We start from the raw sequence: 72,089 nt of genomic DNA, 5'->3' as shown, positions 1-72,089 counted from the left end.
TAACCGAAAGGTATTAATAAGTGATAATGGGGGTGAATTTAATTCTGAAATGTTGCAAAAAATAATTAAACAATCCAATATAAAAAAGGTAAATATCTTCGCCTATCACCCAGCATCCAATGGGTTGGTAGAGACAAACCAAAGAAGTGATGGATGTGCTATGACAAATTCTCAGTGAAAATTATGCAAGCTAAGATTGGATTCTCAGAGTGGAAGCATCAATTAATGGAGCAATTAATAGGACTATAGGAGACACACCACATTTCACTATGTACGGGACAGACAAGAAATTACCTTACGAAATTCTAGAATAAAAAGGCAAAATAATCAACAATCAGCTTAGGAGACATTGTTTATGGTATCATTCAAACTAGAGATAATAAACTACCACCGAAATTTTAAGGCCTATACAGAGTAATTAAGAAGACTGCAAACAAGTTAGTAATTAGGTCACTGTTGAGTGGTGAAGAAAAAGAAATTAATGTTGATCATTTACAAAGGGTCCCAAGTAATGTAGCCAGCAATTATGCAACCTCGGACACAACCAAAACCCCGAAGGTTATTGATGAAAATAAACTAGAGGAAACCAGTACACACAAACATAAACACCGCATGACAAACACTCACAAAAACAAAAAAAAATGGATGCAACTGTCACTACAAATGCCACAATACAGCATTCACATGAGCTAGGAATCGATTTAAACTCCTACAAGTGAAACACTGAGCAAAGTTATTGTTCTCCACGAGCCAGTTGTAATGCGCATCATCACTAACATCGACCACAGCATGACTGGATTAGCTAATTAATAGATTTTTTTTTTTTTTTGGTGGGTAATGATGAGGGTACTTATACCACAGATTCTCCTCTATATAGGAAGGGGATCAGCTCACTTAAACTCTCAACATATAGTAAGGCAAGGATGCCTCATAGCCCCAACGGCCTTGACAGCAATCATGAATGATATCATGAGTACTGAAATTAGTTTGGACATTTTTTATGAATTACTGGAATTACTGGAGAACATTGCCAAGCCACTGAGGGCACTGGAAGTTAGGATAAGTTCTGTTTCAGAAGCTCATAACACAAAGGAAGTGATTGAATTCGTGAAGTTGGCGAAATGGAAGATTGAACAAGCTAAATCAAGCATGCTCATCATGATCCAAGATATCCCATCTCGTGGACCGGAGGCATTTATGGACATGAACATCACACGTACGCGTGGGAGGCGCGGCTTGTTCGACCTGGGTGGTGCAATTCTAGGGAACATTTTTGGATTGGTTGCTCAGGAAGCTCTTCAAGAAAATATATACAGCACATTTAATAAGATAGATCAGGTAATAACACATCCACAGAAACTAGTTGACAGTCAAAACACAGGAATGATGATGATCGTGATAAATCTCAGAAAGGCAGAAAATATAACTCACCAGAGTGTGGACAAAATAAATGCAATGGAAGGAAACATGACACTTTTTCAACACTTCTCAGTAATCATGGAACATACTGATATAGTAATACTCCAGTTAGACAACACTAGAATTCGATATCAAGCATTGATGAAAGATATTGCAAATGCTGGTAATGGCAAGATCACCATTAACCTACTTCCAGTTCACGATCTATGTCAAATAATCAGTCAAGGCATACATAAACATGGTTTGAAGCTTTTATTCAGGGGAAGAAATCTCATGCTATTTTATCCATACTTAGAAGTGGCTCCAACCCCAACATCATTAATAGTTCATGTATCATTCATTATAGATAATCTGTTCACAGTCTATCAAATACACTCCTCTCCTTCTAAGAATAATGACACCTTGGTCATCATCAACATCAACAAAGACACAGAACTCATCATTGTCTCCAAGAGACAGGACACTGTCATTTTCACTCGTGAATCAACTATTGAACGAAAGGGTCGTACATCCTTAGATGCTGTTCACCTTTGTCCTGCATACATTTTCACGTATCTTCTTACTGGAACAGTCCCCTGTGAAATGGCTATCATAAGAAATCATGACATTCATCAGCATTGCAACTTCACATTTGCTCCAGGTAAACACACACATCGGGCATTCACAGTTTTTCTACTTCACTCATACAGTAACACATCAGTTTTCATAATTTGTCCAGATGTACTACCATCTCATACTTCAGCATCATGATTATACATAGCACCTGATTACTTTGCTGAACTTACACCATCTACGTCCACCTTAGCTACAAACAATCACTATACCATCCTTAATCACACACACAAATACTTCCAACCTCTTCATGCAATGGATCTAAACATGAGCACAAGTATTAAGTTGACCTCAACTAAGTTTGAAACTATGCAATTAATCAATGAAACAATGAAACCCTGGGAAGTATTGAGTATAAGTATGTTCAATCCATATTATGTGTATAGCCCCACTCCAACTGTCTTTATAATCTTCTCCATTGTATTTGGTATATTACTATTGGTGAAGCACAGAATGCAAGCAAGGATTACAAACTTGGAGTCAGTATTTACAGGAAGAAGGGTAAACATTCAAGTGAGACCTCCTGAGTGAAATATATATATATATATATATATATATATATATATATATATATATATATATATATATATATATATATATATATATATATATATAATGAAGAAAATTATGGGGTAACATATTATATAATAATAATATAATCATGAATTAATGTTAACTAATATACATGTATCCAATTCATATAACAATATTATATATATATATATATATATATATATATATATATATATATATATATATATATATATATATATATATATATATATATATATATATATATATATATATATATATATATATAATCTCATCAGCCGTTGGAGTGTCCACTGCAGGATCGGCCTATCCCTACCGAAGTGAGGACGATACAGCCAATGTATCTTTACCAAGTGGCTTAGGCTGCCTAGCAGAGATTGTATGTAGGGTGAGAAGTGCTTGTAAGTGTAATTGTTGTGTTGGATTGGCTTTGGATGTGTGTGTAGTCTGTGAACCAATTGTAATCGGCCCACGCAAGCCGACTGGGTGCAAGCATAGTTTACAGTATGCGACACTGGTTCAACCACAGCACCCATTGTGTCTGCCAATGCAGTGCGTGGCCAGAAGAACGCTCCCAAAGTTTTTTTTTACCTCGTTCTTCAGTGTACGAAAATGCACACTTTACCACTGTACCACAGAGGCTCGATATATATATATATATATATATATATATATATATATATATATATATATATATATATATAATCATAAATACATTACAAATATATTAATGACTCTTACTATAGTCTTGGCATGGTACTGCCATTACATAAATATATGCGTATACACATTTGTGCCAGTATATTACTATAATATGTTATACAATATTCTGTATTTAGTTTTACTGCAATGTATTTACTCCATTATACATACAATATGTTACAATGTGTGTACAATGTGTTACGTTTCTACAGTATTGTTATGTCTGTACAATACTGTTATGAATATTATCTCTACAATATTATAATCAATACTATGTACTAATAGATTAGAATGTATAGTTGCTACATGCTGTTGGAGGTTCACCAGCAGGGCGTGACAGAGCAATATCAGAACTCTAAAATATCATAATACAATATATAATAGCTAGTAGTGTACATATGTAAGTCAGAGTCATGGCTAGAGGCTGAAGGAAATGACGCTCGCACATTCTCTCTCTCTGAGGAATACCAGACACCACCTCGTGATGCCTGATAGGAAAATCTCCGGAATCGAGAAAGTTCTACTTAACCGTGCATTACTCGTGACACAATCTCTCCTGTACGAGGGAGAAGAAATTAGGAGGCAGAAGGAGCCAGGAGAGAGAGCTAGAAGGGGGTCTAGAGAGAAGCAAGGTGGGGAAAAGAGGAGGCTCGCAAAGTTAGCAAGCATAAAACGCACTCACCTCAGTACGCTGTTGTGAGACATACTGAGTATAAATTTTGGGATATCCCCTTTGAAGAAATAAACTACAAACAAACCCCCAGTACCCATCTTTATCTTTATCTTCTCATCGACGACAAGTACAACTAACATTATCTCCAACAAATTAACTCACTGTTAACTACAGCTCGGCTACGGCTACGATATAATTAACTACAGACTTGATAGGGTGTGTCTGGGATGTGTTTCGGGTGTGCCTGGAGTTTGTTTGGGGTGTGTCTGGAGTTTGTTTGGGGTGTGTCTAGCGTTTGTTTGGGGTTTGGCTGGGGTTTGTTTTGGGTGTGACTTAAGTTTGTTTGGGATGTGGCTGGGGCTTGTTTGGGGTGTGTCCACGATTTGTTGGGGTGTGTCAGGAGTTTCCTTGGGGTGTGTCTGGGGTTTGTTTGGGGTGTGTCTGGAGTTTGTTTGGGGTGTGTCTGGGGTTTGTTTGGGGTGTGTCAGGAGTTTGTTTGGGGTGTGTCTGGAGTTTGTTTGGGGTGTGTCTGGGGTTTGTTTGGGATGTGTCTGGATTTGTTTGGGATGTGTCGGGTTTGTTTGGGGTGTGTCTGGGGTTTGTTTGGGGTGAGTCTGGATTTGTTTGGGATGTGTCTGGGGTTTGTTTGGGGTGTGTCTAGATTTGTTTGGGGTGTGTTTTTGGATGTGTCTGGGGTTTGTTTGGGGTGTGTCTGGGAATTGTTTGGGGTGTGTTGAGTTTGTTTGTGGTGTGTCTGGGGTTTGTTTGGAGTGTGTCTGGGGCTTGTTTCGGTTGTGTCTAGGGTTTGTTCGGGGTGTGTCTGGGGTTTGTTTGGAGTGTGTCTGGAGTTTATTTGGGGTGTGTTTGAGGTGAGTGTCCAAATACAGGACACCTTTTGGGATATGCTGATGCGGAAGATTTGGTTAGGGAGTGTGTGGTTATCAAAGATGTTCTTTGTCTTGTTCTTCTGTCGTTTCCACTGCTTCCTCCCTAGCAGTACTCCTACCCCTTTTTCTATTTAATATGCCTACCCCTACCAGAAAAGTTTATAAATATTATTAGAAGCCTGCATGAAGGTACTATTTGTAAGGTAATGATGGGTGGTTCTTTGAGTGATCCATTTGAAGTTAGGTCAGGAGTGATTCAAGGAGGAGTTCTTTCGCCATTGCTGTTTGTTTTGGTTATGGATTATGTTATGAGAAAGGTTGTAAGGAGAACAGGTGCAGGAATTAACTGGAAAGAAAAAAAGAAGCTGATCGATTTGGACTCTGCTGATGATATTGTACTGTTCTGCAGAAGTATTTACGAGATGCAGATGGTGCTTGATTGTCTGGTGGAGGAAGGAGAAAAAGTGAGATTGGTAATAAATTGTGGAAAGAAAGTGGGATTGGTAATAAATTGTGGAAAAAAAGTGGGACTGGTAATAAATTGTGGAAAGACTGACATTATTAATATGAACGTGGAGAACTAAATCGACTGTGTAATTGGGAATAATGTGGTGAAGAATGTAGAAAACTTTAAATATCTAGGAACGATTGTATCATCTAATGGACCATTAAACAATTAAATTGAGGAGAGGATTAGACGGGCTTGGCGAGCTGTTGGAATGTTGAAATATGTTTGGAATAATAATATGCTTTCAGTACATACTAAAGTGAAAATTTACAAGTCCATAGTTAGACCAATTTTATGTTTGGAATAATAATATGCTTTCAGTACATACTAAAGTGAAAATTTACAAGTCCATAGTTAGACCAATTTTAATTTATGGGCATGAGTCATGGTACAGTACAATTGCAACAGATCAGAAAGTATTAGGGTTTGAGAATAAAATACTGAGAAGGATTCTTGGGGTAAACTGGCAAGACAGAGTTACAAATGAAAGAGTAAGGGATTTTACGAGAGTGGAACCAGTTAATGAATATGTGAGACTGTCTCGCTGGAAGTGGCTGGGGCACATATACAGAAACGAAGGCAGTTTAATACAGGGTGTGTCAGAGTGGACTGCTAGAGGAAGAAGAGGTAGAGGTAGGCCGAGGGAAACCTGGTTGAAGACAATGAAAAGAGAAGCAGGAGAGGAGTGTTGGTTGGACCTGAAGAAGATGACAAGAGACAAATATTGGTGGAGAGAGTTCATCGAGGCCCTATGCATCCCGTGGGATGCAACAGGAAATGATTGATTGATTGATTGATTGACCCCTATCCAAACATCTTTTCCTATCCCTTCTATATCTCTTGGCAGTTGTCTTCCTCCTCACTACACGCCCCTGCCCAACACCCAGCTCTGAGCATAACAAGTGTACTATTCGTCATCCACTTCTCCCTCTTTGCTGCACTGATCCTCCCACTTAATTCCTCTCCTTGGCTCTTCAGATTTATTTAATTTATTTCTATACTTTACTTTCATTTTGTAGTCCTCGGACGTTCTTATTGTTCCCTTTCACTTTTTATCTCTTTTTATCCCTCGTCAGTTCTTTTTACCCATTTCACTTCTTTTCTGCTCCACTCTTACGTCTCTGCACTACTTATCATTCCCTCTGCTTAAAGGCAGTCATTTACAATCTTATTTTTTTCATTTTCTAATCATAGATGTTTGACTCTACAAGTGTTACCGATTCTATAAGCGTGACTTAAAGAAGGCCACCTATAATCGTATCAGGTAAACAGTAAGTGATGCAAGGTTATGTTCTGTGTTGAAGGGGAGCCAATGGGAGACTGGCTAATGCAGAGAGGGTCTTTTTGGTTGGCCAGGTGGAGTAGCGTAGCATATGGGAGAGAGAGAGAGAGAGAGGTGCTTGTGCGGTGGAGTGAGTTAGTTCACGTGATAATAATCTGGGTGAGTGCTGAGCGGGACGTTATGATTGCCCAGGTGAGGAGGTATCTGATAAAGAAAGATAAAGAGGGAGAGAGATCTGCTTCTGCCAAGATTAATTAGTCAACGTGGTTAGTTGGGTGAGTGCGTTGCTACTTGTGTTTAATTTATAACTGGGTGAAAATGAAAGATGTTTTAAAAACCCGTTCAGTTTAAATTTTTGCATTATACTTGTTATATCTAGATGATAAAAAAAAAAAGTTTTGGTAAATCTTTTCATACTGAAAGTGTTAGAAACAGCTACTAGATCCCTGCTCCTAAGCTGCATATAGTCGTCCATCAGCATCAATATATATATATATATATATATATATATATATATAATTGGATAATGAAATTAGAGGAGGCAAAGCGTTTTCTTCCTGAATAAGTGTATTATAGTGAATTGTTTAACCATTTCACTTCGATGGCGTGTTTTTTTTTTTTTTTTTTCTCTTATCTGCATATGATTTTACTCCACCTGGGAAGGACCTGCATTAATGAAAGGATTTACTAAGGTTATATTTAACACCTTCAGTTCGAAAATTTTCTCCTAAGCAGCATAAGACCGTCTAGAGGTTGCAGGAACACACACACACACACACACACACACACACACACACACGTCAGAGTGAAGGGGTTAAGCTCCGGATCCATTAAACCTCGGATAAAGTGCCTGGATGGAACAAAAGTTCTTCCGCAATATCGATAATCCCGAATTTCACTTTAACCCGTCACGTCCCGAGCACTTTCACACCTCCGACACCCCCCAGTCCCGAGCATTTTTGGAAATTTTTTTTTCTGGCTAAAACCTCCGCTTTTGGTGAGAAACATCAAAAATTCATAGAGAAATCGCTCACCTGAGGTTTAAAATACTCGATACAGGTAGGAGTACCTCCTTACCTTACAGGGTTCTCTATCAGGCTGGCTGCAAAGAAAACGAGTTCTATGGGAGGATAACTATTCCACACTACTCATAAACGGTATTTATTTATTTGATACGAATTTATATGTAGTACAAGAGTATATTGGTTTTCAAACAGTAATATAGGCATTATAAGCATTGTTTCACTCACTAACTCATCACCATTCCTGACCTTCTTTTGGCACATTACCTGATCATCATTTCTGACTGTTTCTACCTATAATGCTATGTAAACTTTGTCCTGCACATTGTCTTCGATTGGGGAATCACTCTGGCCCTGAATGTCTTTATTGGCCAGGTCACTGGTAACAGGTGAATTGCCAAGATAATGCGGGGTGGAGGTTATGTGGTGTACGGCATTGTACCTGCTTGGCATCTTGTAGAGGAATAAAGGAAGGTGTCCCGTGTATATGTACGAAAAATCATGCGTGAAAATTGAAAATTGTGCAAATTAGGGACCTTGCAATTGCACGACGTACCAGTACGTCGTCGGGACTAGCAAATGCAAAATGTTGCAACTTACCCATACGTCGACGGGACGAGGCGGGTTAACCATGGTTTTACGGTTTTTTCCCTTTATGTGACATGATTTGTGTGTGTATGTGATTTATTATTACTGATGCCCACCCATGTACCTACCTACCTACCTACCTGCATACATATATATTTACCTACTTATATACCTTCCTACCTATCTACCTTCCTATCCTACGTCCTTACCTACCCAGTTTTTTTTTTTTTTATGCGAGGAAGAAGGAACCAAAGGCCATGAGCCTGCAGTAACAGTTCCCTCCAAGAGAAAAACAAAATACAATAGAGAGCCAAATTCAAGATCCGATCATTTGGAGATGCCTGGACACACTGCGCTTGAAAGACTGGAGATCATAGGCAGCAGGAAATACAGATAGAGGGAGACAGTTCCAGAGCTGACCTGTTGCATAAATGAAAGACTGGGAGTAACGGTTAACTCTTGCATTAGAGAGCTGCACAGGAAAGGGATGAGAGTTTGCTGCCAGACGGGTGCTACGCGCCCGTCGTAGAGGTGGAGGAATGCAAGCAGACAGTTCAGAGGAGCAGTGACCATTAAAGTAGCGATAGAAAAGAGATAAAGATGCAACAGTGCGGCGAAGAGACAGAGGTTGAAGGGAGTCAGTAAGAGGAGGAGAGTTAATGAGATGAAAAGCCTTTGACTCCACCCTATTGAGAAGAGCTGTATGTGGGGAGCCTCCCCACACATGAGAGTTGTACTCCACACAGGGGCGGATGAAACCCCTGTATAGAGTCAACAATTGTGCAGGGGTAAAGAAAGAGCGGAGACGGCTTAGCACACCCAATCTCTTGGAAGCAGATTTTACAAGAGATGTAATATGATCTTTCCAAGATAAGTCCCGAGTAAATGAAACCCCAAGCATGTTCAAGGATGATGCAGGATTAAGCTGAATATTATTAAACATTAATGGGTATACCTGTGGAAAATTTTGTCGGGTTGATAGGTGTAAGAACTGAGTCTTAGATGCATTAAAGACAACCATATTATTTTTACCCCAGTCAGAGATACGAGCCAAGTCAGACATTAGGTGTGCCATAGCCTCATCCCTTGTTTCTTGAAGTAACTGTTGAGATGGGCGTTGCGGGAACCGAATGGAAAGGTGAAGGGTGGAGTCATCAGCGTATGAGTGGATAGGATTAGATGTACAGCTTAGAAGATCATTGATGAATAAAAGGAAGAGAGTTGGTGATAGGACAGAGCCCTGAGGAACACCACTGTTGATAGATCTAGGAGAAGAACGATGGCCGTCTACAACAGCGGCTATAGAACGACCAGAAAGGAAGCTAGCGATGAAGGCACAGATAGAAGGATAGAAACCGTAGGAGGGCAGTTTGGAAATTAAAGATTTATGCCAGACTCGATCGAAAGCCTTTGAGATGTCATGTGCAATGGCAAAGCTTTCGCCAAAGTCCCGAAAGGAGGATGACCAGGAGTCTGAAAGGTAGGTGTCTATCTTCCTTCCAGCTTACCTACCTATCTACCTACCTATTTACCTATTAGATTAGCTATAAGTACACTTCTATCAATCTATCTATCTATCTATCTGTCTATCAGACTGCCAAGTCTATCTTCAAACTTTCTCCACTCTGACCTCTTAGTCCAATTTATGTGATGAGAATGTGGTGTGGTGGTTCTGTGTTTGTGATATTTTGGTGATAGTGGATGCTCTCTGTCTGTCTGTCTGTCTCTCTCTCTCTCTCTTTCTATTTTCCGTAACCACATCCATGATTATGTGTGTTGACGTAACGATAATAATGCTCATTGGTGCCTAGTCAATGTTTGGGTTGTAATTCCAGTATGGTTTGTGCTGATGGTATATGATTAGGTATAAGTGGTATGTAAATGCTGTTGCTGTATGTATGTATGTATGTACGCATGTATGTAGACAGATACACAGATTGAGGGACGGATGGAGACAGACAGACAGCTAAACAGAAAGACAGATAGGTAGATACTGTAGGTAGGTAGGTTGGTAGGTAGACTGATAGATGGACGGATGGATGGACTGATAGATAGATAGACAGACAGACAGACAGACAGACAGACATGCAAATAGACAAATAGGTAGATAGACAGACAGATTCAGCATGATGTTTCTGATACACCAGTTATGGAGCCTGGAGTCAGAAACAAAAATCTGACTACCGTTCAGTTTCGCAGTATTTGATTCACAATTAGAACAAGTTAGCTGCCCCTTTGATCCTATCAGTCTCGTTTACCTGTCACTGGTAGGCTGAGTTTTTCATGATACTGAATAAAAAATCACACCAATGTAGTCAATTTCATCAAAATAATAAATAAATAAATAAATAAATAAATAACCTCTGTTGTGCCCTTGCTGTGACTCGACCAGTGATACCCAAACAGTAAACAAAAATAGACTTTCAACTTTGTCACTGAGATTTTCACCCTACTTTTAATTATCCTTCTAAGTGCTCATTTTGTTTTAATTACCTGGCTTCATAATTCTCACATCTAACTTACTGATTCGATTGACAATGTCCTGCGTGCTACGATAAAGTGCTGGGGAGAGACTCCTTTATATGGTGGCACCGATATTACGAGGTTGCTCAGCTGCCTGGTTATATAAACGTCCCTCAACTACATCCCTATCCCCCGAAAGAAAAATGGTGGACTGCAGGAGAAGGTCAGCTTAAGCCCACAGTCCACCTGGTTCTACAAAGGAAGGTGAAGACGGGAGGCCACGGGGGTTATCTTATCTCACTTATCTTGTGATGGGAAGCGACAGGACGAAAAAGACCAGGAACCACTAATGTGAGGGAAGAGCAATACGCCAAGGCCCATTTCCTCGTCAGTTAAGGAAGCTCCCTAATACCTTTTCCTAAGCGATTTATTGTGCTTATTACACCATACATTCCTATTCTGTATTATATAAATCATTCCAACATCTTCTTTACTCTGCATAAACAACATGCAAAAGGATATGAACCACCCATATCCAAGAATAAATCGCTAAAGAAGAGCTAGGAAATCTCCTTCACGATCTCCAGGCAGAACACAATTACCACGGCCAAGTTAGGACCTTCAGGGGTTGATGGTTGTTATTGTTGTTACCAGCCACGATAGCGAAGCTGGTATTGTTTTCAGTTTGTGTGTGTGTGTGTGTGTGTGTGTGTGTGTGTGTGTGTGTGTGTGTGTGTGTGTGTGTGTGTGTGTGTGTGTGTGTGTTAGCACGATAACATCCCAACTGCTCAAGATATAAACACAAAAATTTTACAGGTGTGTAGTAGGGAAAACAGCTATCACCAGTTCGAAACTGGTGAAAGTAGGTCAAGGTCTGTCTGTCACTTACAACGATAACTTCCCAACCGCTCAAGATATCATCACAAAAATTTACAGGTGCGTAGTAGGAATCTCCTACGAGTTCGAACTTGGTGAAAGTAGGTCTGTGTGCCTGTTACCACGATAACTTCCCAACAGATCAAGATATTATCACAAAATTTTACTGGTGTGTAGTAGGGATATAAAATTTCCTACAAGTTCGAAATTTTTGAAAGTAGGTCAAGGTTTGTGTGACTGTTACAACAATAACTTTGCAACCGTTCAAGATGTCATCACAAAATTTTACATGTGTGTAGTAGGAATTAAAATACCCTACGAGTGCGAAACTGGTGAACGTAGATTAAGGCTAAGGTCATATTCCGAGCCGCACTATATATGTATTGGCTCGGCTTTTAGTTACCAACAGTGATAGCCAGGCAGGTACTGTTATCAGGTGCGTGTGTGTGTGTGTGTGTGTGTGTGTGTGTGTGTGTGTGTGTTAGGATGATAACTTTGCAGTGACTCAAGATATCATCACAAAACTTTTACAAATGTGTAGTAGCGAAAAAATGCGATCATGAGTTTGAACTTAGTGAAAGTAGGTCAAGGTACGTGTGTCTGTTGCCACGATAACCTCGCAACCGCTCCAGATATCATCACAAACTTTTACAGGTGTGTAGTACGGATGATAATCTCCTGTGAGTTCCAGATTGGTTAAAGTAGGAGGTTTGTGTGTCTGTTACCACGATAACTTCGCAACCGCTTATAGCAACACAAAAGTTTACAGGTGTGCAGGGATGAAAATCTCCTACGAGTTTGAAATTGATGACAGTAGATGAAGCTCAAGGTCATATTTCATGCTGCCCTTGTGGCTGGTGTGATTCCCCACTTGTGGAGGCCTCTAGTAACTACCCATGATAGCAATGTCGATAAGGTTTTCAGATTGTGTGTGTGTGTGTGTGTCTGTGTGTGTGTGTGTGTGTGCGCTTTAGCATGATAACTTTGCCATCACTCAAGATACCATGACTAAATTTTACTGGTGTGTAGCAAGGAAAAAAGTGGTCACGAGGTCAAAATTTTGGGAAGAAGATCAAGGTCTGGCTGTCTGTTACCAAGATAACTATTCAACCACTCATGATATCATCACAAATTTGTACAGCTGTGTAGTAGGGATAAAAATTTAACATGAGTATTGTTTTCAGTTTGTTTGTCCGCCTGTGTGTCGTTTAGCAAGATAACTTTGCAATAGCTCAAGATGTCATTGCAAAGTTTTACAGGTGTGCAGTTCAGATGAAAATCTCTTACGCTGTCGAAATTGGTTGAAGTAGGTCAAGGTCTGTGTGTCTGTTACCACAATAACTTCGCAACCGCTCAAGATGTCATCACAAAATTTTACAGGTGTGAAGTAGGGATGAAAGTCTCCTACGAGTTCGAAGTTGGTGAAAGTACAGTAGATCACGGTCAAGGTCATATTCCGAGCCGCGTTAGATATGTATCGGCTCGCGGATGATGTTACTTCCCCCTCGGGGGGCCTCTAGTTTTTGTTGTTGTGGTGGTTGTGGTGGTTATTTTTGTTTTGGTGGTTATTCTCATTGTTTTGGTGTTTTTTGATATTTTGGTTGTTATTATTGTCTTAGTGGTTGTTCTGTGTTGGTGGTTGTTATTGTCTTAGTGGTTATTCTTGTCGTTTTGGTAGTTTTTTGTTTTGGCGGCTGTTGTTGTTTTCGTGTTTTTGGTGGTTGTTATTGTCTTTGTGGTTATTCTTTTTGTTTTGGTTGTTGTTTTTGTTGTTAAGTTGTTTTTTATTGTTGTTTTGGTGGATATTTCTGTTGTTTTTGTTTTGTTGTGGTGGTTATTGTGTTGATGGATATTCTTCTTGTTTTGGTGGTTGTTATTGTTGTTTTGGTTTTTGTTATTGTTGAACTGGTGGTTGTTATTGTTGTTTTGGCTGCTTTTATTGTTGCTATAGTGGTTTTGCTGCTGTTTTGGTTGTTGTTATTGTGGTTTTTGTTTTTTCCTGGTTGTTCTTGTTGTGTTGATGGTTGTTATTGTTGTCTGGGTGTCTTTTGTTGTTTTGGTTGTTGTTATCGATGTTATTGCTGTTGTTTTTTACTGTTATTGTTGTTTTGGTGGTTGCTCTTGCTGCTTTTGTGGTTGTTCTTGTTTTTGTGGTTGTTCTTGTTTTTATGATGGCTACTGTTGTTTTCGTGGTTGTTTTCGTTCTTTTCATGATTTTCTGTTGTTTTGGTGTCTGTTCTTGTTTCGATGGTTGTTATTTATGTTATTAATGTTTTGATCATTGTTCTTGTTTACGTATTTCTTGTTATTCAGTGATCTTTCTTGTTGTTTTGGTGATCATGCTGCTGACCTCTCATGACCTCAGTTGTTGACCCCGTGACGTAGAAGGCGACGCAAAAGTGGGCAACATGTTGACCACGGACAAATTTGATGATCTCCTCACCAAACTGGGCACGGGATGGTGGAATGCTATGTTTATCTTCTCTACGGGGTACTGTGAGTATTATATAAATACACTATATATTTGTTGATCTGTCTTTCTGTTAATTGTTTGGTAATCTATATATCTGTTTGTTTAGCTTTCTGTCTGTCTCTCTGTCTATCTGGATGTCAGTCAGTCAATCAATCAGTAGTTCAGTCAGACAGTTAATCAATCAATGAATCGTTCAACAGTATCTATCTATCTATCTATCTATTTCTCTATCTATCTGTCTATCTGCCTATCCAGTCACATATTATGTCCTTCTTAACTTAAATTTTCCTTATTAACCCATGAATTATGTGACTTATTACTTATTTATTTGCTTATATATATATATATATATATATATACCCTTTCATGCGCGGATAAGTTTTTAAGTTTTGTGTTCTACGACACGCCGGCGTTTCTCCCCTACCCCCCCGGCCACCGCACTCTCCAAAAAAGGGCATTCTTGGCTTATTTTCACCACCCAAGCACATTTATTTTGGCACAAAACCCACATTTTCCTATTCGTCAATGTTTGTTCTACAAGATAAGCAAAAAAAAAAAAAAAAAACATTATACATACGTGGAAATAAACATTCAGGAACATAGATCTCACTTCCCATCATCATAAACCGAATTTTTACTCATCATTCTATACATGTTATACCATCATTGGAAAGAAAATTTTATTAGCTTTCGAATGCCAGAGGTCACACTTTGATACGAGGTATGGTGTTCGACTAATAAGAGAAAAAGTAAAACCCATTTCCGACAGACAACAAATTTCTTATTCGGGGAGCTCAAGCAAAAAACTTTTCTTGCCACTGTTGTGTCTTTATTATATCATCCTCTGCAGAGTTTCATTGGCTTTCATTTTAGCCAACAACAGTGATCCTAGGCCTCATATTTTTCGAGAAAATAAAAAAAAACTACAGTGTATTTTCCCGCACACTGAACCGCCATCAGCCGTGCTCACTAACGTTATTTTCCCGCAGCGCGCAAACATTTTAATGTTTGCTAGCTATGCTTTCTTTGGCTTTATACCAACAACTATTTTATATAATTACTTCTGTTCTGTTTTCAGTCCTCTCAGAAACCACACATGAACACTACACCTGTTGCTAGCAACTGAAACTGAACCTGTACTTATTACCCTGTCATTTGTGTTGAGATAAATAACAGTATATATGTATGTGTAAATATACTGTCATAAAGATAGGTAAACAGATAAATAAAAAAAGAAAATCACATACTTCTCCAGTGGCAATGATCTTCCTGCAGGACCAGATGGGTTGGGAGGTGAGGAGTTTTGTACTGTGAGTGTGTGTGTGTGTGTGTGTGTGTGTGTGTGTGTGTGTGTGTGTGTGTGTGTGTGTGTGTGTGCTTCACTAGTGACGGTATCTCTCGGTATGGTACCAGTCAAAAGAATCACCCATGCAAAGCGGCACATCACATACAGGACACGGAGTAGACTGTAGCACCAGTCGAGCAGGGCAGTACTCCCGAGGTGGATGGAAAGCTGATGACAGGGAGTGCTGGAGCTCCCGTTTCATCAGCCCTCAGGACTAGTTCCTGACCATCCCCCTTTGCTGAACTTTTTCAGTGTCTCAGTTACACAGAGAGTAGGCCAGCATGCTCTCCAGTACAATTTTCTCTAACTATCTACACCAAACTACATGCACAGTACACACTACACTTCCTATTCAAAATTCATCAAAATGGCGTCGTCTTATCAAGCCTCGGAGTCCCCAGGGGGGGGGACCATAAATGCCCCCACCATCTGCCCGTCTCCCGGTGACGACTCAAGGTGCCTGGAACCACGGTCTGACTCTCTTCTTCTTCATTTCTGCAACATTCGCGGCCTTTCCTCTAACTTTCGCTCTGTTGAGCACCACCTCTCCTCCTCTAAACCTCACCTTCTTTTTCTAACGGAGACTCAGCTGTCTGAGGCAACTGACAGCAAACCCTTTTCTGTATCCTCCTACTTTCTCTATACTCATTTCAAAGCCAAAGGTGGCTCTTGTGTATATATACGCAACGACTTATCTTGCTCTCGTGTTCCTGAACTTGATTCTTCTGAATTCTCCACACTCTGGCTTCGGCTTTCCTGTCATTCTCTGACTAAATATATCTGTGCTGTTTACTTATCCCCTAATTCTACTGACTATCAAAAATTCTTCGACTATCTTACTTCTACGATGGAACACATTCTATCCATTTCTCCTTTCTCTGAAATCTCCATTCTTGGAGATTTCAATGTTCAGCACCACCTTTGGCTCTCCTCTCCTTTCACGGATCCACCTGGTGAACAAGCCTACATCTTTTCTATCCTTAATGACCTAGAGCAGCTTGTACAGCACCCTACCCGTATCCCTGACCGCCTTGGAGAGAGCTCCAACATACTTGACCTCTTCCTCACAACTAATCCTTCTGCTTACTCTGTTAATCTTTTCTCTCCGTTGGGCTCCTCCGATCACAACCTTATTACCTTAACCTGTCCTATCACTCCGGTACGGCCTGTGGACCCTCCAGTGAAACGTCGTCTGTGGCATTTTGGAGCCGCGGACTGGGAGGCCCTCAGGCAGTACTTCATTGATTTTCCCTGGAATGATTATTGCTTCCATGGCCGTGAGCCATCTGAGTGTGCCTTGCGCATTACGGAGGTTATTCTCTCGGGCATGGAAGCATACATTCCTTTCTCATATCCTTTGACTAATGCAAGAAAGCCTTGGTTTAATCACGCTTGTTCTAATGCTGTCCGCAACAAGGAGAGGGCCTACAAAAGGTACCGGAGCCAACCCACCCCTGAATCACACCATCTTTACGTCTCTTCCCGGAATCGTGCTAAGTCTGTTCTTCACTCAACTAAAAATAATTTCATCCATACTAAATGCTCTCAACTCTCCGACTCGAATTCTTCCCGCTCCTTCTGGCATCTTGCCAAAAATCTTTCTAACAACTTTACCTCATCATCCTTCCCTCCTCTTTTCTACTCTGATGGTTCTGTAGCTATTTCTTCTACTGATAAAGCAGATCTCTTCACACAGACTTTCTCCTCCAATTCTACCTTAGACGATTCCGGTGCTGTTCCTCCATCACTTCCCCCCTCTGACTTCCTCATGGCTGACATTAAAATTTCTTCAGTTGATGTACTTTCTGCCATCACTGGCCTCAGTACTAACAAGGCATATGGGCCTGATGGGGTCCCTCCTGTTGTTCTCAAGAACTGTGCTTCTGTGCTTACACCCTGCCTAGGCAAACTCTTTCGCCTTTGTCTGTCAACTTGTACCTTTCCTTCTTGCTGGAAGTTTGCTCTCATTCAGCCAGTCCCAAAGAAGGGTGACCACTCCCAACCCTCCAACTATCGTCCAATTGCTTTAACGTCCTGTATTTCAAAAGTTTTTGAGTCAGTTCTTAATAGAAAAATTTTAAGGCATCTTTCCTATCACAACCTTCTTTCCGATCGTCAGTATGGGTTCCGTCAGGGACGCTCCACTGGCGATCTTCTCACCTACCTTTCAGACTCCTGGTCATCCTCCTTTCGGGACTTTGGTGAAAGCTTTGCCATTGCACTTGACATCTCAAAGGCTTTCGATCGAGTCTGGCATAAATCTTTAATTTCCAAACTGCCCTCCTACGGTTTCTATCCTTCTATCTGTGCCTTCATCGCTAGCTTCCTTTCTGGTCGTTCTATAGCCGCTGTTGTAGACGGCCATCGTTCTTCTCCTAGATCTATCAACAGTGGTGTTCCTCAGGGCTCTGTCCTATCACCAACTCTCTTCCTTTTATTCATCAATGATCTTCTAAGCTGTACATCTAACCCTATCCACTCATACGCTGACGACTCCACCCTTCACCTTTCCATTCGGTTCCCGCAACGCCCATCTCAACAGTTACTTCAACAAGCAAGGGATGAGGCTGTGGCACACCTAATGTCTGATTTGGCTCGTATCTCTGACTGAGGTAAAAATAATATGGTTGTCTTTAATGCATCTAAGACTCAGTTCTTACACCTATCAACCCAACAAAATCTTCCACAGGTATACCCACTAATGTTTAATAATATTCAGCTTAATCCTGCATCATCCTTGAACATGCTTGGGGTTTCATTTACTCGGGACTTATCTTGGAAATATCATATTACATCTCTTGTAAAATCTGCTTCCAAGAGATTGGGTGTGCTAAGCCGACTCCGCACTTTCTTCACCCCTGCACAATTGTTGACTCTATACAGGGGTTTTATCCGCCCCTGTGTGGAGTACAACTCTCATGTGTGGGGAGGCTCCCCACATACAGCTCTTCTCAATAGGGTGGAGTCAAAGGCTTTTCGTCTCATTAACTCTCCTCCTCTTACTGACTCCCTTCAACCTCTGTCTCTTCGCCGCACTGTTGCATCTTTATCTCTTTTCTATCGCTACTTTAATGGTCACTGCTCCTCTGAACTGTCTGCTTGCATTCCTCCACCTCTACGACGGGCGCGTAGCACCCGTCTGGCAGCAAACTCTCATCCTTTTTCTGTCCAACTCTCTAATGCAAGAGTTAACCATTACTCCCAGTCTTTCATTTATGCAACAGGTCAGCTCTGGAACTGTCTCCCTCTGTCTGTATTTCCTGCTGCCTATGATCTCCAGTCTTTCAAACGCAGTGTGTCCAGGGATCTCAAAATGATCGGATCTTGAATTTGGCTCTCTATTGTATTTTGTTTTTCTCTTGGAGGGAACTGTTACTGCGGGCTCATGGCCTTTGGTTCCTTCTTCCTCGCATAAAAAAAAACAACAAAAAAAAAACATGTTCCTTGTGTCCTTCCTCACCGCTAACTTCAAGCACAAGGTACACCTGAGTCTCTTCTTGTTGGGGATCCTCGCCCTGTGGTGGCCCAGAGTGCAAGCCAACCTCACGTCATCGTCGATGACCTGTCAATGCTTACTTGGATGCCCTTGTGCTTCGTGGTCCTGTCGCGTGGGAGCTGCAGGCCCGGGCATGGGTTCTCCCAATGGACCAGCAACCGAAGGTGGTGGTGGTGCTGGCACCCCTGATGGGCCTCCTGCAGGCGGTGCTGGTGGCAATGATGGCACCTGTGATGGCCCTGCTGGTGGTGATGATGGCACCTGTGATTGGCCTGCTGCAGGTGGAGCTGGTGTTGGTGATGGGGGAAGTGTTGGTCATCCTGCAGGCAGTGCTGGTGCTGGTGGTGGCTGGGCCCATCCTGGCACTGGTGCCTGTGCCTGCTGGGTGCCAGGTGTTGCTGGTGCTGGCCATCGGGTAGGTAGGTCTGGGGCGTGGTGGAGTACGTGTCCAGATGCTATCCAGTCCTCTTCATAGAAATGCAGATCGTAGATGATCATCTCCACAAATTCCAGGAGAGTTAATGTCCTGCATCTGTACTTTTTGTACAAGGCAAATACGTTGAAGAGTGCCATGTGGATGAAGTAGAAAGTGATCTTCTTTGTCCACTTGACAGTTGGATGGGGAAGCACTGGACCATCTGATTGAAATGATCCATCCCACCCATGTACCTTTTGTAATCCTCCACAATGACGGGCTTGTTAACGACCTTCTCCACATAGGATGTCTGCCTGTCATTACTTCGCACCTTCCCTCTAACCCTCTTTGGAAAAGTGTTGGCAGTGTGGAAGGTGGACACCATGTTCACAATGTGCTTGTCCTTCCACAGCAGGACTAGCACATTGTCCTTGTGCCTGTACGCCATGCCTCCCTCGGGCAGGCTCTTAGCTCTGGCAATGGCCTGCAACTGGTGTGGTGCTCCTCTAGGCAGCCGTAGGGTCCCACACACGTGAAGGCTGCAGTGAAGAGTAGTTTGCACAGGGCTACAGAATTGTAGTAGTTGTCCATGAACAACTTGTAGCCCTGGTCCTTCAACAGTTCCACAAGGCCCCACACGGTGTTCTTAAGGGTCTGCTGCATCCCCGTGTAGACCTCGATGTTCCAGATGTGGCCCAGTGATGACATAGCCAACATGTTAAGCTCAATGGAGTACTTGGTGGGCTTCTGGGGGTTGTACATGTGGAAGGACAGCCGGCCCTTCCACCCCAGAGAGTCCTCATCCAGACTGAGATGCTCCTCAGGTTGGTACACTGACTGGAACCGCTGAAGGAGGTACTCCATGACCGTGCGAATGAAGATGAGCTGATCTTGGTTGTCCTGGGGTATGACGAGCGAGTTGAAGGTGTGGAAGTGCTTGAGGATGGCGGTGAAGTACCTTCCACTCATCGCCCACCGGACCCTAGGGTAGTTGTGCAGCTCAGAGCTCCTCCAGTAGTGCCTGATGGGCAGCATGTCACGACCCCTATGAAAAGGTATAACCCCATGAACTTGGCCATCTCCTCTTCATTGCAGGAGAACCAGGCATCCAGCTGAGTCCCCAGGAATGTGGAGTACCAGTTGGTTTCCACGGTGAGATATGACAACAACTCTCACATGAAAAAGAGCTGGAAGAACTGCAGGGGAGTTGTTGGAATATCCACCTTGATCCCCGGGGAGCCAGTGAACGGCCCATGGTTCGGTGTGAACGGGCCACTGCTCAACCCAAGATCCTGGCAATAGCGGCGGTGGCAGCGGGTTGGCCTGTCGACACCCTTTGGCCTGCGCTCCAACCCCTTGGATGTCCCCCGTATCCAGGCAGCGGACCACGGTGCTATTGTTGAGGAGGGGACGCCTGACGAGACAGAGGGCTCTGGGGACATCAGTCTCCTTGGCCTGGCTGGTGAGGATGTTGCCGTAGTATCCTGCATGACAGACGCGGATGGAGAGGCCACCACAACAAATGATGGCCCAGCTTCTGGTGACACTGGCTCACCAAAGGGGGCAGAGGGGACTGGAGATTGGGAGCCGACGAAGTGAGCGGTGGGACTGGCAGGTCCAAGAGGTGGGGAGTGTTTTCCAGTGGGACCAGGCGATGATGGTGGTGTGGTCTCCTGTGAAGGAAGGAAGCAGGGCAGCTCCACTTGTTGACCGGATGGCGTCAGCTCAACCTCCTCCACCCCAGAACTGTCGTTCTTGATGTCGCTCTCCGACTCATTCTCGTCAAGGAGCTTCTTCCACTGGTCTGGTGGCAACCCGTGTTTCATCTCTGCAAGACTGATGTCGTTGCAAGCCAACTGGAGAATGAATTGCTGTCAAAGGGACTGGTACCATAGGCTAGGTAGTCCTATGTTGTGCTAGGGGTGTGAGCTGAAATAAAGGAGTCAAGATATTTTATTCACAGCCAGCCAAGATCTTTGCTCAACACTGGCACAACGCAAGGATTCATGATATGCGTGTATGTCCTCGAAAAACATCGTCTCCTACATCTGACTTAGCACACAGGTAGGGGCCACGGGCACGTGGTTCACTCCTTCATTTCCTTTTCACATTAATCACCAAATCTATCATTTTATGAGATACACAGTACATTTCACCACTAAAATGTAAATGCACGTGTTCCGTAGGCCCTTACCTGTGCGCTAAGGTGTAGCAGATGGTGTTTCCCTTACGAGAAGATGCTGCAGTGTTTACAATTTTATTTCACATTCCACATAACCAAGTCCATTATTGTATGAGAATTACAGTATATTTCACCAATGAAATGTGCACGTGTTCCATATCTCGCATTGCATGTCGCTACCTTTGTGCTAACTGAGGTGTATGAGACGTTCTCTTTCTTACGAGCACGTGGTTCAGTCTTTCATGTTATTTTCACATAAAACATAACCAATCTATCAATTTATGAGATACATAGTATATTTCACCAATAAAATGTAAATGCACGTGTTCCGTATCTCATGTTGCATGTCGCTACCTTTGTGCCAACTCAGGTGAACGATACGTTCTCTTTCTTATGAGCACATGGTTCAGTCTTTCATGTTATTTTCACATAAAACATAACCAAATCTATGACTTTATGAGATACACAGTATATTTCACCAATAAAATGTAAATGCATGTGTTCAATATCTCGCATTGCATTTCTCAACCTTTGTGCTAACTCAGGTGTATGACACGCACTCTTTCTTACGAGCACGTGGGTCAGTCTTTCACTGTCTTTTCACATAAAGTGTAACCAAATCTATCAATATATGAGATACACAGTATATTTCAGCACTGCAGGTACATGCATGTCTTCCATAGGTCAATTATGTGGCACCTTCCTTGGCAGTAAGATGTAGCAGATGATGATTTTTAGATGATCACGTGGTTTGCTTTCACTTTCTTTTCACATTACACCTAACCAAAACCATCATTTTATGAGATACACAGTATATTACGCCATCTAAAATTATGTATCTCACGTTGAATTTCGCTACATTTGTGCTAACTCAGGTGTACGACACGCACTCTTTCTTACAAGCACGTGGTTCAGTCTTTCACGTCATTCTCACATAAAACAAAACCAAAACGATCAATATATGAGTTATACAGTATATTTCATCACTACAAGTACATGTACATCTTCTGTAGGTCAATTATGTGGCCCTTCCCTATGCGCTAAGGTGTAGCAGATGATGTTTCCCTTACCAGAAGATGCTGCAGTGTTTACGCTTTTATTTCATAATACACATAACCAAATCCATCATTTTATGAGAAATACGGTATATTTCACCAAAAAAGTACATGATCGTGCTCTGTATGTCACATTTCGATACCTAAATATCACAGACGATATCTTCTGATGAGCAGGTGGTGCATTGTTTACATTCATCCACACAAGCATACGATAAACATATCACTATAACAGTCATGTTTTATTTCACACAAAAAAGCATATGGAATAAATATAGCAATATGATATAATCAAATATCCCTATAAACCTCCTCTATTTTTCCAATCCTGACAATGGTGTGCTGTGGCTGTAAGGCATACGTGACTCATGCCCTAGCCAATATTTTATTACGTACACCCGTTGCACTATACTGCTATCTATTGCACAATATCACTATCCACCATATATCAGCATAAAACAAGGACTTCATCAACATCTTGGCAAATATTCCGTTCAAGTCAACACCATGTCATAAGGCGGTTTCCTGCCTCCCCCTCCTAAACATTTCACCACGTCCTTGCTCACTAGCTATTGCACATTATATTCACTTGATTCACTGTCACTATTGTTCAATGGTTGAATACTTACATTTGGTGCAGGGTAGAAGCATTGTAATTGTTGGGACACGGCAAAAAACAGGGCAGGCCTTGTTCTGGTGCCAACATCGTTTCCCATGACGAGTTGTAATTTCACACTATTGTTACATATTACATACAAAGTTGTTCATTCATAATTAACAATGTGCAATATAGTGTGAATGATAAACAACCAAACACCATTTCTCTGTAAAGTGTGGCATGGGAAGGATGAGCGATCAGGACTTGCAAAGCCCAGCATTTTCTAACATAAACACTAGAGTAAAGGGAAGGCAGTAGAGAAATATAAACTGTTTATATGTTTAAAGTCTTGGAGAAAATATTTACCTTGTTGATATACTTGAATGTAATCAATACTACTTTATTGAGGTGTATAATGTACATGGTAAAGTTATGATGCTTGTATTCATGTATAAATCCCAGTTGTCTGTGGGGTTTGGCACCTCTGAATATGTTGACCTCAGCGCCACACCCAGAGGGGACGCCAGCCAGCTAACAGCAGAATGCACTTATCATTAGAACGAGAGGGACGTATTAACTCTGAGCTCTCTGTGTTGCAGTTGTATCTTTCTGTGGCCAATAAACAGAGATTTAGGGTAATCTGCTCAGTTTTAGTTCACCTGCACACACTACCTCTCAATTCCTTCAACAGGATTCTACACCGATTCCCACCATCTCCAGTGTGTGTGTGTGAAGACGTTTTGGTGGAGTGTGTCAGCCGGAAGTGACTTCGACCAGGCACAATGTTATAACCTTGCTTGGAATAGAGAGGGCACGTCTAAGTTGATATATAAATTGGTGATCAGCTGTGGGGTTTCAAGCTGATATAATAGTGACCAGTTGAGGAATCCATACAGCCGAAACAGCCTAGCACAATCTTCATTGGGCCAACGGCTGATAACGGCCAGGAATGATTCACAAAAACCTAATTCCCTATTGCAAACACCAAATTTAATCACAATAGTGCCCAAAAAGTAAACACAAACACTATTGGTATAGTGGACTATGACGTGTACCCGGGATGGGGGTAGAGTACGATATAAAGGGCCCGCCACTTGCTACCTTCTTCCTCAAAAGCCGGTGTGGAACTAATCAACCTGTCCAGGCTGCCACGCATCTCAGGCCCCATAGTTGCCAACTCCTTCCTTTTGATGAGCAACATGGAAATTATGACGCTTCCAGAAATGATGCCGATCGGCCGAAAACATTTTCTCTGATGAAGGTTTTTATGCTTAAATGGTGACAAATGCATCAACGAGTGTAGCTGCAGCCACACCCATATGACGACGAACGCATCAACGCGGGCGAAGGGGTTAATATTTCTCTCCCTCTCTCTCTCTCTCTCTCTCTCTCTCTCTCTCTCTCTATATATATATATATATATATATATATATATATATATATATAAATAAATATATAAAAACAAATATATATATATATATATATATATATATATATATATATATATATATTACACCTACTCCAAAGGATCAAACAAATGATGTTCCTAGCACTTGCTCTTAACTATACCTGTTTATCACATCGTTATTTGCCCTATTTTTTACCTTATTTATCCATGCATTCCCTAATTATTTACATATTATCCATGGTCTTTACTCCCAGGGCACATGATCCTCGTCTCCAATGTCCTGTCCATGCCCTTCGTAGCCCCTGCCCTCAACCACACCTGCGTACCGCCCGATAATGGATACACACTCACCTCTACCACCTTTAACCCCATCGACAGCAATACCACCACCGTGTATGTACTCCCAGGCATGAGTAGATAAGACTGATAGGTAGATAGATAGAAGGATAGATTGACTGACTGATAACGAAAATAAAGGATACGCACTCACCTTTACTACCGTCATCCTTTCCGGCACAAACATTACCACCACTTACACACAAACATACACTGAATTTTCCAGGCATGAGTACATAGACAAGTAGATAGTTAAGCAGTAGATAGGTCGACAGGTAGACAGACATATATGAGATAAGAATGAGGATACACGATCACCAGAACCACTTTCAACACCACTGGCACCATTATTACCACCGTTCTTACCTAATTGTTCTTACCTAATTGTATCTTTACAGGAATGAGTCAAGCTCGTATTGTCCCGTGTCTTAGACCATATTTATCGTACATATCCTTAAATTTGTGAATTGTTTTGGCACACACTATTTCATTCGGTAGTGCATTCCATTGATCAATTGCTCTGTTTGGGAAACTGAATTTCCTTACGTCTTTATCACCTCTCTTCTTATGCTGTTTTTTGCAGTGTCCTCTTGCTGATGCTTCTCCATATGTTAAGTAATCATTTATGTCTATTTTCTCCTTTCCTGATATGCACTTATATAGCATTATCATGTCACCTCTTTTCCTTCTCTCCTGTAGTGTTGGTAGATTCAGTTTATTTAGTCTTTCTTCGTAGCTTAGGTCCCTTAAGCTTGGTATCCATCTTGTAGCGGCCCTTTGAACTTTTTCAAACTTGTCTATATGCTTTTTGAGATAAGGACTCCAGACTATTGATGCATATTCCAGGGTTGGTCTAATGAATGATGTTATTATCCTTCTTAGCATGTCTTCATTTATGTATGTGAATGCTATTCTCATATTTGCAAGCAGTGTATACATGTTCCGTACCTTCTCGCTGATGTGGTCAGCCGGAGATAGTCTGTTATTGATAATCACACCTAGGTCTTTCTCTCTTTCTGATGTGTATATGGTTTTATTTCCTAACTTATAATCCCAATCAGGTCTTTTTCCACTTTTACCAAACTTGATTACATGACACTTGTCCACATTGAATTCCATTTGCCATGTACTACTCCATTCATGAAGTTTATTTAATTCTTCTTGTAGCTCCCTACAAGAATCTGTGCTAGTAATTCTTTGTATTTTTGCATCATCTGCAAACATATTCAGATAGCTCTCATTTCCAGTGTTACTGTTTATATCATTTATGTACACTAGAAACATGATTGGTGCCAGCACCGAACCCTGTGGTACTCCACTAGTCACTTCTTTCCATGATGAGTAGTTTCCTCTTAGTACTGTCCTCATTTCTCTTTTTATGAGAAAGTCTTGCATCCAACAAAACAGTTTGCCTCGAATTCCTCCTTGATGGTACAGCTTCCATAAAAGTCTTTGGTGTGGTACTGTGTCAAAAGCTTTCTTGAAATCTAAATAGATACTGTCCACCCATCCTTCCCTTTCCTGTATTGTGTTTGTTACTCTGTCATAGTAGCTCAACAGATTAGTAACACATGATTTTCCTTTTCTGAAACCAAACTGTCTTTCTGTTATCATACTGTGTTCTTCTAGATGATTTACCCAAGCTTTTCTTATAAGTTTTTCTAATACCTTGCTTACAACACTGGTCAGTGATACTGGTCGGTAGTTGAGAGGATTTTGTCTATTTCCTTTCTTGAATAAGGGGACTATATTTGCTTTTTTCCAAATATCAGGTAGTTTCCCTTGAGTCAAGGATTTCTTGAAAATTAAAAATAATGGTTTACTTAACTCCTTTGAACATTCTCGTAACACCGAACATGAAATTTCATCAGGACCACTTGCTTTTCCTCTGTCTAATCTACTTAACTCCTCCTGTATTACTTTTTCTGTTATTTGTATATCTGGTAGTATGTGTGGACATGCGTGTTCCACATATTCCCTCTCAAAATTTTTTTCTTCTGTAAAAACTAACTGGAAATTCTTATTTAGTGCTTCACAAATATCTTTCTCTTGTGTATAAGTGATTCCCTCGTCCGTGATGGATTGTATTATATCTTTTACTTTGGTTTTGCTTCTGATATAGCTGTAAAACAGCTTTGGTTGATCACTACTTTTATTTGTTATATCCTCCTCAAACGTTTTTGGGCTTCCCTCCTTATTCTTGTATAGTCGTTTCTTGCCTGTTTGTAATTATTATACGCCGTTTCACTATTGTGTCTTCTGTATCTATTCCACAACAAATCTCTTCTTTCTTTTGATTTTTTACATTCTGTATTGAACCATTTCTGTATTTTCTTATCTGCTTCTTTGTGCTGTGGGATGTACTTCTGGACTCCTATTTCATAAAATTCAAAAAAAAATTATATACAGCATATAAATCTTGTCCTCTAAGCTCATTTTCCCAATCAACTTCTAAGAAATACTTCTTTAGGTCTTGATAATTTCCCTTTTTATAGTTTAGTCTCTTTTTGTAACTGTCATTGCTGTTTACTATGTCATATGCTATCCTGAAGTTATAATTTAGTACTGCATGATCGCTTTTGCCGAGTGGAGGGTGATATATTAAACTGTCATTGTCATTTTCTTGCCTAGTAAATATTAGATCTAGCACTGAAGGTACATCAAGTCCTCTTTTTCTAGTGGTTTCCCTCACATGTTGCGTTAAGAAAAACTCTTGTACGAGATCCAGGAGCTTTTGGTCCCAGCAGCTTTCTTGGCTATTTATATCTAGAGTATTCCAATTTATATTTGTATTGAAATCCCCAGTTAGTATAATTCTTTCCGATTTCTCTTCCATTTTATGTAGCAAGGATCTTATACTCTGAATTGTACTCTCTGCCAGGTCCTCATATTCGTCTCTTTCCCATGTGTTTGATCTGGGTGGCATATACAAATTGGCTACAATTACTTTACCTTCAGATGTGTCGATCTCTACTGCAATCAGTTCTACTTGTGATGGTATATCTAGGTTTATTTCCTTGACTTTTAGATTTTTCTTAGGTAATATTATAATTCCTCCTCCTTTTTTAAATTTCTGTCTCTTCTCCATATATTGTATTCCTCTAAGTTTAGTATGTCATTGGATATCCTTGGTGTTAATTTTGTCTCAGTTAGGCATATTATTTGTGGTTCATTTTCTCTGACATAATCATTCATCTCTAGTAATTTAGATACCATTCCATCCACATTTGAGTACATCAACTTTATCATCTTGTTTATATACTTGTCATGACATGGTTCTACTAACTTCCTCCTTTTCTTCCATCCTGTTTGTGTACCACTTTCGTACCTGCAATCCTATTACTTTGTAAAAAAATTTCTTCTTGTCCTCTTCTGATCTTCACTCATTTTTTGTTTTTGCTTCCTCCCTTTTCTCTTTCAGTAATTCCAGTTCCTCTTGTGTTAGGCATCTTTTTATCCATACATTTTTGAACTCCTCTTTTTCCATAAGATTCTTTGCATTTTTTAGTATCTCTTCCACAGTGTTTACACTCTGGAAAGTCACCTTTAGAGGTCTTGTCTTGCTTTTCTCGTATTTCCCTAACCTTTTGTGTTCCTCTATGTCTTTACTACAGATTTCCTCTGATACTTCTTTCAGTAAGCTCATTACATTTGCCATCTCCTTTTTGTCTCTAGTGATTTTGTTTTTAATTTCTTCCTCTTCCATACCAGTGATTACTATTGATTTATTTATTTCTACTGAATCTCTGACTAACTTTGGATTGTTTTGGATTATTCTTTTCACTTCCTTTTTAATGTTTTTTTTCTCCACCCTTGTTTCTAAGTCTTTCTTTACTTTCACCATTTCAGCATACGTGGTTTCTACATCATTTTTGTAGCTTTTCACAGCTTCATTCACCTGTATTATCTTCTCCTCAATATCACTGCTCTGGTCCATAAGACTGCTTGCTTGTCTAATTGTCTCTGTGTCATTTTTTAACTCTTCCATAACACTCTCGTGATTAACTACTGTACTTCCCATTTCACTCACTTTCTTCCTAAGCGTATTCAATTCCACTGTTAGTTCACTGATGGTTGTGTCTTTCTTATTGGCCTCCCTTCCCAGTTTTTCTATCTCTTCCTTTTGCAAGTGCATTTGCTTCTTTATTTCATCAATTTCATTTTTGAAAGCCATTTCTAGTTTGTGTACACGTTCAACCAGTCTATTGTGAGTCTCCACTTCAACCAGTTCTTGGTAGAAATCATCATTTTGCTTTTTACTTTTATCCCTTTTCTTTTCCAAATTTGTTTTGCTGAAGTATGGATCCATTTTGTAATAATAAAAGAACAGAGTGTGTACTTACAAAGTATGCACGCTTTCCCCGTGTTGCTGTAGTATAAACAAACCCAGCTGACTCAACGCATCGTGGTTCTTTGTTGTTTGAACCAGTCTTATTTAAACTTATTATTTCTTTTCCTTTTAGTAATGAAAAATCATTTAGTCTAACCTGGTACAGAGCTTGACTCATTCAAAGATACTTATTTAGGTAATGCCTCTGGCCGTGTTGAGCTGGTATGGAGCGCCGGTAACGGACGTCTTCCTCCGACGATGCCGTGTGTGTGTGTACCTATGTTCATGCAAGAGAGATGGATAAAAAGATAAAAGGATAGACAAGCCGATAAATAGATAGATAGATAGGTGAATAGGTCAATAGATGTGTTAGACGATTCCGGTGCTGTTCCTCCATCACTTCCCCCCTCAGACATCCTTATGGCTGACATTAAAATTCCTTCTGCTGATGTATTTTCTGCTATCACTGGCCTCATCGCTAACAAGCCATATGAGCTGATGGAGACCCTCCTGTTGTCCTCAAGAACTGTTCTTCAGTGCTTACACCCTGCCTAGGTAAACTCTTTAGCCTCTGTCTACCAACTTGTACCTTTTCTTCTTGCTGGAAGTTTGCTCTCATTCAGTCAGTCCCAAAGAAGGGTGACCATTCCCAACCCTCTAACTATCGTCCAATTGCTTTAACATCCTGTGTCTCAAAAGCTGTCGGGTCAATTCTTAACAGAAAAAATTTAAATCATATTTCCTATCACAACCTTCTTTCTGATCGTCAGTATGGGTGCCGTCAGGGACTCTCCACTGGCGATCTTCTCACCTACCTCTCAGACTCCTGGTCATCCTCCTTTCGGGGCTTTGGCGAAAGTTTTTCCATTGCACTTGACATCTCAAAAGGCTTTCAATCGAGTCTTGCATAAATCTTTAATTTCCAAACTGCCCTCTTACGGTTTCTATCCTTCTATCTGTGCCTTCATCTCTAGCTTCCCTTCTAGTCGTTCTATAGCTGCTTTTGTAGACGGCCATCGTTCTTCATCTAGATCTACTGTATTAACAGTGGTGTTCCTCAGGGCTGTGTCCTATCATCGACTCTCTTCCTTTTATTCATGAATGACCTTCTAAGCTGTACATCTAACCCTATCCACTCATACTCTGATGATTCCACCATCTCAGCAATTACTTCAACAAACAAGGGATGAGGCTATGGCACACCTAATGTCTGACTTGGCTCGTATCTCTGACTGGGGTAAAAATATTCTTGTTGTTTTTAATGCATCAAAAACTCAGTTTTTACACTATCAACCCGACACAAGCTTCCACAGGAGTACCCTCTAATGTTTATAATATCCAGCTCAATCGTACATCATCCTTCAACATACTTGGGGTTTCATTCACTCGGGACTTATCTTCGAAAAATCATATTGCATCTGTTGTAAAATCTGCTTCCAAGAGATCAGGTATGCTAAGCCGACTTCGTACCTTCTTTACCCCTGCACAATTGTTGACTTTATACACGGGTTTTATTCGCCCCTGTTTAGAGTACAACTCTCATGTGTGGGGAGGCTTCCCACATACAGCTCTTCTCCATAGGGTGGAGTCAAAGGCTATTCATCTCACCAACTCTCCTCCTTTTACTGGCTCCCTCCAACCTCTGTCTCTTTGTCGCACTGTTGCATCTTTATCTCTTTTCTATCGCTACTTCAATGATCGCTGCTCCTCTGAACTGTCTGCTTGCATCCCTCAATCTCTACGACGGGTGGGTAGCACCCGTCTAGCAACAAACTCTCATCCCTTTCCTGTGCAGCTCTCTAATGCATGAGTTAACCGTTACTCCCAGTCCTTCATTTATGCAACAGGTTAACTCTGGAACTGTCTCCCTCTGTTTGTATTTCCTACTTCCTATGATCTCCAGTCTGTAAAACGCAGTGTGTCCTGGCATCTCGATATGAATGGATCTTGAATTTGGTTCTCTGTTGTATTGGTTTTGTTTTTTTTCGAAGGAACGGTAGCGGGCTCTTGACCTTTGGTTCCTTCTTTCTTGCATAAAAAAAAGATAGATAGGTAGACAGAAGATACACACCTGAACAACAACCTACTACAAACACCGGGGAATAGAAGCGGAATAGGTATTTGAACCTACATATGTGACAGATAAGACACAGATACGGTAAAAAGGGAGAGACAGACAGTGGAAGGGTATTTCTCCATAGATTCCTCACAGATAAGACACAAGTAGGTTAATAATAGGACGGATAGACAAAGGAATGAGAATTTTAGCTTACTGATATGACGATAGGATAATAGAGGTAGGGACAGACAGAGAAATGCATATTTTAACCTAGAGATGTGAGAGATAAGATAGAGATACTTAGATTAACCCTTTCACTTCGAGGCTGTATTATTTCCATCATTATTCCTACCACTAGATAATAATCTTTAATGAAGGGGAGACATCTAGCAGTGAAGGGGCTAATGAAGGCTGTATCTAACGCTTCCAGTCGAAAAGTCTCCCGTAAGGTCGGGTGGAAATAGTAAGAAGAACTAAGCAAGATGTTCCTGGATCCAAAGGGTTAACTCCTCCCCGATATGGGTTACGGGATCCTAACGTTACCTTATTTGATCTCTGCCTTGGCTTTATTTAACACCCCTTCCCCCTTCCCCACTTCCACTGCACCCCATTCCCCATTTCCACTGCACCCCCTTCCCCATTCCCACTGCCATCCCATCACCCACTCCCACTGCATCCCCATCCCCCACTCCACACCATCTCAAATTCCATTCTACTCTACCCCATCCCCACTTCACCCTACACCTTCCCCAACTCCTTCCCCACCACCATCCCCACTCCGCCTTACCCAATTCCCATTCCACCATACCTCAGCTCAACCCAACCCTGACCTTCACTCCACCCCACCCACACCTCCACCCCTCTCCGGTCACAGGGTCTAACATGAAGGATAGTTATACTGTATATGCAGATAGGAAGAGTTGATGAAGTCGCTGGGAAGTCAGGGATGCTTTAATAAATATTGTAAGCGAACTTATCATGAAAATATAGTCGTACCATTCGTAAAAAATGATGCTGTAGTAAGCTGGCTCATTAAATAGTTTCATACTTTGAAGGTGTGTATTGGCGGCCAGCTTCGTGTGTCACTTGACTATAGTATGAAAATCCCAAAGACTAACCTAAAGCTACACATTATACAGCTGAATCTCGATTAAGTCCTTTTCTAAAAATCTGTTTACCCACTTTATGATTTCATGTAACCATTCAGCTAAGAGATCCCTAGGTTACATACATACATACATCCATATATACATCACTTACATCATTTCCACTCCGATGTATGTACAGTAACTCATTCACCGTTGACCTGCCAACAATAAAAATTCTTGTGTGTTTTCTGTTTTGTGAAGGCGAGTGCAAACGTGTGAATTATTAATACAGATCGCGCTGTATAAGGCTTTAAAAAGTCTACCTCCTTGTTCCTACAGACACCCCTCGATCTCTTAAGGCTGTCCTCTCACTTCCCTATTTTTATTTTTTTAAGATTTACTTTTATACCTTTGATAACCATATTGCTTCCTCTCTCTCTCTCTCTCTCTCTCTCTCTCTCTCTCCCCTTGAAGCTTATCGTACATGTACAGTGTACGATACCTCTGTCCATTTTTCCTGCATCTTTTTTTCCTTCTTTTATACATCCTCGTCTTTCTCTTCCGCTTTTGTCATTATATCATTCTCTGTCATCAACGTATTTTCTTGGTATATATTTCCCTGACATGCTGTTCCAAACATTCCTCCGCCTCCCCCCCCCCCCATTTCTTTTCTCTGCCTCTAACATTCCACTTTCTTGTTTCTCTCAAAATCGAATAACATTTCCTTTGTTTTCAACTTTTGATTCCTTCATGCCGATGACTTTTTTTTGAATATCTGCAGCTACTAGGAAATTCTGTATCGCTTCAGAGAACACATTAGTCTTGATGGGATTAGTGGTGGTTGTATGTTTTCACAAGCCACTCCACAGCTGAATATAATCGACATGAAGCTTAGAATTACCTTAATGAAGCGTCACTGTAGTAATTGGAATATATTTTCTTCTAATGCCCCCCTTTCGTCTGTTTCTCTCATTAAGGGATTTGGGCAAGAAGGGGATTTATGGCTATTTCTCGTAATGTATACAAACATGAGAGTACTTCACAACATCCAGAATTCTTCAATAATAGCTTGAGTGTTGATGGTATGTCTCAGAAAAAGAAGAGCAACCAAAAAGAAAAAGAAAAAAGTCTTCGTATTTAAGGGATCAAATAAGTGATAGTCCTCTGTGAACCCTTTACCTATCTCCTGTCGCTGCCGAAATACTAAAGGTTGTAGTTGGCTTATTTAGGGACTATCTAACTTCTTCCATGGTGAATGAAGGTTGTATAGCCCTTTGGTTCACCTTGATAAATCAATCAATCACTTCCTGTGGCACCCCACGGGATGCATAGGGCCTCAATGAACTCTCTCCACCAATACGAATATTTGTCTCTTGCCATCTCCTTCAGGTCGCACCAACACTCCTCTCCTGCTTCTTTTTTCATTGTCCTCAACCAGATTTCCCTCGGCCTACCTGTACCTCTTCTTCCTCTAGCAGTCCACTCTGGCAAATCCTGTATTAAACTACCTTCTTTTCTGTATATATGTCCCAGCCACTTCCAGCGAGACAGTCTCACATATTCATTAACTGGTTCCACTCTCGTAATATCTCTTACTCTTGCGTTTGTAACTCTGTCTTACCACTTTACCCCAAGAATCCTTCTCAGTATTTTATTCTCAAATCCTAATACTTTCTGATCTGTTGCAATTGTACTGTACCATGACTCATGCCCATAAATTAAAATTGGTCTAACCATGGCCTTGTAAATTATCACTTTAGTATGTACCGAAAGCATATTATTATTCCAAACAGATTTCAACATTCCAACAGCTCGCCAAGCCTGTCTAATCCTCTCCTCAATTTCATTGTTTAATGATCCATTAGATGACAGAATCGTTCCCAGATATTTAAAGTTTTCTACATTCTTCACCACATTATTCCCAATTACACAGTCGATTTGGTTCTCCACGTTCAAATTAATAATGTCAGTCTTTCCACAATTTATTACCAATCCCACTTTTTTTCCACAATTTATTACCAATCCCACTTTTTTTCCACAATTTATTACCAATCCCACTTTTTTTTCCACAATTTATTACCAATCGCACTTTTTTTTCCACAATTTATTACCAATCCAACTTTTTTTTTCCACAATTTATTACCAATCCCACTTTTTCTCCTTCCTCCACACGACAAACAAGCACCCTCTGCATCTCGTAAATACCTTGATAAATACTTCTTGATAATTCTACAAAAGCTTATGGCAGTACAGATAGCCTAAATGCAACTCTGCCATTTCAGAAACAACTGCCGCTACTACACGAATGACACTGAAGGAGGCGGGTTTGAGGAGAAGGCCTGCAGTGACTGGATATATGACAACTCCACCTACACCCTCACCCTCACCTCCCAGGTACTACACACTCTTCTGCATTACACATTAAACAGGTCCAGGATAATCTCCGTGTATACTGCATATAGTTTTTGTGATTCAGTAGCCGAGAGTTTTCTTCCTTGTACTAATGCAGGCGCATAAATATATGAGAGACCTTGACAACATTTATTTCATTTGCAACTTGTTACTGTAGTACAGTCAAGGACAGAGTTCATTCACTGTTCTACGGTTCCACTATGTCTGCTTTATACATGAGGAGTGCCCATTACTTTCTCCTTGGTTCCCTTGATTCATCGTACTAGAGAATCACCTATGGGCAGAAAAACATACCAATCCTTCCTCAACTTAAGGAATATTAGCCAACAAAGGTAAGTTAGCAGCAGCAGAGGTGAAATCTTCGGCGATCTTTTGTACCTGATATACATAATAAATATTAATATGACAGATGCATACTGCTCTAAATGATAACGCATAATGTTTCACTATTAGCTACTTCCAGATACTTTCATTGGAAATGTCTCTGAATTTATGTACTAACAGTGCTGCATGTGCATATATGTGTGTGTGTATATATATATATATATATATATATTTAGATAGATATAGATATAGATAGGTATAGATAGATATAGATATAGATATAGATAGATAGATAGATAGATATAGATAGATAGATAGATAGATAGGTATAGATGTATCTATCTATCTATATTTATCTATTTATCTATCTATCTATCTATCTATATATATATATATATATATATATATGTATATTGCCTGACGCCTTGATCCCGTAAGGGGTGGACACAAACAAATCGCCTCCATGTCGCTCTGTCCCCCGCCATTTCACTGCCGTGCTCCCAGCTCATACCCCCCACTTTCATATACCTCTCCACTCCATCCCTCCATCTCATCCTTGGCCTTCCCCTCCCTCTTCCCCCCTCCACCTCAGATACACTCTCCTCATCAGTCTCTCACTCTCCATCCTCTCCACATGGCCAAACCACATTAATGTGTTTCTTCTAACGCTTCCTATCACATCCACATCCACACTACATGGCTCCTTCACTTCCTCATTTGTCAGCCTGTCTCTCCATGTGACTCCACATGCTCCACTCAACTCATTTTCACTGCCCTTACTCTTGACTTCTGCCCTCCAGCAAGGTCCAAGCTTCACTTCCATACGTTAGAGTTGGTATCACAATACCGTCAGGTAGTAGCTTTTTTACTTCCATGCTCACTTCCCTGTTTCTTATTACTGCTTTTAAGGAACCAACAACCTTTCTTCCCTGCTGCACCCTTTTAAGGACTTCACCCTCTAAACTTCCATCCTTACTCATCACACTACCCAAGTACTTAAACTTACTCACATTCTCCATTTCTTCATCATCCAATCTCACTGTACATTCACTAGCTTCACTTCTCTCGAAGACATTAACTTTACTCTTTCCTACATTCACCTTTAGATTCCGTTTTTTACACACTCTCCCAAACTCATCCACCAAGCCTTGCAGTTCCCCTTCTTCTTCAGTTAACAACACAGTATCATCTGCAAACAACAGCACAGGGAGTTTCCAAACACTGCCCTCTCTCACTAGGACCAGTCCAACTTCTACTGCCCTGCCTTTATCTCTTTTATAACCCCATCCATATACTGTAGATTGAACAACCATGGAGACATGACACATCCTTGTTTGAATCCAGCCTTCAAATATAAAAAATCACTCAGTTCACCATCCATATGCACTGTAGCTTTGCACCCTCATACATATTCTTCGCAGCATTGAACAACTTCCCATCTACTCCATATATTCTTAATACTTTCCACAATCCTTGTCTATCCACCCTATCATATGCTTTCTCCAGATCCATGAAGGCTGCACACAACTCCTTTACCTTCTCTAGAAACTTTTCCACTAAAGATCTTAAAATGAATATCTGCTCTACACAACCTCTTCCCTTCCTAAACCTCCCTGTTGTTCTCCAACTAATTCCTCTGTTATTTCCCTCACTCTGTCAGTAAGTATCGTACCATACGCGTTTCCTTTTACACTAAGAAGGCAAATGCCCCTATGATTACCACACACTTCTTTTTTCCTCCTTTTCATTGTACAGGGGAACAATTATACCTGACTTCCAATCCTCCGGGACTCTGCCTTCCTCCCAGGCCAATCTGCACATCTTTCACATCCATTCTACTACTATCTCTCCCCCATGCTTCAGCATTTCACCATACAGTCCATCAGTTCCTGGGGCTTTCCCCATTTTAACTTTCTTCATTGCTTCCACAACTTCCATCCTACTGATTTCTTTCTCTCTTCTCACATCCCTCCTTCTCTCAGCCATTCCCCAGCCGCAAATACTTGCATTACTTTCATTCTCTATACAACAATTATTGAAGTGCTCTCTCCATCTGCCCACTTTGTCTCCCTTCTCCACTAGTAATCTACCATTTTTATCCTTCACTCCCCAGTTAACTTCTTTGGCATCCTTGTAGTGCCCAGAAGTGATAATGAGTTGAATGTAGTTTATTTTACGACCAAAAGTTCGGTTAAGTGAGAGAGCAGGGCCGAGGCATAGCTGTTTCCAAGCGAACATGATCAGAACGTAGATTAAGTTACCTAGTAGCTAAGTCATTTTTTTTCCTACTGTAATTTACTAGTATTAAGTCTCTTTATAAAATAAAAACTCGAGTGACTATGTGCCTGTGGTCACATAATCCAGCATAAGGTAAGCATGCGCAAAGGGATTTAAGGCACGATGATTCTTCTTCTTTTTTTCGATGCAAGTGTATAGAGATTGTTGTAAAATAATTATTGTAACTACGGAATGTAATTTTCTTAGGATACTCGATTGTCGGGGAAAAGGCATCACAAGTCTATCACGAGTCTCTAATAACGAAAATTTTATATTGTGTAAGGCGTCATCCCCCCCCTCCCCCTTCCTACCACGCAAGATAGACGTGTTTCACTGATCACTCGCTCACCGGCCGTGAAACGTGGGAGATGGTCGGTACTGACGTTATCCTCCTCCCTCCCCCCCAAGGAATTCAGAAATGTATAACAATCACGCGAGGTGACGCCACTAGCCTTTGGAGAAGCGAGCCTGTGTTCCCGCTCACCTTCCTTGTATCTCTTGAGCTGGATAGTGAGGTATTTCCCATATATTTGTGTACTGTACTTTATATTATTATTTAGTGTGTAACTGGAATACGAAAATACTAGCTGCAGAGTTCTGTCTGAGCCTCAGATGAATGTGTGATTTTTGTGGGCAAAATATCAGGTGCCCTGGAACTGTAAATTGTTTATTAATACATGTTGGGATGATCTGCAATTCAGTACTTTTTAGGGCTGTGTTGTGAGTTAATGTTCACGTAGTTACTTTGTGAGGCACAATGATTTCGATACAGTGATGTTTTTCATGGTTAGAGTTTCCCTACAATAAGTATTATTTTGAGCAGACCTATGTGTCTGTAGTGCCATGTGTTATTCCGTTTCTAACTGAAATGCCGAGTGTTGTAACTCATGTTTCTTTATTATGAGACTTTCTTGATCATGTGGATTACTTGCATTAGGGAGAGTAGTTATTCACTATACATATTAATTTCTAGCGGGTCTAAGTGTGGAGGTCAGTCTCAGTGAGTGAGTCAGAGTCCCGGTGTGGAGGTCAAGGTCCGGTGTGGAAGACAAGAATATTAGAAGACTGGACCAGTGAACTATGGGCTGAGAAGGACTATTATGGAGCGCCATATTGGACTGAACTTGGGACAAAGGAGCTAAGTTTTTTGGATTTTGATATTAGGGCCATATGACGTTGAGTAACGTACCAACTGATTCAGGATTATTCTGCAAGGCTTGTAGATGGGAAGATTTCTGCCCTTTTGGGGAGGTTTGTTAATACATACTTCCACTCGAACTTTACTGTTTATATAATCCTTGAGAACTAGTGGTATAGAGCTTACATAGTAGTTTGTTAATATGTAACCTTAGAAGCATTTTGGGGAAATCGCGAAAGTTGGGCTTGGGTTAGCCGAGTTGGAGACTGACCCCATCATTTTGGCATGCTAACACTCTTAACTTGACCACCTGAAAAGTAATAAACGCAACCGAAGAGACCGGTCGTGGGAGAGAGTCTCCGTCAATCTGAGTTCCCCACCATTCCAGCACACAGTGGTCATCACTGGTGATTTAATTTCTGCCCCTTTTGACCACGTAAAAATCTGGATCGCAGAGGTGTCAGTTCACCCTGTCTAACTCTTTACCTCTTTCCAAAACATCTTCTTACATTCCCTCCACTTTACACTCAAATTCCTTCCGAATTCCTCGTCCACTCTCTTCTTACCCTCACTAAACTCTTCACCTCTCCCTTCCTTTCTACATATAACTCTCTCTTCCGTCTCTCAACTTCTTCAACGCCTCTGTTTCTCATCCACTCACTGTATATTTTCTTCTTCTTCTGTGCCACAGCCTCTCTCACCTCTTCAGTCCACCATGCTGTTCCCTGCATCCCCTTTCGTCTTCTCTTCACCTCACACACCACCTCACATGCTGTACAGATTTCTTCTGTGAATATCTAACACACACCTTCCACGTCCCCCATCTGCTCCAATCTATATTTATCTAATTGCCCCTTCACTTCCCTCTTATATTCTGCCCTTATTCCATCCTCTTGTAACTTTTCTACCCTCCTTGTAAGAAATACTTTCTCCTGTCCTTCCCTTCTATTTCTCCATTTTGTTTGGACTTTGATTCTGACCACCAGCAAGTGGTGGTCCGAAAGTCCATTCCCCCGACCTCTATATACTCTTGCATCCATTAACACACCTTCTCATCCTTTCACCTACACACACATAATCAATTATTGCCTTCTATTCATTCAGTTCACCATCCACCCTTCTATTCACTCACCATGTATACCTGTGGATCATTTTGTGCCCGAAGAGGGTATTAGCTATCACCAACTCCCCCCCCCCTCCCCGGCACAAATGTCCACTAAAGCACTTCCAATCTCATCCATCTCTGCAGGCACACCCCACTCACCAACTATGCCACCTACCTTCACATTCCCTAGTTTTCCATTCATATCTGCAATCAAAAACACTCTTTCATTCCTTTCAAACTTTTCCAAGCATGCTTCCACATTTGTCCAGAACTCTTCTCTCACTCTGCTTACACGATCTTGCGTTGGCGCATACACGCACACAATCGCCCACATTTGTAGTTCAACTTTCACTCTTACCCACACAATCCTAGAGCCAACTGATCCATACTCTCTTATATTTTTCTTCCATCTGTTACTCACAACAATACACACTCCTTCCTTTGCCCTCTCATTCTCACCTACTCCTGCACATACAGTATACCACATCCATTCTCCCATTCTCTCACACTCTCACCTCTCCATTTAGTCTCAGTTAATCAAGATACATCCACTTTCGCACCCTCAAGCACCTGTACAATCTCTTTCTCTTTCACCTCATCATTCACATCCCTTACATTCCATGTAGCTATCCGTACCAAGTCCATTGTTCGGTACTTAGTTGTCATCTTTTGGTCAGTCCTTGTCTGAGGCTTCATGTTCGTAATTTTAGTTAGTTGTTTTCCGGTGAGGGGCACTAACCCTTCGCCAACCCACTTGTTGTTGCGTTTGGAACACGTGTAAGTTGCTTATAAGTTACCACCCTACGTTGTACATGCTTTTCTAGTTTACAGGAAATCATTTGGCTTGCCACTCAATGTGGACCTACCCCCCAAAACAGGGTATGACTACACCAAGTGGGTGGATGATGGGCGCCCCCACCTACCACGGATATATATATATATATATATATATATATATATATATATATATATATATATATATATATATATATATATATATATATATATATATATATATATATATATATATATATATATATATATATATATATATATATATTTATATATATATATATATATATATATATATATATATATATATATACATATATATATATATATATATATATATATATATATATATATATATATATATATATATATATATATATATATATATATATATATATATATATACATATATATATATATATATATATATATATATATATATATATATATATATATATATATAGATATATATATATAAATATATATATATAAATATATATATATATATATATATATATATATATATATATATATATATATATATATATATATATATATATATATATATATATATATATATATATACAGTATATATATATATATATATATATATATATATATATATATATATATATATATATATATATATATATATATATATATATATATATATAAGTATATATATATATATATATATATATATATATATATATATATATATATATATATATATATATATATATATATATATATATATATATATATATATATATATATATATATATATATATATATATATATATATACAGGGCCTAATAAAGGTACAAAAGCCAACCCACCCCTGAATCACATCTTTCTTATGTTTCTGCCTAGAATCTTCTAAGTCTGTTCTTTGCTCTGCTAAAAATAATTTCATCCATATTAAATGCTCTCAACTCTCCAACTAGAATTCTTCCCGCTCCTTCTTCTGATTTTGCAAAACCTTTCTGACAACTTTACCTCATCATCCTTCCTCCTTTTGTCTACTGTGATGTGCTGTGTACATTTCTTTTATTGATAAAGCAGATCATTTTGCTCAGACTTTCTCCTGCAATTCCACCGTAGATGATTCCAGTGCTGTTCCCCCATCACTTCCCCCCTCTGACTTCCTCATGGCTGACATTAAAATTTCTTCAGCTGATGTATTTTCTGCCATCACTGGCCTCAGTGCTAACGAGGCATATGGGCCTGATGGAGTCCCTTCTGTTGTCCTCAAGAATTGTGCTTCTGTGTTTACATCCTCCCTAGTTAAACTCTTTTGCCTTTGTCTATCAACTTGTACCAATCCCTCTTGCTGGAAGTTTGCCTCATTCAGCCAGTCCCAAAGAAGGGTGACCATTCCCAACCCTCTAACTATCGTCCAAGTGACTTATCATCCTGTGAAATGTTTTCAAGTCTATTCTTAACAGAAAAATTTTAAAGCATCTTTCCTATCACAACGTTCTTTCTGACTGTCAGTATGGGTTCCGTCAGGGGCGCTCCACTGGTGATCTTCTCACCTACCTTTCAGTCTCCTGGTCATCCTCCTTTCAGGACTTTGGCGAAAGCTTGCCATTGCACTTGACATCTCAAAGACTTTCGATCGAGTCTGGCATAAATCTTTAATTTCCAAACTGCCCTCTTACGGGTTTCTATCCTTCTATCTGTGCACTCATCTTTCTGGTCGTTCTATAGCCGCTGTTGTAGACGGCCATCGTTCTTTTCCTAGATTTATCAACACTGGTGTTCCTCAGGGCTCTGTCCTATCACCGACTCTTTTCCTTTTATTAAGCAATGATCTTCTAAGCTGTAGATCTAACCCTATTCACTCGTACGTTGGTGATTCCACTCTTAATCTTTCCATTCAGTTCCAGCAATGTCCATCTTAGCAGTTACTTCAACAAACAAGGGATGAGGCTATTGTACACCTAATGTCTTTGCTTGGCTTATATCTCTGACTGGGGTAAAATTATTCTTGTTGTTTTCAATGCTTCACAGACTCAGTTTTACACCTATCAACCAGACAAATTCTTCCAAAGGAGTACCCACTAATGTTTAATATTATCTAGCTCAATCCTGCTTCATCCTTCAACATGCTTGATGTTTCATTCACTCGAGATTTATCTTGGAAATATCATATTGTAACTCTTGTAAAATCTGCTTCCAAGAGATTAGCTGTGCTAAGCTGATGCCATATTTTCTTTACCCCTGCACAGTTGTTGACTTTGTATGTGGGTTTTATTCGCCCCTGTGTAGAGTACAACTCTCATGTGTGGGGAGGCTCCCCACATACAGCTCAGCTCAATAGGATGGAGTCAAAGGCTTTTCATCTCATTAACTCTCCTCCTATTACTGGCTCCCTCCAACCTCTGTCTCTTCATCGCACTCTTGCCTCTTTATCTCTTTTCTGTCGCTACTTCAATGGTCACAGCTCCTCTGAACTGTCTGCTTGCATCCCTCTACCTCTATGACGGGCGCGTAGCACCTGTCTAGCAAAACACTCATCCCTTTCCTGTCCAGCTCTCTAATGCAAGAGTTAACCATTACTCCCAGACCTTCATTTATGCAACACGTCAACTCTGGAACTGTCTCCCTCTGTCTGTATTTCCTACTTCGTATGATCTCCAGTCTTTCAAATGCAGTGTGCCCAGGCATCTTGAAATGAACGGATCTTGAATTTGGCTCTTTTGCATTTTTTTTTTTTCTTGGAAGGAACCGTTTTGTTGGCTCCTACCTTTGGTTCCTTCTTCCTAACATAAAAAATATCTATTAAAAGGCACAAGTTCACTATAAGACAAATAAATATGTGAAATTTCATGACTCTGTAGGAAATACTTCTAAGTTCTGGCCCAGAATCAAAATCTCTACACCATCTATTTTTGTTAATCCCAGTGATAACAGTACCCTCCTTCGTCAGGTGGAGGGTAAAAATTCTTTGGGCCTTTCAGGTTTCTTGCACAAGTCACAGTGAAATCCCCAAGATTTTTTTTTTTTTTTTACTTTTTCGTTAAAAAAAAAAAAAAATTAAGACTCAGCATTCTACCTATCAAAAATGACACATAAATATATGAAATTTTATGACTATGGTGAATACTTCTGAGTTCTGGCCTGGAAACGAAATTTCCATGCCACCTATCGTTGTTGATCTCAGTGATAACAATAGCCTCCTCTGACTTCATCAGATGGAGGGTAAAAATGTACATACAGAGTGGTCCATAGGTGGCACTCCATAAAGACTCAATTGGCGGTATCTTATGTTAGTGTGAGCGTGGGTGTGACAGAGGGAGAAGGATATGAATAAATGACCCAAGGTAGACAGGAATAATGCTGACTTAACCGTACCTGCAACACACGAGAAATTGCTCAGTAGAGTGGAAAAGGAGCGTTATATAATGGACCACACTGTATATATAAGGTATTAATATAGTACAGTACAGTGGATTTGTCGTGCTGGAGAGGGACGCCTTCAGGTGTCAGCACCGATATAGGTGCTTATACAAACGTACCCAAGCTTCCTCGTTACCCCCTAAAAGGGGGATTGCAGACGGCAGAAGGGCAGCCTTAGCCTGGAGTCCACTGGCTTTACATCCACATGAGCCTGAGGTTGCAGGATGCAGCTACTAATATTATAGGTGATTTATGTCCCCCTCTTCCGTCAGTTCGATCTGGTGTGCTCCAGGGAGTACATCCGCCCCACCTACCACAGCCTCTACATGTTTGGCAGCTTTGTCGGGGCGCCCATCAACGGCCTCACGTCAGACAGGTTAGCTCACGGTTCCACGTGAAGCTTTACTTATTTACATGCGTCCAGCAGTGTTTCTGTGTTTTCATTGGCAGACTTAAATATTGCAAAAAAAAATAAAAATAAAAAGTGGTGATCCAGTACGCCCATGCACACGTTGTTTCGGACAGATAAGAATGCAGATCTTCTTCATTTTTTCTCTTTATCTCCTTGTGGCTATGGAGGAAAAAAAATCCTATTCGTCTTCTTTACACACAGGTTCGGGCGGAAAACAACGCTAAGCCTGGGGGTACTGACATATTTCTTCATTGCCATATCCAGCTGTTGGCTCACCTCCCTCCCGGCCATCCTCACCTTCCGTTTCATCCTCGGCGTTTTCCATCCTTCCATCCTTCATACTGGCTATAGCCTCGGTTAGTCCGTATCTCCAGTAAGTTATTTATTTGTTAGAAATCCTAGAACCAGTTTATTGTCATCATAACCCCTTCACTGCCTTGACGTATTTGATTTTTTTTCATTCTATCTCCAGACAAATTTACTAGACTTGGAGGAGACTTTTGGAACTGAAACAGTAAAACACACACACACACACACACACACACACACACACTGACCAGGTTGTAAGCAAGGTATTAGAAAAGCTTATAAGAAAAGCTTGGGTAAATCATCTAGAAGAACACAGTATGATAACAGAAAGACAGTTTAGTTTCAGAAAAGGAAAATCATGTGTTACTAATCTGTTGAGCTACTATGACAGAGTAACAAACACAATACAGGAAAGGGAAGGATGGGTGGACAGTATCTATTTAGATTTCAAGAAAGCTTTTGACACAGTACCACACCAAAGACTTTTATGGAAACTGTACCATCAAGGAGGAATTCGAGGCAAACTGTTTTGTTGGATGCAAGACTTTCTCATAAAAAGAGAAATGAGAACAGTACTAAGAGGAAACTACTCATCATGGAAAGAAGTGACTAGTGGAGTACCACAGGGTTTAGTGCTGGCACCAATCATGTTTTTATTGTATATAAATGATATAAACAGTAACACTGGAAATGAGAGCTATCTGAATATGTTTGCAGATGATGTAAAAATACAAAGGAGAATTACTAACACAGACTCTTGTAAAGAGCTACAAGAAGAATTAAATAAACTTCATGAATGGAGTAGTACATGGCAAATGGAATTCAATGTGGACAAGTGTCATGTAATCAAGTTTGGTAAAAGTGGAAAAAGACCTGATTGGGATTATAAGTTAGGAAATAAAACCCTATACACATCAGAAAGAGAGAAAGACCTAGGTGTGATTATCAATAACAGACTATCTCCGGCTGACCACATCAGCGAGAAGGTACGGAACATGTATACACTGCTTGCAAATATGAGAATAGCATTCACATACATAAACGAAGACATGCTAAGAAGGATAATAACATCATTCATTAGACCAACCCTGGAATATGCATCAGTAGTCTGGAGTCCTCATCTCAAGAATCACACAGACAAGATTGAAAAAGTTCAAAGGGCCGCAACAAGATGGATACCAGGCTTAAGGGACCTAAGCTACGAAGAAAGACTAAATAAACTGAATCTACCAACACTACAGGAGAGAAGGAAAAGAGGTGACATGATAATGCTATATAAGTGCATATCAGGGAAGGAGAAAATAGACATAAATGATTACTTAACATATGGAGAAGCATCAGCAAGAGGACACTGCAAAAAACTGCATAAGAAGAGAGGTGATAAAGACGTAAGGAAATTCAGTTTCCCAAACAGAGCAATTGATCAATGGAATGCACTACCGAATGAAATAGTGTGTGCCAAAACAATTCACAAATTTAAGGATATGTACGATAAATATGATTTAAGACACGGGACAGTACGAGCTTGCCTCATTCCTGTAAAGATACAATTAGGTAAGAACAAGTAGAATCCAATAACGTCTACACAACGAGGGGTCTATCTGAAGTTGAACATTTTAATAAAAAAAATACACAAGGTCATCAGAGTGAAGTTGCTAAACAGTTCACGCTTGTAAATTACTTACACTGAATTAACAGCCTTGCTCAGATCATTATGTTCTTTTCAACTAATAAAATTTTAGTAATGTGTTTCTTGAAAACTAGTGCTCTGTATAGCACTAGAGGTATGTGCAAGTCCAAGTAGCCTACAGATCCCAAATTGCAGATCCAAAAAGGTGAGACATATTCCATCATCATTATGTGCTTTACAAATTATGGGAAAAAATTGATATAATTAATAATAATAATAATAATAATAATAATAATAATAATAATGACAGGGGTTATCTACACTTCCACGCACTCAATTTTAGCAATACGTACAGCCATGAGCAAAAGTTCGTTGACACTTCTCTGACGTGTGAGGCAAGGGAAGGTGTTACATGAATTATTTTGAAGTGAGAGCAAATTGAAACAGAGAAAGAATGGAAGAAGGAAAGATGTTCTCTGTTGTTTGGGGAGGAATGAAAGATATGGAAGGCAGGAGACAATGCTGGCAGAGGAGTGTAGCAGCATATTTGCTCCTGGCTGCATCGATACCCCTCGTACTTTTATACAGCGCTTGAGGTATGCGAACCCAAGTACCGATCTATCGTGGGCGTGCTGGCGTCTTTCCCGTGGGCGATCGGCACTATGATTTGGGGCGGAGTGGCCTACCTCATCAGGGACTGGCGATGGCTCCAACTGGCAGTCAACATACCCGGCCTTCTCATCGTTCCCATTCTCTTGTAAGTTTTTTATCTTTCTTTTTTGGGTCAAGTTTTCCTCTAGGGTTTAGGCTTCGCCATGTATTTAGTTCCTCGCCTTCTCATCGTCCAATACTCGATTTAGTCCAAGATGCAATTAACAATTAGCTTTTGACACGCTTTAAGTTTTTTCCTTATTTTTTTTTTTCTTGATTCGGTTAAGCTTTTGGCAACGTATTTAGTCTGGGTATAAATATGCTTTAGATTCGGCCTTGGTTTAGCGTTTGGCACGTATTTAGTTTTAGCTGAGCATACATATTTCAGAACTAGTTAGGTTTTAGCTCTTGGCATACTCGTGGCACCTATTTAGTTTTAGCTGAGCATACATATTTCGGAACTAGTTAGGTTTTAGCTCTTGGCATACTCGTATATTGCCTAGGTGGGCATAAATATATTTCAGATTTAGTTAAATTTTAGCCTTTGACATGTATTTAGTTTCTATTTGATTTTAGACTCAATTTCGGTTTAGCTCTGGCATCCATTTTGTTTTGGTAAGTCATACAGCCATATAGCAGAACTTCTGCCTATCAGAATTCTTTTATTCCCCGAACTGAATCTCTCTGGAACTCGCTTCCACGGAGTTGTTTCCCCCCAACCTTCAACTTGCAGCTGTTCAAGTCCAACTGTTACAGATATTTTATGAATGAAGGATGCCATTTATCTTGTGTATGGATTTTTTTTTTTTTAATTCATTTATTTTTCCTACCTCTGTTCTGTTATTTAAAAAAAAAAAAGGTATAGTTAAATTATGGGCAGTTATAGTTTAGTTTTGGTAAGAATACAGGGAGGAATAATTTTATTGCACAATCAGTTATAGTTGAGCTTTGACATTTCTTTAGCTTTGACATAATTTTATTTTAGATTCAATTGTGGTTTAGCTTTTGACCAACACTTAGTTCCTGTGGTTTTCCACAGCAGTGCCAGTTAGCCAGGAAATATCTTTGTAGTTGAGTAGGTTCTTCCTCCCTAGAATTTTCTGCCTAGTTCAGTACTCTACATTCCTTGATAAATTTGACCTGCCATTCACTGATTTCATAAGTATTTTCTTCAGTGTTGTAGACAGTAGTAGTAGTAGTACTAGTAGTGGTGGTAGTAGTAGTAGTAGTAGCTGCAACCCCAAGCTAAGCTGAATGTGAACCGGTGGACTGCAGTCTTAAGTTCTTTTTCTGCAGTCCACCATCATCATTTCGGGGGATAGTGAAGTAACTGAGACACGTTTGTATAACTAGGTAGTTGAAAACCCTGGTTATATCCTACATCTCTGATTGCACCATACATCATATATTTCTCCACCCCATCCACTCTGTCCTCTGGCAATAGGTCCCCCTTCCTGCGACTCACACGCCCCATCTCTCATATAGTTAATCTCTCCATCCCATCCCTCCATCTCATTTTTGATCTCCCCTACTCCCTTCCTCCTCTAATAGTGAAAAAAAAAAAAAATGTCATTTGACCCTTTTTGCAATAAACAATTCTCCTGCATGTATCTTGTCTTTCGACGATTGGATGACTTTCCCCCAACTCACACCACCCCTCTCTCATACATCTCTCCACTCGATCCCTTCATCACAGCCTCAGTCTCCCCCTTCCTCCTCGTAATTAAAGGGAAAAAAGGTATATCACTTACCTTTTCTTGCCACACACAGGATTCTGGATGAGTCTCCCCGTTGGCTTATCGTGCATGGGAGATTTGAGAAGGCGAGCAAGACGCTGGACAAGGCGGCTCGCTGGAACCATGTCACCCTTCCGCCCCAGGAGGAGCTACACTCACTTATGCATGCCATTAGACAAGAGGTGATTGCCAGGGGTATATTAATAAAATACACACACGCACAGCAAAATATATGCATGCAAGAGTACCTAAACATTATTAAATTCCCTTTTGATCCCCATTCGAAAACACTGTAAAATAGATATAAATTTCTTTCCTGGCAGGCCAACATGGGAAAATCCGGGATGGAGAAACAGAAGGTGAAGAGAGCATACAGGGAGAAGGTGACGCACTTCCTTCTGCATCTGCTCATCCTCTTCAGGTAAGTTTCAGGAGTGAGAAACAAGAAAAGCAAATGAAACATGAGCAAATACTTGTGCATTATTTGTACTTCTGAATATTTCTTGCTGTACAGTCAGGGACAAAATTTCTTCTATTAACTGCAGAGAACGCAAAAATTTTGTGTAATGTGTAATAATTCAAGCAGCAGCAGCAGCAGCAAAAGTAGTAGTAGTAGTAGTAGTAGTAGTAGTAGCAGTAGTAACAGCAGCAGCAGCAGTAGTAATAATAGTAGTAGCCCCAGGTTCATCTCAAATGTTGACCCAGTGAACTGCAGCCTGACACTGACCTCCTCCAGCAGTCCACCACCTTCCGTTCAGAGGAATAAGGTTGAACTTGAAGGACATTTGTAGAACCAGGCAGTACAGCCAGTCTGTTATATCAGTGTCACAGAGTGAAAATGTCATTCTCTAGGATCTATAATTCAAGAAACTCCTTCCTTGTCTCCACAGAACACACAAACTACGCACCATCACTTGCATCTTGTGCCTCAAGTTCTTCCTGGACTCCCTCATCTTCTACGGGATTGCCCTCAATGCAGTCAACTTCAGCGCCGATCCCTTCCTCTACATGATTCTCTCGGGTGTGGCTGAGGTGCCTGCCTACGTGGTCTCGGTGCCCATCGTGGCCCGTTGTGGGAGGAAATGGCCCAGCATCGTCTTCTACATTATAAGTGGGGTGGTCATTGTGGCTGTGGCATTTATTCCTTCAGGTATGGTTGGGAAAGGGTGAGAGGGGATCAAGCATTTGTTAACCTCTTTAGCTTGGTGGCATATAGATTTTTAGCTTCTGTCGTGGCAATTTTTCTAAACTGCATGGGGTCCTTCTCAGTTTTTCCTGTCGACTTCAGTTGGCTGGAGGGTTTGATGGGCAAGGGCAGAGCCTTCTTTCATTATTATCCTTATACCTGGTTGAGGACAATGGAAAAAGAAGCAGGAGAGGAGTGTTGGTGGTACCTGAAGGAGATGGCAAGAGACAAATATTGGTGGAGAGAGTTCATTGAGGCCCTATGCATCCCGTGGGGTGCCACAGGAAATGATTGATCTTTAGCTCGCAGAATTAGCTGTCACAGTTATAGTCTTCTCTGAAACAAACACTTACGAAAGAACCAATAGGTCTGTTGCTGTTTGTTATCCTTTGTAACCCTTTACAGACAGACAGACAGGTAAACAGATAAACAGGCAGACAGACAGACAGACAGATAACAAACGTTCCTATTCACCCAATCTATTCCCTGGCAGATATGAAAGTACTGGTGCTGGTGTTGGCACTAATGGGGCGTATGTGCATCACCGCGGCCTACGTGATCCTGTACCTGTACTGCGTGGAGCTCTACCCCACTGAGGTGCGCCTTCAGGGCCTCGGGTACTGCACCATCTTCTCCCGCACCGGCTCCATTATCTCACCTTTCATCACAGAGCTGCTGGTTGGTATACTTCCATGCACATCTTGGGTCATTCACAAATACCTCACGCACGTACACACACTAAAATAATTATCAACACACAATGCTTTGATATGCTTTGTAACTATCACTGACACAGAAGCTGTGAATTTGCTGTATGGGTTAGTACACCTGATTCTCCTCTCTCTCTCTCTCTCTCTCTCTCTCTCTCCATATATAGTATAACTTCCATAGTTTCATGTCGTGTATAATGAGTAATTCATAGCAATGTCCATAATGCTTAAAGGAAAGTCTCAAAGCATTGTACACTAGATAATACAGAAATCAAAGTGCTATGATTCTGTTTGGCTTCCATCGTATCCAAGGTTACCACCTTACGATTTTCTGACACACTTTCATACAGTGGCAACCACCATTAGCATTTAAAGAACGGGTTGATGGCAAACTCAACTAAACACGTCCATTTCCAAAGAACTATACTGCAGTGTTATATCTCTGACCTGCCTCATGTGCTTTCCCATTTACGAATTTATTATTCTCCCCTTAGTACCAGTGTTTAAAATCCATTCTCTTTTAATATTCTGTCGTTTTCTGCTCTATGATAGTATCCTATTTTTATTGAAAGTCTGTGACTAAAGCCAAGTTTTTTATAGGGCATATCTTTTACTCTCATTTACAATGATGATCCTGCATCACACCCTATTGTAGCACTAAGTTTTTATTAGCCCATTATACTGAGCCATTACATTAACCTGGCAGAGATTGGCCATCTCTCAACCATTAACCTTCCGTGTGCCAGTGCCGTTTTAGAATGGTCTGACAAAACTCCGTGGTCATTACCAGTACCATTTTAAAACGGCTTAAAATTAAAACATTCACTGTGACGGAAATTTCCTAGATTTGTGGGTAAAAATTGGCAGGCATGTATGTTAACTGTTCCTCTGTCATGCCCTAGGCGGTAAAGGCCATACACCCACCCGCTCCCCACCTCATGCTCGCTCTGCCTGTGCCTCACCCTGTGCTGTACATAGTGAAGGCATGTTGTTAATATATTCATGTAAGTGTAGGGACTAAGTGAAATCAAGTTGTAAAAATTTTCTTGTAAGTGTAAGTACCGTGCATACTGAAGTCAAGTTGTAAATACCTTCTTGTAAGTGCCAGAGTGCCAGGACTGTACACAGTGAAGTCAGGTGTACCAAGCTTCAAGTAAGTGTAAGACAATACATTCACAGTGAGAGAGACATGCAAATTGTGACATGTTAAATTAATAAGTAATGAGAAAAGTGTATTGAACATTGCTATACCTTCGCAGCATAAATATCTGAGTCTACCTTACATAGAAAACGGCTTTCTCTCACCCACGTGGCAAGCGTGAGAGAGTGGGAGTACCTATATATGAGTATGCAGGACTCAATAAACCCATTTCCGAGCTTCGGTGAGTATTTTAAAGGTGAAATTCATCGTTTTCACATCAAAATCTATCATTTTAGCCCCCAAAACAAGGTCAAAAAATGGCCGGCATGGAAGTGACCCCTTAGGGCTAAAAATAAGTGGCACGTGACAGGTTAATGTAAAAGCTATGACAAGAAATCATCACAACAGTATGGTATTAGCCATGAAGAAATGTACTGGAAAATATGATGAGCCATCTATTAATTATGCCATTAAGATCAAGGAAATAACCAACAAAATTATTAAAATGCCACGAGATCAAATGAATGAACATAGGCTGTAGATACGAACTTATTGCATTTTTCCCTTAATTAAGTAGCAAGAAAACGGCGTGCAGTATGGCAGTTTTGTTTTGTTGAGCATTCAGCCCACTGAAACGCAGGTATTAGTTTTAAAAATTGAGCAAGATAACGTGCTAGCCACAGTTTCACATATGTGTAAAATACACTAAATGATGTTTCAGTGTGCTAGAAATTGGGATTTCCCTCCCAAATTGACAACACTTCCAGTTACACACTACGGAGTACTTGAACCTAAGGTTCATATTGAAAGTGGTTTTGGGTTCTTTTGTAACACTTCTGATACAGGGATTCATTTTGCACATAACACAACAACATCTGCTTTTATAATTTTTATGAGGATGATGTTGCTACTCAAACTCTCTAAGTAAGGTAAAATACCAATAATTATAGACAAGACAAATTACTTAGTCAACAGTGCTACGAAGCCTCTGATACCACAATGAATAGTGACAAAGGCTCAGCAGATCTCTCCCCTCTCTCCCCAGGGCCCAATCAACCCCTCTGCTCCCTCTCTGGTTTTCGGTCTGGGTGCCCTGGTTGCTGGGCTGGCCACACTGCCACTCCCGGAGACCCTAAACAGGAAACTGCCAGACACCATCGCTGATCTCGAAAATAAATCCTCGGAGCTCATAAGGTAAGCAAAAAAAAAAAAAAAAAGAAAAAAAGAAAATGGAAATGAAAAGAAAAAAAAGATTATAGAGATGAAAGTGACATATCTATTGATGTATTTATTGGTTTATTTATTTATGTATTTGCAGGCTGGAGAACTGTGGAACGGAGAAACTGGAGGAGGAAGGGGAGGAGGTGATGGAGGACGAGGAATCCAAATTGGCCAAGTTGCGGGCGTAGGGCAGGAGGAGCTTCTCTCTCCATCTCTCTCTCTCTCTCTTCCTCTCTCTCCCTCTCTCTGCCCTTAACATCTTCAGTCTGATGACTTTTTATTTATATTTTTATTCTGAAGGCATGAATGAAGGCTAAATCTGAGTCTCCCCTTTTTTAAAAAAGAAATTGCTCCTTAACCCATAGACACTGGGCATGGGTAGACCTATGCTCATCCCAGAACCGGGTTATTTTTAGGATAATCGGTTTTCCCCAAAATATTTTTTTTTTTTCATTTCAAATAAAATAGAAATGACAAAAAAAACACACACATAAAAAGCACGTACCTACTCTCTGTTGGCGATATGGAGGTGGTGGTGTGGTGTGAGGGAGCACATGTGTGACGGCTGGGCTGTTCATGTTCAAGGTCGCGGTGGTGTGATGGCGGTGTTTGGTGGTGGGAGGAGGGTGACATCTCGAGCCAGAATAAGTGTTGAGGTCTTTGTTTCTCTCTCTAATTCACAGTGCCGTATGAACACAATATTACAACTATAATAGCAAAAAAACACAAGAAAGTAACTAATAAAGATCGGCTTATTTTATGTCTTCCATTATATTTATTTTCTAACAAACTTATGTCTGTTTAGGTATTCACAGTTATTTACACACTATTTACACATTATTTCACTGTTTTTAGTACTTTTTGACAATGTGATACTCCTTAAAGGCTGGCTATGGTCAGTACAAGAGTTCAAGCACCCGTACACTCTCCCCCACACCCCTCATGGACCCCTAGTAGCCCTCCTTTATACCCCACCCCACCCTACACCTCCTGACCCCTACCCCGAACCAGTATCCGCTGGTTCCAAGGCCACACTCTCCCTACGCCGGCCTCACACCGCCCTCCACCACAGCCCTCCTCCCTGCTCAGCTGCCCTTCCACACCGCCTGCCCCCTTCCCCTGGCCAGCCAGCATGACCCTGCGCACCAGCCATGCTGGAACAATACTCTGAATCCATATGGTGTGCCACGAAGTTCAAACATGCCCGCAAGATATTAAAACGTCATATGACGTGGACCGTAGGCCCTACCAACACATAATGTGATGTGGACTGGCGCATAGGGGTTAAGCTGATGAAATTTGTCTGAAGGCAGGCCGGAAGCTTGAAAATTATATATACATCACTGGACTGAAGGGGTTAAGTAATGTTGCTGAGCATTTATATTATTATTATTATTATTATTATTATTATTATTATTATTACTATATTATTATTATCATTAATCATTTTAATTATATTATTATTATTATTATTGTTCTTGGAAAGTTAGCGAGAATGGCAATGAATTGAGTGATTATTATTATTACTAATATTAAAAACAAGTGGTCAATGGAAATGAGAATAATTATTACATACCTAGTGTCCTTCACCTCCTTCAATCCAAACTATGTACTATCTATTTATCTATCTATTGCCAGACACCTTAATCCCTTGTATGGGGTGGCCACAAACAAATCGCCTCCACGTCACCCTGTCCCCTGCGATTTCACTGCCCTACTCCCAATTCACACACCCCTTTCTCATATACCTCTCCACTCCATCCTCCATCTCATCCTTGACCTTCCTCTCCCTCTCTCCCACTCCACCTCATTCACACACTCTCCTCGTCAGTCTCTTTCACTCCATCCTCTCCACATGGCCAAACCACCTGAGCGTGTTTCTCTTAATGCTCCCTATCACGTCCACATCCACACTACAGCGCTCCCTTACATCCTCATTTGTCAGTCTGTCTCTCCATGTGACTCCACAGGATCCTTTCAAATATCTCATTTCCACTGCTCTCACTCTCAACGTCAAGCTTCACTTCCATACGTCAGAGTTGGTATCACAATACTGTCAGGTAATAATTTTTTTCATCTTCCACGTTCCCTTCCCTGTTTCTTATCACTACCTTCAAGGAACCAGCAACCTTTCTTCCTTCTTGTACCCTTTCAACCACTTCACCCTCAAAACTTCCATCCTTACTCATCACACCACCCAAGTACTTAAACATACCCACATTTTCCATTTCCTTATCATCCAACCTCACTGAACATTCACTGACTTCACCTCTCTCGAAGACATTAACTTTACTCTTCCCTACATTCACCTTTAAATTCAGTTTCTTACACACTCTGCCAAACTCATCCACCAAGCCTTGCAGCTCCCCTAAATCTTCACTTAACAACACGGTATCATCTACAAACAACAGCACAGGGAGTTTCCAAACACTGCCCTCTCTCATTAGGGCCACTCCAGCATCCACTGCCCTACCTTGTATCTATTTTATAACCCCCTCCATATACAGATTGAACAACCTTGGGGACGTGACACATCCTTGTTTCAACCCAACCGTCAAATGGAAAAACTCACTCAGTTCACTGTCCACATGCACTGCAGCCTTAGTACGCTCATACATACTCTTCGCAGCATTCAGCAACTTCCCATCTACTCCATATATTCATAATACTTTCCACAATCCTTGTCTATCCACCCTGTCATATGCTTTCTCCAAATCCATGAAGGCCGCAAACTACTACTTTTCCTTCTGTAGACACTTTTCTCTAAAGAGCTAAGAATGAATATCTGCTCTACACAACCTCTTCCCTTCCTAAAGCCTCCCTTTTCTTCTCCAACTAATTCCTCTGTTATTTCCCTAACTCTGTCAATAAGTATCCTACCGTAAACTTTTCCTGTTATACTAAGAAGACAAATACCCCTATGATTACTACACACTTCTTTTTCCCCTTTCCTTTTGTACAATGGAATAATTATACCTGACTCAATCATCCGGGACTTTACATTTCTTCCAGGCCAATCTGCACATCATCCACATCCATTCTACTACTATCTCTCCCCCATGTTTCAGCATTTCATCACATACTCCATCAATTCCTGGGGCATTCCCCATTTTGACTTTCTTCAATGCTTCCACAACTTCCATCCTACTAAGTTATATATATTTTGAAGCGTCATTTTATGCATATCAGTGAAAGCGTTGTGATATATAGGGAGGTCCGTAAATGGCGATCCACTAGACACTCGCCTGAGAGTAACTGGCGTGTTGCGGGGATGGCTCAGTCTGCTGGTGTGGGTCGGTGAGGGCAAGTGAAAAATAGATGATGCAGGGAGTTGACACTGATAGAGACTGGGTGTACAATGGGGGCAGGTGAAGAATAGACGAAACAGAGTAGACACTGATAGGGAATGGGACTGTACAGTGGGGCAGGTGGTTGTCAGAAGTCTAAAATATCATAATACAATACATAATAGCTGGTAGCGTACACATGTAATCTACAGGTTAAGTGAAAGTCATGGCTAGGGCTGAAGCAAATGGGGTTCGCACATTCTCTCTCAGAAATGCCAAATACAGCACCTCGTGATGCCTGATTGGAAAGTCTCCAGGGTCGAGAGAGTTCCACTCAGCCGTGCCTTACACGTGACACAATCTCTCCTATATGGGAGAGAAAAAGTTAGCAAGCAGAAGGAGTTAGGAGAGAGAGCGAGAAAGGGGTCTAGAGAGAGGCACGGTGGGGAAAAGGGCAGGCACGCAAACTTGGCAAGCATAAAATGCTCTCACCTCAATATGCTTTTGTGAGCCATACTCAGTATTAATTTTGAGATATTTCGTATGAAAAAATAAACTACAGTCAAACCCAATTACTCATCTTTATCTTTCTCCTGCCACCGACAACAAGTACAACTGACTATCTCCTACAAATCAACTCACTGTTAACTACAGCTTGTCTGCAACTACAATATAATTAACTACAAAATCAATATATTATTTTTATGGCAGCGGTGGCATGAACCACGTCTACGAGTCTACAGTTGAGTCTACATTATCAAGATAGAAAACAAAAAATACTACAAGTTCGAGCCACATGACGTCTCACAACTTTACACTGGCAGTGGTTTGACAATATATTGATACAACCAACCTTCCAATTTCTACGTCAATCTACAATCGGGGAATAAACGAACTACAAGTTTCTATGATTGCTATGGAATAAGCAGGCGAGACAATAACCAACATTATCTTCGAGTTAACACCTTACAGCAAGAAACTACAATTACACGTTGTACAAGAAATCACTTAGAAATCTACGATCAAGTAACCACATACAGAGCTGCAGGGAGAGCGCTGACTCGCAACCACATCAACCCCCACCTGACCCCACCCTTCTACCCAACTACCCTCCATCACCACTGCCACCACGCTGATGTAGAGAAGACGGAGCAGACGACGCAGCAATTACAAAAGCCCTCACTCACAACTCGTCTCACTCATCGTTACTCACTCAACATTACTCATCGTTACTCATTTACTCACCACATTTACCACAGCGAGAAGTCAACTTTGTGCTGTGCTAGCATTTGCTGAGAAAACTACAACATGTCAATCAACCAGTGTCTGACAACACCATTCACACCATTCCCACCACAATAAAAATCAGTGAGTTGAATAGTTACTTCATTTATACAATACACAATTATAGACACAGTGATAGACAAAACATACTGAACCAACATAGAAAACGTGCTTTATAGTTGCAACTTACGTACATATACCTACTTCAATTATCTACATTGTCAATCGCTAAGTACTTGGACCAAAAATAACAATTATATGCTGTATATATTCATTCGTTTACTATAGCATTCATTAATTCCCAACGATTGTTACCATTTATACATTTGGCATATACATAAAATACGTGTTTCATGCACAGAACTAAGCAACAATCCATCTGCAAAATGATAAATAAAATATACTATCACATTAATCCATTGAGCAGTGAAAAAACTGTAATAAACAGTTATTAATTAAAGCTATCAAGTGGGAACAGACATATGAATTATAAGGAAAATCAGTATGAGAGAGAGAGAGAGAGAGAGAGAGAGAGAGAGAGAGAGAGAGAGAGAGAAATGGCCAGCACGAATGACGTTAGCAAGAATGAACAACCTCTTTCACTCAACTGTGAGGACAAAGATTTCCACACAGTCCTGACATACATTGTCCACCGTAGGCAAACCGAACATGTGAGTGTATATATTTAATGTTGTATGTATTGTATATTTATTTTTATGTAAAATAACAAAATATGGGATAACATAATATCATTTCCAATAATTACTGTTCAACATAACCAAGCCTTAAAAGGGTCCCAATGATTATGCAGCAATTATGCAATCTTGGACACTGCCAAATACCTAACACAGATGATGAAAAAAAAAAAAAACTAGAGGAAATCAGTAATCCCTCCACTATCCGATGTAATAAAGCCAAAGGCATGTCTGGAAAGTGGTCCCGTCCAGAAAGTGGGCCCCTGGCTCTTGGACTGATACTTAACCCGACGCATGCCGGCTATTTTTACCCCTATGGGTCACCCCAGTGCCGGCCATTATTCGACCTTTTTTTTTGGGGGGGGGGCTAAAATGATAGATTTTGATGTGGAAACAATGAATTTCGTCACTAAAATGCTCACCCAAGCTTGGAAATCAGTTTTATTGAGTCCTGCATACTCGTGGACAGGTATAGCCACTCTCTCACGCTCACCACGTACGTGAGAGAAAGCCGTTTTCTGTGTAAGGTATACTCAGGTATTTATGCTGGGAAGGTAGAGCAATGTTCAGTACACTTTTTTGTTTACTTATTGCTTCAGCATCTATCACAATTTGTGTGTCTTTCCCACTGTGAATGCATTATCTTACACTTGAAGTACAACCTGACTTCATTATGTACAGTCCTGGCACTTACAAGAAGGTATTTACAACTTGACTTCACTATATAGTCCTTACACTTACAAGAAAATATTTACAACTTACACTTACATGAAAATATTTACAAAATGCCTTCACTATGTACAGCATTGGGTGAGGCACACAGGCAGAGTGAGGCAGAGCGAGCTTGACGGGGGAAGAGAGTGAGTGTATGGCTTTGACAGCCTGGAGGATGGTAGAGGAACAGTAACCTTACATGCCTGCCAATTTTTACCCGCGAATCTTGAAAAATGTGGTCACAGAGAAGTTTTTTATTTTAAACCATATTAAAATGGCACTGCCACTGGCCATGGAATTATGTCAGACTGTTTTAAAATGGTACTAACACGTGGCGAGTTAAGGACCCTAACCCAGCCTAATTTTCAAAGCCACCTAAATAACCCCCAACCGAACATCCCTAGCACCTATTTTAACCTATTTAAGACCCCATTCACATCAATAATGGACATAAAGCATGAAACAAATGAAAAGGAACCAAGGAATGAGGAATTAGAAGTGACTGTACCTCAGCCAAGGTACTTACAGCACGTCTATGGCCGTCTTCCCTAAGGCTTTGGCAGTGGTGAAAATGTTGTATTGCACTTACAGTAATTCTTTGCACTGTGAGTAATAATTGTTTAACACTGCACATTGTTAATTGCACCACGCCAGTTTCAACCGCCAGTTTGCACTCCACAGTTAATCCTTTGCTCTCTAAATTCTAATTTCTTAGCACTGCACAACACTGTAAATTCCCGTATGGTCTAGTGGCGAGGTATTGCACTTTATTCACTGTTTATTCACAAAAAATGAGCACATGCACCATCCATTGTGATAAGCATCTCCTCGTGATCACAGTTAATCGGTAACTGATGGTGAGGGAGAAGCAGGGTTTTCAGATCGGAGCTCAACCACATTACCACACTCCTCACTTTTCATTACCAAATTTAACTTTTCATTACGAAATTCGTAAAGCTAGCATTTATTTTTCACTAATTATATACACAAGTAGAAAAAAATGTAATCACTCTCCTTATAATTAACAGCATATTGATTATTTTCATGCTATGTTGGCTAGCAGATTAATCAGAAACAATCCACCATCTCCATCCTGTGTATCCTCATGCATGTGAAAAATGTATTTGGTGATGCATTATTCTGATTCATTACCAAACGAATCTTCGTTACCAAACTGGTCAACATCTGGTAATGAAAAATACCAAATGGCAACCCTGACAGGGGAAGGGGGAGGGGGAGGAAGGAAGGGGTGAAGGGGCCTTGGTGTAAACAGCTGTTCAGCGCCGTGCGGCATTTTCAAATTATGGGTGGGAAAAAAATTAGATTGGGGTGGGAATTTTTTTCTTGTATTGGCCATTTTTGGGTTCTGAAGGTCCAGGCCCAAATGTCCGGCAACTGGGGTGTCCGGATAGTATAGAGATTACTTACAAAAATAAATTACGGTTGTATAACAAACAAACAAATATAGGTGCAACTGTTGCTACAAATGCCACAATACAACATAAACTCCTTCTGTAAGTGAAACAACGAGCAAACTTATTGTTCTCCAAGAGCCAGTTGTAATGAACCTCATTACTATCATCGACCACAGCATGACTGGATTGGCTAATTAATAGATTTTTTTTTTTTAGGGAAATAATGAGGGGGACTTATAATACGAACTGTGTAATATTACTGCAGCAAGTATTATATATGACTGATTCATAGTACTATTCATTGCTGTATCTTGCTATTGTGTTACTATTGGGTAATTTTATGCATGTGTACACAATTATGTCACAACTTACAATGTAACATACGATGTAATTGTACAATATTACTATTGTTACTACAAGTACCTACAGTATTAATGCAGTTACTACAATATTTATGCGAATACTACAAGAGCTACGATATTACTGCAGTTACTACAATTAACTACAATATTACTGCAATTATGTATTATTGCAATTACAATATACTTCAATTAAAAAAACAATTATGTAAAAATTACAATATTTCTTCAAGTAAAAATACAATTACGTAACAATAAAATTATGTAACTGTTACGCTACATATTCAGAGCTCAACCACTCCTCCCTGAGTACGAGGAACTGATCTGGGGCTCTTTTCAAGACAGGGTCTAGAGCGTGCAATCAGAGGAACAGGGTTCAAAAACACAGGCCAATTAATCTTACATGTATATTACCATACAAACATACAGTACTGGGCACAATACAGCAGAGCAGATTATACATACTATGATGGACAGGACAAGAGTTATGACTACAGGTGTCAGGGTAGCTGTAGGTGTTGCCCAGGTGTGGGAGGGGTCCCTTCAGGTGTGAGCTTTCTGAAGGGGCACAGGACCATTGTCATAGGCCAGATCGTCCGGTGTGGGCTGCAGGGTGACCTAGAGGGAGGCCTTTCCCTGGAGAGGCCTCAGTGAGTGTGTCAGCCCTCAGGACTAGAGCAAGTAGGCTCACTGCCTTGCTCCTACCCTTGGTGGAGGACGGCTTGCCGGCTGGTCTGTGAAGGTGTCAGCCAGGAGTCCTGGGGACTTCCCTCAGTGAGTGGGGGCTGCGGCCTCGCCTTTGTTGAGAGGCCATCAGGGGCTGCCTGTGGCGTCACTTCCTCTGGGAGTCCAGCAGTGACGGGTGTCATAAGGGCGCTGGCTGCAGTGAGCGAATCCCCTGGCTCACTATGGGGCTACTCCAGAACCTCTCCAGCTGCAGCTCCACTAAGGAGCTATCTCCGCCCCTTGGGGTGTGGGAAGAATGAGAGGGGCATCCCACTCGGCCTCTGGAGGAGAGAGGCGAGAAAGGGCCGTTGCCCTCAGTGGGTGTCACAGAGGTAGCAGACGAGGGAAGTAAGTTGAACATTCCCTCCCCAGCGAACATGGTGGGCGTCGCCACGGTCCTGCTTCCAGCAGGAGCTGCAGGTGAGGGAAATATGGTGGACGTTCTCTCCCCGACGAGCAAGGTGGGCGTTGTCGCGGTCCTGCTTGGGACTGTAGGTGAGGGAAGTATGGTGGATGTTCCCTCTGTGATGAGCACGGTGGGCGTCATCGCGGTCCTGCTTGGGACTGTAGGTGAGGGACGTACGGTGAACGTTCCCTCCCCAACAAGCACGGTGGGTGTCGTTGCAGTCCTACTTTGGATTGTGACTACACTAGTCCCACCCAGATCCTGGCAAGTGTTGGTCTGCATAGAGAGTAGTACAATGGGGTGGCATGCCTTCTGCGGGCTCCATCGAGGGGAAGAGGGGCGCATGGTGGCCGGGGATGTATTCCCGTTTTGCTCTGGCACTTTCCACACCACCATGTGGTCTTCCCTTGGTATGGGTATTTCACCACCATTGCAGCTGGAAAAGTCACGTCCCTGTGGTTGGAGGTGGTAGGTGTTGGAGGTGGCAGTCTTGTGGGTTGGCATGAGGTGTCGGAGGAGTGAGGTCCAGTGATGTATGGGTAGGTTTGGCTCCTGGTGGGGTTGGTATATTATCTCGAGGGTGGAGGTCTGTGTAGTTCTTTGCAGGAGATGTAGAAGTTGTTGTGTCCCTCGGAGGCAATGTTTGTTCCCCTGGGGAGGGGCCCAGACCATGCATATGATTTTTATTTCTGGAGGCACTGAGGGTGGTGGCTGGCCGGTGACTCTCGGCAGAATGCTGGAGATGGGTGAGGCGACCTGGGTTTTATGAGGTTGCGGGGGACATACCTTAATCACCCTGGTGGGCTTGGCCACTGGAATTTTTCATCCCGCCTTATGTAGCTTGAGGATTATGTGGGAGGTGTTTGGTGTGAAGGGGCTGGAGGTGGATGGTCTGGATGGTGTTGGAGGTAATGGGGGTGGGGGTGAGGGTGTGGGTGCGTATCTTGCTGGTGGGCGAGAGAGAGAGATGGCTGGATCTGGTAGTGGTGGTGGTGAGCATGGGTGTAGGTGGCGTGGAGCTTGGGCCACATGGTGAGATGGCCAGGTGGGGATGAAGGGTTCTTGGTTTAGGTGGTGGAGTTTTTGTGTTAGTGGCGGCAGTGTGGTGGTGGGCGAGGATGGGGAGCTTGTGTGGGGTCTGGAGTAGGACGTGGGTGTGGAATGCGGAGTGGGTGAGGGTGAGGAGTGTGTGGGGGTGAGGAGTGTGTGGGTGTGAGGTGGCTGGTCCTAGGGGTAGTGTGGGTCAGGGTAGGTGTAGACAGCGTGGAGCATCGGTCATGTGGTGAGGTGGCCAGGGGTGGGTGGGGGGTTCCCTGGTTGGATGGCGGGGACTTTGTGTCCAATGGTCGTGGTGCGGCAGCAGTTGTTGAGGTGGGAGGTGAGGTTGCCGGGGGTGCATGGGGGAGTCTGTGGGGAGGGTGTGGAGTTGGTGGAGGGTAAGGTGGGGGACATGATTGTGGAGGGGGGAGTTAGTTAGGGTGATGAGTGTGTTGGTGTGAGGTAGCAAGTGTACGAGTCAGTTGTGTGGTCGGGGAGGTGGGTGGTGGTGCAGTGTGCTGGGTGAGGAGTGAGTGCAGCGTGTTTGAGAGGTGGCGGGTGGGGGACGGAAGAGACGCATGTGACGATTGTGGTAGGTACATGGAGTGTTCTGGCACTGGATGGTTACTTGGTAGAGGTTGGGAACGTTGATTACTGTATATGGTCCTATGAATCAGGGTGATAGTTTGTTGGGGACCGGTAATTGGGCCACCACTACTGAATCACCAGTTTGTAGGGACTGACAGGGGTGATGTCAGGTTGAAAGTCCTGGTGGTTTTGTAGGTGATGCAGTCGGCTCCTGAGGTGGTGAAGGGGGTCGGATGTGGGGGACGTGGAGGGGGGCTGTAGGTGGTGTCAGAGTGGTAGCAGAAGTGAGGTTTCTCTGAAAACTCGTTCGTAAGGGGTAATGCCATCTTCTCGGGGACTGGTTTTCATTCCTCACTGTACAATTTTTACGTGGGCTCGCCACTCCCTGTTTTGCGTTTCTTCTATCCTAGACTGCACCTGGTTGAGAAGGGTGTGGTGATTTCTCTCGCATATCTCATTCCCTTGTAGCCAGTACGGGGAGGAGTGGGAAAGTTTGTACTCGAAGATGGTGGCGAGCTCCTTCCACTTCTTGCTGGTAAACTTTGGGGTGTTGTCTGAGTGAGGGACTTGGAGGATGCCGAAGTAGGGGAAAACTTGGTAGACAAGGGCATCGGCCACGGCAACAGTTTGGTGTTCTTTGGCCAGGCAGGCAATCTGGAAATTCAAATACATGTCTATGATGGATATGATGTATCTGTAGCCTGCTTTAGATGGTAGGGGTCCAACTATGTCCACAGACAAAAGTTGCCATGGCTTATGGGCAGTGATGTTCCCTGAAGGGCCAGGCGTCTGTGTGACATCCTTGCCTAATGCACAAGCCCAGCATGCCTGAATGACTTGTTTGGCAAAGTTGGAGGGGCCAGTTGTCCAATATATGTCATTAACCCCTACACCGCAGGCATGTTTACCAATGTTTTGCGTGTGCCGCGGGGTTATTTGAACTCCGACAGACTCTCAAAAAATATTTGCCAAAAATCAATTATTAGTCCTAGAATATTAAAATTAAATATGCTTATGGCACATACCTTCAGCTTTCTCCTGGAATGTTTATTTAGCCTTCGTTTGTTACCGTAGGACTTGTGGAGACCTCTGAAGTTGGGTAACGAAGTCTCCACTTTACACTTCCCGACAACCCGTAATATGATTACCACAGCCAGATATTAACACTATAAACACTACTCTATGATTTTCAAGTAGTTTGGGATCCATACTCCAAAAAAAAAAACACTGTGAAAGCAATGAAAATTACGAGCGCGTCTGACCGTCGCACTTGCGCTAGTTCGCTCTTGGTACTCTGTCATTTATTATTCATAAAACCCTCACACTTTATATTTCAATTACTATATAACACTTATATATATCTACAGTCTTTATCCATAAGTTTCCTTCAGTAGTATTAGTTCATTGTCACTGTAGGGATACAATTTCTTTCAGTAAAATACGTAGCATTCACATTCTCGTCCTATATACTAGCATTGAGAGTGAATGTCACTTTCAGTTTCACTCTCATAACTCATAGTATTCAGACATACTAGAGTGAAACTTTCACTTTCATTACTCCTAGAGTATATACTCGTATTCTTATAATACTACTCATTTACATTTCTATTTACGTTCTCTATTTCATTTACGTTATTTACATTTCTATTTTATTTACACTGTTATGCACTGTCACTTGAAGTAACTTAAAAAACTATTTTCCACTGTTCACGTATATTTACATTCATTACTTTCACTTGCTGTTTACATATTATTTACACATTATTTACAATTCCACTTGCACTGTTTTACTCAATAGAAAGATCGTAGTCACTCTTGTATCAATTGTCAGCCCTTTACCTCTTTCCACACGAGGTTCAGTAGGGGGTAAAGGTCACAGGGCCCTTTGCATGGGGGTGAAAAGTCCCTGAAGTTAGCAAGAGCGAACAGACGTACCCCCCACACTGGAAGATGAGAGTGAACTGATAAGGGTGGGCCGGGGTGGTGGCCTCCCTAGGGAAATCAGTACTGCCAACTTTTAGCCTCTTGACACAGCTAATTTATAGCAAAGAAATGATTGGCAGGAAATCTAGACAATACATTATAAATTAAGTAGTTCCAGGTGAACGTAAATATCACTTAGGCTTCTCCCTTCCCTCCTTATATGTATATTTATTACGAAAATAGATTATACGGCATATTTCAAGGGGAAATAAACAGCGAGAATTAGCGAACGAGTGCACGTGAGGTGTTGTCAGGTGATAATTAGCCAATTCCAGGTGTATGGCACTCTCACTTACCTTATTTCTTTCTTGTATATATTATTTGGTATAAGAATAGGGCATAGGACTTATTTCAATGGATGAAATCAGTGAAAAATTCCAGGGAAGATTTACTTAGTGTAGCACGGCCAGGCAGGAGAGAGGATAGGGTAATGGAGGGGGGGTAGGGAGGGGAGTCAAGAACGGGGAGAAATGGCTAAATTGTCAACAATGGATGGGAGTACAGATGAGATTAGGAGTGCTGACTAGTATTGGACATTGGCAGTACTGATAGATGATACAAGCCCCCACTTGGAAGCCCGGGTGAATTCAAAATAACACAGAATCACAAAAGCTATGCCCCGCAGTATGATCCCTTGCTCCCAAGTGTCACGAAAGTGACGCCCCGCATTTAAGGGGTTAAATACCTGCAGTAGTTTCTTGGTCCCGAGATGTGTGCCGTTCTCCAAGTGTAAGTGGATCATCGTGTCAAGGACGGTGTCTGGGTCGAGCACTATATGCCCGATATGGGTGAACAGGTTGCCGTTGTGTCAGTGGTGCTTAGAGAATACTTGGAGTGGTATCCAGTCAAAGCAATCTTTGTTTTGCCATTGTTGTAGGAGGCTGGTGGAGGTGCTGATGGTGTTGATGGGCAGACGGGATAAGGCGTCAGCATTTGTATTTAATTTGCTGGGCTGGTATGCAATATTGTAGTTGAATTCTTTGAGAGTTTCTCTCCACCTGATTATCTGGGCATTATGGGCCTGGGACTGGTGTAGCCATTGCAAGGACTAGTTGTTGGTTATTATGGTGACGTGGGTGCCCAACAAATAGGCTCAGAAGTGGTCCAAGGCCCAGATGATGCCTAGGCATTCATATTTGGTGGCAGTGTAGTTTTTCTCTGCATGATTGAGGGTACGACTGGTGCAGGCGTTGATGTGTTCTCATCCCTCTTGGACCTGGGCAAGGATGGCACCAATCGCCACAAGGGATACATCAGTGTACAGGCTAAAGGGCAGGGTGTAGTTGGGGAATGCGATGATCAGGGCAGTGATGAGCTTGGTCTTGAGGGTGTACAAAGCTGCAATGTGATTGTCTGTCTAGGCAAAATGTTCGTCCTTTTTTGTCATGCCGTAGAGAGGCTTTGCGATGTTAACAAACCCTTTCACAAAGCGCCAGTAGAAGGACGCGAGCCCGATGAAGGTGCGGACTTTGTGAACATCTCGTGGTAGGGAGAAGTCTGCGATAGCATGCAGTTTGTTGGGGTCGGGTGCCATGCCTTCCTTGGAGATGATGTGTCCTAGGAAGGAGACGGATCGTTAAGTCAGGATGCATTTTGAAAGCCTAAGCTTAACCCCTCCCTGCATGATGGCGCGTTTGTCATCATATGGGTGTGGCTACGACTATACTCATTGACGTTTTTGGTGTCATTAAAGCATAAAAACTTTTGTTGGAGGAAAAGTTTTCGGCTGATCAGCGTCATTTTTGGAGGCTTCATAGCTCCCCTGCTCCTTGTCAAAAGTAATGAGTTGGCAACTGTCGGTCCCGATACCAGCAAGAGAGTGAACAGGTTTTTCAGTACCAAATGAGCTGTGAGTGGGGAAAGTAGTGCGTGGTTCTGTCCCTTTAAATTTCCACTCTTGCCCCCGTCCTGGCAGTGCAACATATTTCACGATACCTGTAGTGCTTGTGCATAGTGTTTGGGCACTGTTGTGATTAGATTTGGTGTTTGCAATAGGAAATTTGGTGTTGATGAAGCAATCCTGGTCATTATTAGCCGTTGGCCCAACAAAGATTGCACTACTGTTTCTAATCAACTACACTGCCTCTACCCTGCACCAAATGTGAGTATTCAGCTATACTAACAGTGACAGTGAATCATGTGAATATAGTGTGCATATCTAGTGTACAAAGAATTGGTGAAGTACATGCAGTAGCTTAAAGGAAGGCAGGAAACTGCCCTACAGTCACAACACGGCATGGGTACACCGTAGTTTTTAGCATTTTTCTCGAAAACTTTGAGGCCTGTGATCACCGTTGTGAGCTCAAATGAAAGCCAATTAAATTCTACATAGGGTTATAAAATAAAAACATAACAATGGTGGGAAAAGTATTTCGCTAGAGCTCCCCGAATGAAAAAAAATTTTTGTCTGTAGGAAATGGGTTTTACTTTCGCTTATTACTCGAACACCATACCTCGTATCAAACTGGGACCTCCGGCATTCGAAAGCTAATAAAATTCTCTTTCCAATGAAAATGCAGAATCTGGTTAGTAAACATTCGACTTATTTTGTTGGAAAGTGAGATGTATGCTCCTGAATGTTTATTCACAAGGCCCTAATGTACATACTGGTATAGTGCTTTTTTTGTGTGTTTTTTTTTTTTTGCTTATTGTGTAGAACAAACATCAGTGAATAGGAATATGTGGGTTTTGTGGCAAAATAAATAAGTTTAGGTGGTGAAAATAAGCCAAGAATACACATTTTTGGAGCACGCGGCGGGCGGGGGGGAGGGGAGAAAACCAGTGCTTCATGTCCCAGAAAACTTATTAACTTATCCGTGCGTGAAAGGGTTAAGTCCTGCCTGTCGGATTCAGATGATGACTTGTTTAAGGCACTGGAGGTGGTCGAACTATGTCCAGCTGAAGATGATGACATCATCATGGTATGCCAGGTAGATTTCCCAGGTAAGGCCACTGAAAGGTGACTCCATCAGCCAGGAGATTGTAGTGGGGGCATTGCAGAGTCCATAGGGGAGGACATTGAATTCATAATGTTTCCCATTGCTGGTCGAGAAAGCAGTTTTTCCCCTGTCCTTTGGGTGTACAGGCACTTGCCAATATCCTGATTGGAAATCCAAGGTTGAAAGCCAGGATGCTCCATACAGGAAGTCGAGGGAGTCATCTATTCTGGGTAGGGGGGTGGCATACTTTGTGGTCACGTTGTTCAGTCATCGGTAATCCACTCAGATAGTGCATGGTGCCATCTGTCTTTTTAACAATCATGACTGGAGAGGACCAAAGGGTGGTGGATGGGGATGTAATGCTGACATCGAGCATTTCCTGGACCTGCCGGTCATCCTCAGCCCATTACTTAGGGTTTTTCCTTTGAGATGGTTGGCGAATGGGTGGCCCTGTGGTGTGGATTTTGCTTGTCAATCTGTTGGTCCTGATGAGAAGAAGTCTTGGAAGTCCAGGAGGAGGTATCGGAGGCTGTCAGCCGGGTGTGGTGAGAGGTGTTCTGGTAGGAGGGGGTGGCAGGGAAGGAGGGGAGGGCGTGCACTGTTCAGCTTCTTCCATATCACATACCACTAATCCTTTGGAGAGGGTGAGAGGGGTGATGATGTTGGCAATGCATACTGCCCTGAGATGGGGGGGGAAGGAAGATGGGAGATAGAAGACAGGAGGAGATGGTTCCAGAAGGCAAGTTTGGAGAGAGTAGGTTGGAGGTTCCAGTGGGCCTGTTCAGGTAGAGCCAGGCCTTGTACTGTGGGGGGATAGTAAAGGAAGAGGCGATGGTTGTGGGGAAAGTGGTGTGTGGAGGAGCGGGAAGGGTAGGGACAACAGGGAGTAATGTACTGTAGAGGACATGGCGGGGAGAAAGTGGGCAGAGAGAGAAGGTGTCGGTGTGCACGTGCAGCGTGGCTGGGAGGGAGGGTTTGGAGACTTCTGGAAGTGGAGGCATTGCTTGTGACAGTCGATGTTGGTGTGTAACTTCTGCAGGAGGTCCAGCACTAGGTAGCCATCGCAAGTACAGCAGGTCGAGTCGAAGATGATGAACTGGTGGTGGACTGACACTTTCTGTTGAGTTTCCCCAAGGATAGGCAGGGGGCCATCCCCTGCATCAACGAGGTGAGCTGAAGTGGGGAGAAACGGACTGAAAGCTGAGTCATGGCGGGAGTAGAAATGATGGCAGAGGCAGGATATGGCCCCTCCCACGTCGACCAGTAGCCTCGTTTTCACCCCGTTCAGTCTCATCTTGTTGTAGACTGGGGGCGATATTTTTGTGACGTGGCCCCCACCACCTTGGGGAGGTGTGGGGGTGGTCCTAAAACTTCAACTGTTGTGGGGTGTCTTCTTCATAGAGCTCTACTTCCCCAGGATCAGCGTAGTCGGTGGATGGTGCATTGTCCTCATTGCATTCATCTTCTATGAAGGAGACCTTGCGGTGCCCTACGGTAGTTGGTCTGCACCTGGCAGCTTTCAGCTGTTTATGTATGTCGTGAATAGGGCACCGGTGACTATAGGCAGAGAATTCCAATGGGTTTATGGAGATGAGTTTGGTATTCTCCTTAGGGGCAGAGTGCCTCTTGGTGGGGACTGCCCTGGGCATAGTGGGTGGTGTTGAAGGAACTGTGTGGGTGGGAGGTTTCCGTGGTTTGGGGTGTGGTGCCTTGTAAGTCGGGACTCTGTTTACTGTGCCGGTGTTGTGGGGTGGTGCAAGCAGTGAGAAGGCGCCTGACAAGCTAGACATCCCGATCGAGGTCTCCCGTTTGGTCATAAATTGTAAAGTGTTCTCTTATGGCACTGGAGAGGATCCTCAACAGGATGTTGAAGATGTGTTGTTCCCAGGTGGCTGTGTTGTCCTCTGGGTAAGTGGCAGTGACGAGTTGCCTGGCGTGGTTGAGCGTGTCGTCCAGGTTGCTATCATAGGTGAGGGAGTCCACCTGGGTTAAAGCAATGACTTTCTTTTTTTCTCACTACCGCTGTACAGTAATTCGCCCACTGCAACTCAATCTGATGACATATTAGTGATTTCTGCTTCTGTTATTTTCTTCATTGCTACAGTTTGTCCACTTTAATCTCTTCATTCAGAGGACGTACTACTTTCTGTGTTCCGTTTTCCTCTTCATCCTATCGCTAAAGTTCGTCCACCATGAGCTGGCGGAGATTTTCGTTCTTTTGATGCTTATTTCCTGTAGCCCAATGACAAAATCATATACTGTAGCCCATATCAACTTTATATAAACGAGAAATCTGAGTAAACTCAATAAAATTGCCTTGAGGCGGCAAGAACAAGTGAATGAAGTATTGCCATGTAATACAAAGGCCCCTACCAGATGATAACCATACATATGTACTGTGTATACAATGTGGGTATGACAGCAATACAAATGTACTTCGTACACAATATGGGAATATAAAGACCTTGACCTTGGGAGTAGATGGCTTATGTTGCGCGCGACACACTGTCATGGTATGGGGAACAATAATGGGAAGTTATATCAGAATCTGGCCATGCATGTGGAAGTTACAGAGCAGACACGAAACTGCTGACGGACTGACGGACGTACTGACGTACTGACGGAATCGCTCAAACCTATTGTCCCCGACCGGTTTGACCGGTAGGGGACTGATTCGTCCTCGTCGTGAAGAGTTGATCTACTTCACAGACGTATGTGATATTTCAATATTGGCATCACCGGACAATTTGGTTCAGATTCGAAGAGATTTTTTGAGGTAAATAAGTTATAGTCATTGCCCTTTCAAAACGAGGTCTTTACTAAGCTTAATAAAATTGTCTGGAAGCAGCAAAAATGATAGAAAATAATAGGTCATCATAATGAGGATATTATTGAGTTATTTACCATGGTTGATTGATGTAAGTACCTTCTACATAAATTTGCCTGATGGTATCGACAATTATTTTAATCCCGCCTTATAGAAGGAGGCTGCTAATTTGTTCTTGCTGCCACCAGAAACTTTTATTCAATTCTGGAAGGACTTCAAGCAGTGAAAGGATTAATGAAGGCAATGTCTAACCACGCTAGTTCAAAATGTCTCTTGAAATAGACTGAATAAAATTAATCACTGCCAACATTCCAAAGGGAATGCAGGATGGTCTCCACGCAGCTATGGTACATCATATACTTTTGTATAAATAATCATGCTAATAAATGAACATTCAAGAATAGGTGACCCCCAAATTTGTGTGTTAGCGTGGCTTGACCTTTGACCACATGGATCCTTTTAAAGGCCTAAATGAAAATGAAAAAGTGTCTGGGGATGCTTGGCCAAGGAACAATTGTGCCAAGGTTGAAGCGAATTGGTGAAGAAATAGAGGAGTGAAACCAACCTGAGACACATTTGGAGGAAAGAAAGAAAGAAAGAAGAAGATGAAGAAGAAGAAAGAGATAGACAGGGAGACAGACAGACAGAAACTGAGCAAATACTTTAGGTCTCAATACTATAGGGTGGAGACCTAATAAGTATGCCACCGAATTAATGAGGTTAAAATGGAAGCAATCGAAAGGGTCCAAGAAGATTGTTTCTCACACTTTAAATATGAAAAGATCTTTCCCAAGCTGAATAAACTGGTCTTGATTTAGCCAATATTTAACACAGTAGAAGTCATCACACTGAAAACGCTGAGGTTCCTCAGTGAGCGGTCTTTTCAAAGCAGAATAAAATCGTATGAAGATAACAGGAACATGAAAATTACCATCATACTGAAAGCGTTGCTGTTCTTGAGAGCGAGAGGCCATTGCGAAGTTGAATACAACTGCTGGGAGGCGGCAGGA

General features: G+C 41.6%; 1 protein-coding gene across 1 annotated transcript; it reads left to right on the top strand.

Annotated features, from left to right (window-relative positions):
* The first annotated feature begins 24,815 nt into the window (after window positions 1–24,815).
* LOC145408656 (organic cation transporter protein-like) lies at window positions 24,816–53,006 on the top strand. Its single transcript, XM_080279338.1, has 11 exons — window positions 24,816–24,949; window positions 34,652–34,763; window positions 44,095–44,198; window positions 44,436–44,590; window positions 46,762–46,930; window positions 48,595–48,742; window positions 48,884–48,981; window positions 49,451–49,710; window positions 50,240–50,424; window positions 52,643–52,791; window positions 52,916–53,006. The coding sequence occupies exons 1-11, from the start codon at window positions 24,816–24,818 to the stop codon at window positions 53,004–53,006; spliced, it is 1,605 nt and encodes a 534-aa protein (XP_080135464.1).
* The last annotated feature ends 19,083 nt before the right edge of the window (window positions 53,007–72,089 follow it).

This window comes from Coenobita brevimanus, chromosome 78 (genome assembly GCF_032717465.1).
Source record: "Coenobita brevimanus isolate Jiangsu-jjx chromosome 78, ASM3271746v2, whole genome shotgun sequence".
In the NCBI taxonomy this organism is placed as follows: Eukaryota; Metazoa; Arthropoda; class Malacostraca; order Decapoda; family Coenobitidae; genus Coenobita; species Coenobita brevimanus.
The sequence above is the reverse complement of the archived record's forward strand: the minus strand, read 5'-3'. Positions and strand labels throughout refer to the sequence as shown.

Coding starts and splice junctions, on each gene's coding strand:
- LOC145408656 (XM_080279338.1), top strand. CDS start 24,816: ATGATCCTCGTCTCCAATGTCCTGTCCATGCCCTTCGTAGCCCCTGCC. Junction 50,425..52,642: donor CTTTCATCACAGAGCTGCTG/GTTGGTATACTT, acceptor CTCTCTCCCCAG/GGCCCAATCAACCCCTCTGC. Junction 52,792..52,915: donor AAATCCTCGGAGCTCATAAG/GTAAGCAAAAAA, acceptor ATGTATTTGCAG/GCTGGAGAACTGTGGAACGG.